Consider the following 72,089-nt stretch of genomic DNA (forward strand, 5'->3'; position numbering starts at 1 on the left):
GTATATGAAATAGGGGTAGAATTTTCCGGGGAGTGCCACAATGTGTATAGTTTTTTGTTACGATTTTCTGTAAACCGGTTTTTTCTAATTTTCTAATTTTCGGGAAATAATTGACCGAATCTCAAAGAATTATAGATAAACAGGGGTAGAATTTTCCGTGGAGTGCTAATAAAGTGTATATTTTTCGTTACCGATCTTTTTGGAAGCTGTACCAAATTTTTTCAATTTTCGGGAATTAATTAACGGAATCTTAAAGAATTGTATATGAAGTAGGGGTAGAATTTTCCGGGGAGCGCCATGATGTGTATAGTTTTTTGTTACTGATCTTTTTGGAAACCGGTTTTATAATTTTTTCAATTTTTGGGAAATAATGATTGAATTTCAAAGAATTATACATAAAGTAGGGGTAGAGGGAGAGAGAGAGGGAGAGAGAGAGGAAGAGATGAGAGGGAGAAGAGGGAGAGAGAGAGAGAGAGGAGATAGAGAGAGGAGATAGAGAGAGAGGGAGAGAGAGAGAGAAGAGGGAGAAGAGAGAGAGGGAGAGAGAGAGAGGAAGAGGGAGGAGAGAGAGAGAGAGAGAGAGGAGAGAGAGAGAGGGAGGAAGAGAAGAGAGAGAGAGAGAGAGGAGAGAGAGAGAGAGAGAGAGAGAGAGAGAGAGAGAGAGAGAGAGGAGAGAGAGAGAGAGAGAGAGAGAGAGGAGAGAGAGAGGAGAGAGAGAGAGAGAGAGAGAGGAGAGAAGAGAGAGGAGAGAGAGAGAGAGAGAGAGAGAGAGAGAGGAGAGAGAGAGAGAGAGAGAGAGAGAGAGAGAGAGAAGAGAGAGAGAGAGAGAGAGAGAGAAAGAGAGAGAGATTGATTGATTGATTGCTTTTTATTATGCCATAGTCGAAAGACTTTAGGCAAGTGATGAATAATACAGAAAAAAAATATAAAAATATAAAAGACAGAAGTTGATGTGAGTTTGATAGAAGTACAGTACTGTAAATACAAAGCATGAGCATGCTCTCTCTCATAAGACGAGCAACCAATGATCCTGCATAAAAACAATTGACAGGATGTAGAGTACGGTGCAATAAAATATAACCAATTTCAATAATATACACTATAAAAACTAAGAACTAGCGCAACTTAACTAATAATAAGTACAATGAAAATAGAATATGATAAGAAGCAAGTAATACTAAGCGAACTAAATAGTGTATATAAAACTAAGAACTAAAGCGCATCGCAATCTACAAACTAATAACAAGGTAAGAAAGCACTAAGCCCTATAGCAAAACTGAGAACTGATGTTATCCAATTCCATGCGCAAGCAAGTCGATATATCCACAAAGGAAATTAGCGTTAAATTTGAGCAATACGGATAAGAAAATTTACATGTTGCATTATGCCGAACGATAAACGAGCTTAACAAGATCAGTATCGGAATCAATATGTATAACAGGTTCACCATCGGAATATTTAGCACATATCTGGCCGTTCGTTACCCAGACATACTTATACGACCTCTCCTTAGCAATACTCTTAGCCCGTTGTAATATATCATATGTGCTCTTGGATAACAACTCATTGACATAAATGTTACAATCTGAGTTACCACCGCATACGTTTTTTCGTTTAAGTACACCCTTTGCCCGCTTTTTGGAAATAACAAGTTCGCGAACGGCACTCGAGGCCAAGGTGACAATGATCGAGCTAGAAGATGCAGCAACTGTGGAAGTCACTGACAGCGCTTTTTTAACAGCTCTAACGCCGAGAATATGGCATGATAAGTCCGGGACTTCTAATGCCTCTAGCACATTCTTGGCGAGCTCAGATGGAGCAACGGATAATGCCGATGGTAGACCAGATATGATCAACTCATTTCCACCATGAGTTCCCTGAAAAGACTGGGCAGACTTCGAGTCATGAATCTCACGAATAAGCTTAACATTATCTTGCTCCAATTTAGCATTCTGAGCCTCTAACGCCGCGATTCTCTCGCCGTAATTTGTAATGATTTTCAGGAGCTCAGGTATTTGATCAAGTTTTCGCGCAAAATCCGTGTTTACTGACTCTTGTTGGTCGATAAAGGCAGTAATTCTCTTGTCAGACCTGTCAAACCAGGCAGTAAATTTCTTGTCAGATTCATCGAGTTTGGACAGAATCAACTGAAGCAATGCATCAATAGATTGCGATTGTTCACCAGAAGGGGCAACAGCCCCCGCGCTCGGAGAAGCAGAGCTGTGGTGATCGGCAGATCGAGATATCTGAGGATCCTTAGGCGTAAGCGGCATGACTGACAAACAAGCTCTGCAGCAGTTACTAGCAGATTTAGTGATAAGGTATGCCTTGACGCAACCCGGGTGAAAAACGCGTTTGCACTCCACGCACGACACAGATAAACCAGCTATTGATTTAGTACACCTGGCACACGTACGCAGCATGAGTTATTAGTCGTGTAATAGATCGAAAAGTGAAAGACACTTGGCACGTCACTCAATGCAGAACAAATAGATCACGAGAGATAACGCAGATCAAAAGTAGCCAATCAGAGATCAAAATAAAAGTCAGTTCACATCGAGCACCGTGTTGCGTATAGATCGCAGGGGATGTCGCAGAGATCAACCATAGCCGCCAATCAACAGTCGCCTCGATAGCACGTGCTCAGAAAATAGCGTGAAGATAGAGTAGATCGGCAACGACGGGCGCATGCGCAGCTGAGATCAACGTTTTCCACAGGAACAGCCAAGAGTTAGGTTAGACCAAACGATGACACTCGCCATAGAAATGCTCTTAATTAGGTAGCAAGCACCAGGAAGATAACAATTGTGCGTAACAAGCAGCAAAAGACATGCCAATACCTGCAAAAAAATGGCCCGAAGGCAGCTTACGGCAGAAAAAAGATTCACTTGAAGCAGGAGCAAGGAAAATAGACAAGCAATGATACTCACAGAGAGAGAGAGAGAGAGAGAGAGAGAGAGAGAGAGAGAGAGAGAGAGAGAAAGAAAGAGAGAGAGAGGGAGAGGGAGAGGGAGGGGAGAGGGAGGAGAGGGAGAGGGGAGAGGGAGAGGGAGAGGGAGAGGGAGAGGGAGAGGGAGAGGGAGAGGGAGAGGGAGAGGGAGAGGATGAGGGAGAGGGAGAGGGAGAGGGAGAGGGAGAGGGAGAGGAAGAGGAAGAGGAAGAGGAAGAGGAAGAGGAAGAGGGAGAGGGAGAGGAAGAGGGAGAGGGAGAGGGAGACTATTTGTGTGTCTTATTACATTTGTCCTCCGGGGCGAAGCCCGGGTAACCAGCTAGTGAATTATAAAACGAGTCGCGCGGTGGTAAACACAAGTCCTTCAACTTTTCGACGCAGTCAATGTACTCATACGGAAATACGCCTTTTCGTGTCAGCAAATCGAAATTTTCTGCGGATAATTTACAAAATTCGCGTTGCAATATTCGCAGTTTATCCTTGCTGAGATAAGATGCCAATTTGTCGAGACTAGCGATGAGAAACTTGTACAAATCGATAAATCGCAATTTGACGCAAGTTTTCTTATCTTTATCTTCGGTGCTTTTAACGTTTTTCGTAAACGAAATGTATTTCTCTTTTGTGATTGGGAGTAAATCTACATGTCCTTCGTACGCTGTTGCTATTTCCGTTATAATAAAATGCGCGTCGTAGCCCGATAAATTATGAAAAACTATGGGAATGCAATGCGAATCTTTGTAGTTCAGATTACAGTTTGAGTGCGCGGGACCTCTGTACTGACCGGTCAGATGACAATGATCGCGTACTCGCACGTCGTCTGGCTCGAACGGTTTTTCGCACACGTGACAGTGCGTTGCGCTGTTAAACTTTTCCCACTCGTCTCGCGTAAAATCCGCCATGGGTACATTAGTGGACAAGATTGTCTTTACGTCGTGAGCTAAACGTCTTAGCTCCTCGGCGAACCACGCGATGCAATCCTTATCGCGACGAAACCGATACATTGATAACGAATCGTCGTACGAGCAACGCACGTAGTACCCTATGCTAAACACGCGATGATGTTGATATGTGTACCTGGACGATTCCGAATCCGCTTCCATCTTCTCCAGGGTACATTCCAGGTCGGCGTATACTATAAACGAAACTCGTTCCTTCCTGTTGTGATTCTTAAAGACTAACCACTTGTCGTTATCGCTCGGTAACTTGATCGCGCAGTCGTTCATCTCCTGACAGTCGACGGTGTGGGCTTCTAATTTCTCGCTCGTGTAGAAATAGTGCAAACATCAGTGTAAATAATAAAATTTTTTTTTATATATGTGACATTCCACGTCAAGTGGCCCCTACCTCTATCCAAAAATTGAAGCGACTTAAAATATTGAGTTTGGGCTTAAAATGTTCGTATAAGCGAGGGCTTTCAAAATTTAAGTGGCCTTTTTGACAAACTCCATAACCCCATGACCCCATAAGCAAAATAACCCAAAAACCTGATGAAGTGATCTTACAATATGATTTATACGACTTGTCTTATCTCAATAATCGCTTTAATTAAGCTGTTTGGCCCTAAAACCCTCATAAACTATTAACCCCATGACCCCTTGATTTTATAACCCTCAAAACCCCATAACCCCATAACCATATAGCCCCATAAGCTTCTAAACCCCTATAATCGAAACCATCGCACTTTGATTATTTATCTTTCTATACCTTCGTAATCCTGTAATCCCATAACTCCTTGACCCTAAAACACCAAAACCCCATAACCCCATAACCCCATTTTAGAATATGCCCAATTACAAATTTGAATACGCATCATGTCTTACCTGCACAATGTCACGACTCATTCCAAAAACTGCATTACCATGTCGTCAGTATCCAAAAACTCCATAAAAATCATAACTTAATGAGTCTGACCTTGTAATCCATTCAAAATTAGTGTTTTCTCAAAATTTGTACTGGTTTTAGCGTTACCCATCCTGACCACGTGGAGGTACCAGTCATCCCAGTACAAATTTTGAGAAAACACTAATTTTGAATGGATTACAAGGCCAGACTCATTAAGTTATGATTTTTATGGAGTTTTTGGATACTGACGACATGGTAATGCAGTTTTTGGAATGAGTCGTGAAATTGTGCAGGTAAGACATAATGCGTATTCAAATTTGTAATTGGGCATATTCTAGAATGGGGTTATGGGGTTATGGGATTACAGGATTACGGAGGTATAGAAAGATAATCAAAGTGCGATGGTTTCGATTATAGGGGTTTAGAAGCTTATGGGGCTATATATGGTTATGGGGTTATGGGGTTTTGAGGGTTATAAGATCAAGGGGTCATGGGGTTAATAGTTTATGAGGGTTTTCGGGCCAAACAGCTTAATTAAAGCGATTATTGAGATGAGACAAGTCGTATAAATCATATTGTAAGATCACTTCATCAGGTTTTTGGGTTATTTTGCTTATGGGGTTATGGGGTTATGGAGTTTGTCAAAAAGGCCACTCAAATTTCGAAAGCCCTCGCTTATACGAACATTTTAAGCGCAAACTCAATATTTAAAGTCGCTTCAATTTTTGGACAGAGGGAGGGGCCACTTGACGTGGAATGTCACATATCTTTTACGTAAAATTATTTTTATTATTTATTAGGATGTATACTCACCGATCGCAAAAGTATTTCCAACTATGGTGCGTGCTCAGTTGCGAGCTCGAGGCTCGCGAGCTCGAGCTCGAGGTTCTTGATGCATGCAAAATGTCCCACGTTGTTGTCATGCGTAATTAAGCTTATGTTTGTAAAAAGATCGATATATGATATATTTCAGAGATCCTGAGACAGCTGCACTTATAGCTTTCAAATCAATTAGAAGCCAACTAAATAGAGAAAGAATAAAGAGCAGGCCAAAGTTGCCACAATCTATAGCTACGCTCGCTGATGAATTGAACCATTATACACCAATAAGTCATATTTACAAAGGGAGTGTAACCGCAAGTGATGGGAAAAAAGCATTTCTCTTCTCCGATGATAAACTGCTCACTGCACTTGAATTATCCACTGAAATTTACTGTGATGGTACATTTTCTGTAAGTTTACTATTTTACATTTATTTTATTGTGTTAAAACTATAAATAAATATAGAATTTGATTAAAGGTTGTTCCTCGTGCTCCTTCGCTTAGTCAGCTTTACACAATTCACATACGTTACATGGATAAGGTAGATGTTTTTTTCGAGAACAGCTCTAATTAGAACTATAAACGGTTGTGACAATCCATGTATGTATTTTGTAGGTTATCGCAGTGTTATTTATTTTATGCGAAGCTCGTACTGTAGCTCTGTATGAAAAAATTTGGTCAAAAGTACTAGAATTTGTTCCTGGACTGCAAACAAACATAAAATTTATTATGACAGATTATGAGTGTGCAGCGATGAACGCGATGGAAAAATATTTTCCGAATGCAACTATACATGGATGCTGGTTTCACCTGAACCAAGTATTTAAATTTACAATTATTTCTTTAATTTATGATTACTAAATACATTTTTTGGAATAATTATTTACGCTTGTTATGTTGCAGGCACTACAAAGAAAATGGAATCATTTAGGTTTACGTAATTCTCCCAGTGTTATACTGTCTATGACGATGACAATACCATTACTGCCAGAACAATACTTTACAGAAGCTTATCATATATTGTGCAATACTTGTGAAGAAAATGACCCTGACTATGAGAAGATAAAAGAATTCTTAATTTACGTTGAAAAGACGTGGTTATCAAAGGCTTCAAAAATTAGCGTGTACAAATGCCCTGTCAGAACAAACAATGCCGTTGAAAGTTTTCATAATGTGATAAATAGGAAATTGGGCGGCCATCATCCAAATGTATGGTTGTTTTTAGGTAAATTACAATAAATTATATTAAATTAATACATTCTCTTAATAAACAAATAGAAAAGAAAAATTAATAAATATTAATCGATTAATCAAAATAATATTCAGTTGAAAACATAACCAATTTTAATAATCTTTTTTTAATTAAATAATAAAAAAGGAAAATATTTAGCAAATATTAATGCCAAGATATTAATTATCTAAATTAATTTTAATTATTTCATAATTTTAGAGAAACTAGGAAATGTCATAATGGATCAAACAATTGACTTAAAGCGTTTACACAATAATGAAGACGTACGATCTGTACGATCACGAAAAAGCATAGAAAGAGATATGAAAATTTTTCAAGCACAAATTGATCTGATTTCTGGAAGGTAAAACTGCACTTACTTTCTTATATTTATATTAATTTAGGTTAATATTGTGTGCTTTTCATTTAGACACAAATCGACACAAATAATGTTCTATCTTTCTTGGCATTCAATGAGTAACAAAGACAGAACGATACTTTTGTCGATTTGTGTCACTAAATGGAAAGCAGCTATTGATATTGTACTTTACAATATTTTCTAGATTACCCCTTCAACAATTTCTTCGTATGTTTATTGGCAAATTAGATGACTATCGTTATAAGGAAAATTCTACTGTCCAAAGTAAGTACAAACAAATAATTGTAGCAATTATACGCATATTTTGATAAAAATTTTATGCAGGATCTGAAGATACTTTAGACGAATCTTTGACGAATAATGAAACTGATTCTACACCATGTGCAAATGTAGCAACAGAGATTTGCACCAATTCGGATATACTATTACAACCCAAGGTTAAAATACAGAGACTTTCCGAGAAAGATATTATAAATAAGAAAAATAGACCAGTACTTAAATCGATAGAAAATGTCAAACAAAAATGTAAGATTTATTCCGAATAACATATAAGATATATTTTACATCCATGGCATATAAACATACAGGAACTCAAATACTCTTTCTCCACAGCACGAAGATCAATAAATCAACGATCTAAATCTGACAACTTTCCAATCCGTAAAATGAAAAACAAAAGAAAAGCTACAACAGGCATCAAGAAAACTTGTACTTCGAGGGACTCACACTGAATATATAAATTTTGTTTAAATCTGTAAGTTTTCACAGGTGAGTTCAGTTACGAATCGCGAGATATGTAAAAGTTTGTTCGAAATATATCGATTGCGAGAAATGTTGTTCAACAAATATTTAGCATGAAATTTTTTCTCATGTTCGATTTCTTATAATTTTAAGATAAAATGTTTCAGAAAACTATATTCTACATGTACCTTTTTTTCTATCTTTTTTTGTGTTCAAATTGTATTGTTAATAGAGATGATATAGTTTATTTCTTCTGGACTGGTTTTATGAAATAAATACAATACATTTTGATATATGCAAATAGCCTTATATATATATACATAAGGCTATTAAAATAAAGAAAATTTCTACTAAATAACAATTGCCAACAAAATGTATATGTATTATTAAGTTTAGATTCATATCCTATTGTGATATCGGGTAACCCCGAAAAATGGTGCTCACCTTGCACTTAAAGACTCGCTTCAAATCTTTATAGAGCTTAATACACTATTCATAAATATATATAAGTTAGGTTTAAATCTGTAAGTTTTCACATGTGAGTTCAGTTACGAATCGCGAGATATGTAAAAGTTTGTTCGAAATATATCGATTGCGAGAAATGTTGTTCAACGAATATTTAGCATGTAAGTTTTTCTCATGTTCAATTTTTTATAATTTTAAGATAAAATGTTTCAGAAAACAATATTCTACATGTACCTTATTTTTCTATCTTATTTTGTGTTCAAATTGTATTGATAATAGAGATGATATAGTTTATTTTTTCTGGACTGGTTTTGTGAAATAAATACAATACATTTTGATATATGCAAATAGCCTTATATATATATATATATATATAAGGCTATTAAAATAGAGAAAATTTCTACTATATCGCAATTGCTAACAAAATGTACATGTATTAAGTTTAGATTCAAATCCTATTGTGATAGTAATAGCTACATTGTATTTTTAAGGACTGTGATTTTAATTCATTCAGTTATATAATAATATTTAATTCATTTACTCAATTATGTAGCTCTACTAAATTAGTCTTTTGAATCTGAATCCTTTAAACGAAATTGGACAATTCGTTGAATCTAAGTTTATCAGATTTTATCTTTCTTCCTATTTTTATCCGACAGTGTATACTTGTCAACTTTTCGTTGGATCAAAAAGTTCCCATCTACTCGCTGGAAAAATGTGTTTGTTCCTCTCGTACCATGATCTAATGAGAAATAACATAAAAGAGAATTATACAAAGTATTCTTTTAATGATAAATACCTAAGTAAAATTTTTCCGGCATGTGATTCCTCGGTTTCGACAGAAGCATCGTGTATAACACGAATATCATCGTGAACGTCAAATGTGAACAGAGGTTCGCTTTTTCCTCGTGACTAATCACAATATTACATACATTAAAGTAACATTTCGCTCACACCATTCATGATCTTTCGAGCTTTGCGCATCCCTCGGTTGAACTAATCGCAATCACCGTACCCTTTCAAAGTTAAGAGCTCTTTATTTGCAATATTTATAGACATACGGGACAAGATACTCCCGATTCTTTTTTTGATAACTTATTCAATTATGCCAACCAATACAAGCACGCTTTTCTAGTAGACGATTTCAATGCTCATCATTCCGATTGGAATGACAGACGAATGGATAAAGCAGGCGAAATCATCGCCTCGGCTATCGCGGATAATGATTTGGTAATTTGAAACGATGGTTCCCCCACTTTTTTTAACCTTGCATGTAATATTGATTCCGTAATCGACCTTACCATAGCCTCTCCTGATTTGGCTTCAATTAGCACTTGTACAAATAATGAGGAAGGCGACTTAAGGGGCAGCGACCATGTTCCAATTATTATCTGTTTCAATGGCTATGTGGAACCCAAGCGCAAATTCATCCATAGACTCAAGTACAATAAGGATTCAATTGAAGCTCTAACAGCTCTATTAAACAAGGAAGCTCAGAACATTAATAACATCAATGTTAATGACGCTAACGAGGCCTATAATTAAATCATTTCTATCATTAAATCATGCATAACCGAGGCTTTGGGGAAAAACACCTCCCCATCGGATTCTCATATCAAAAGCAAATTTCACCCGGCCCCGTGGTGGAATGACGAATGCGAGACTGCCATTAAGGGGTTACACCACTGTAGAATTTTCAAAAAAACGAAAAATTTTTTTTTTGCTTAAAAGGTGTTTTAGGGTCTTAAAAATGATATACTAAAAGATAAAGGGCCGCAAAAATGTCTAAATGTCAAAATTTTCAATTCTGCCGCTCCAAAATCAATATCTAGTGGAAAATTAGTATTAGATATTGCCACAAATATTGCTACTTGTGTGTTCAATGACGGATTTTCCTCAATTTTGCACGTAATCGACACTATGGGCATGACAATTGGCCCAAACAGCTACAATCTATGCATGGAGGTGGACGCGGAGCGCATCAAGAAAGCGGAAGAATCGTTGAGTGAAGGTGCAAGAAAGGCTCGAATCGACTTGAAAGCCTTAAGAAAGGAAAAAGAGGAGGAGGATGTCAATCTAGAAGGCCAATTGTATGGTGCAGGCATCGCAGATTAAAGGTATAGAAGAATATAATATGATTTTACAGTACTTAAAACTTTAAACGCGTTTTTCTCGAAACTACTTTTTTTGAACTGGCCGGAAACATAACTCGAACAAATCTTCACCGATCGATCTGAAAATTTAACAGTATATTCAAAATTGCTTTCTCCAGCGACGTACGTAGGATTTTTTTTTATATTGCATTTTTTTTTTTTATAAACAATTTTGTGACGATTTTTTTCATGAACTTTTAAACTTTTTTTTTTGAAATGCACCATTTCGCGAAAAATCAATATATCGAAAAAATCCTACGTACGTCTCTTGCTGTTGTTCTATAGAATCGAAAAAACTTTGGTTTTTTGTTCCAGGTCAAAAATTGCGGGAGTTAGGTTTCCGGCCGTGGACCCCTTCAAAAAAAAAAGGCACCGACGGAGAAATGCTGCGCAGCCGCCATTTTGTCATGAACGAAGTTGAAAAAAATATATTTTGTACTTTATTACTAGCATTATAAATCCCATTTTGCAGAATTTCGATTCATCTCTTTATTGCGCCAAAAAAAATTCCCGAAATATTCCCTATTTTTTCATGCTCTACAGTGGTGTAACCCCTTAAAGCTCGTAGAGCCGCCCAAAAAAACTTCAAAAGACATTATACCATGGAAACATTGATAGAATACAAAAGGTCAATTGCCGTCGCAAGGCGTGTTCTCAGAGAACAAAAGGTTAAGGGATGGAAGGACTTCTGTGCTACTTTCAACGCTAAGACGCCCATTGATCAGGTCTGGAGAATGGTAAAATCGTTTAAGAGAAAGGATGCCTCTCAACCCATCAACGACCCTCTAAAGGAAGAAGAGTTAATCCAAGCCGCGATTAATAAACTATGTCCTCCTTCCTGCTCACCTGACGACCCATCGCTGGCGGAAATGTCAGATATGGACGCCTCTAATGCGGAGCACCTTTCCGCTTGGATGGATGGCCCCATCTCTATGCAGGAGATTAAAACGGCACTTAAAACTGCAAAACTCAAATCTTCGCCGGGTCTAGATCAGCTGGACTACGTCATCTTGTCAGCTCTCCCTGAGGCTTACTGGTGCAAGTTTCGGGAAATCTTCAATTGATTTCTGGATAACGGATCATTTCCTGATGATTGGCGCACATCTTTGGTGATTTTTATTCCCAAGCCCGGTGGGAGGGGAGTCAGGCCCATCTCTCTGATATCTTGCGTTTTAAAAGTCATGGAAAAATGCATGTACAATTGACTTCGGTGGCACTTGGAATACAATGATATTCTTTCTGATGCACAACTAGGGTTCCGAAATTCTCGATCCTGCACAGACAGTATGGTCGCACTGACCAATCATATAAAGGCCGGATTTCTAAAGGGTGCTTACACGGTGGCAGCGTTCCTTGATATTGATGGTGCTTTCGATAATGTCCAGCCCCACATTCTGGATAAGGATCTCAGGGCGGCTAAGGTCCCTACTAAATTTCGTAAGTTCGTCATGAACTTAATCAGTAACAGGCTCGTCTACTATGTCAAGTGCGGTTGAAAGTGTGGCCCTATGTACGCCAGGAAAGGCACCCCACAGGGCTCAATATTAAGCCCGACCTTATTCAATATCTACATCAAGGATATCGTAAAACTGGTCAATTCCGACTGTTAAATATTACTGTATGCGGATGACGTGGTTGTTTACTCAACCAACAAAAATCTAGATGACGCTGTTCATTCAATCAATGAATCCATTCAGAGAATCACTGACTTCCTTCTCAGCAAAGGTCTCACGCTTTCGCCGACTAAGTCACAATCTGTCATCTTTACTCATAAAAAGAAGATCCCAACAATTATTTCAGAGGTTATGGTTATGAACAGCCCGATACATTACAGTGAAACGGTTAGGTTTCTGGGCGTCATTTTGGATTCTAAGCTTAGCGGCAAACCCCACTTTGCGGCTGTAATAGGTAAATGCAGAAAGGCCTTAAACATCATGAAGGCTCTGGCAGGGGTCTGGTGGGGCACTCACCCGCAACACCTGAATATGATCTACAAAGGGATCATCCGCAGCTCCATCGACTACGGCTGTCAAGTTTACCAGCTTAAAGGTAACTTCACCATCTTTGATAGGATTCAACGCATACAGTACAAAGCTATCAGGATAGCATACGGATATCGTCAATCCACGCCTATTAATGTACTGCTGGATGAAGCCAAAGAAGCACCGCTCAAGTACAGGATCGAGTACTTGACATCCAAAACAGTTCTCAAGAATATAGCTCAAGAATTCAGTCCTGTTATTATCAGCTTGGACAATATACACCCACTAACCAGGTCACGCCATAATCACGACATGGCCACAAGTTCAATTCCGTCCTATAATTCCTACCGATCTATTCTCCACAAAGTCAGTAAAATTTATCAATCAGTTTCTCTTCCTGCTTTTAGTCACAGTTTCGATTCTCTTATTATCGACATCCATTATACCGCATTTAAATTTCCGGAAGATATTTCCAATGTCAACTCAATTTTTCTGGATGCTTCCAAAAACATTAGAGAGGGGTCCACATCTTTCTATACGGACGGTTCTAAAGGTGACTCTTGTTCTTTCGTCGGTGCCGGAATATATGCACCGGACTTTAATTTGGAGCTCATGCATAGGCTTCCGCCGGAAACAACAATCTTCTCGGCGGAGGCATGGGCTATTCTCCAAGCACTAATTTTTATTGAGCAATTTGACTTCCGCATAGCCACCATTTTTTCTGACTCTAAGAACGTGCTTGATAACATCTGCTCAATTAAATCCAACCTGCAAAATTATATCATTCCCTGGATCAGAGAAAAAATATCGCAACTCTCTAATAGTGGGGTAGAAATTCGTTTGGCCTGGGGCCCTATTCTGTAATTTCTTGCGTTATGACTCCGCTAACGAAACATGCGTTACTCTGTAACGCACTCTCTCGGAAATCGTATTCTTTATGCTTCGTTAACGCTTTGCGTTATGAGTCCCGTGTTGTTCGGATATCTTCGGAAATATAACGCAAAGGAAGAAGGAACTAGATGACGTTATAGCTGTAAGCCAATCAGAGTAAGAAAATATTCTAACCGCCAATTTTAGAGAACTCGCGTGAACTTTTGCGTGTACTATAAGCGGAAGATATATAAAGTAAGTATTTATATATTACTTATTGTATATATTTTTTAATTATTGTAGTCTTGATATATACAGAGTAATAATTGTAGTAATAGAAATAATTGTTTATAAATTGTACAACCCAGGTAGCAGGATGACGTCTAGAGACGTCTTAATGACGTTTTGTTGACGTTAAAGACATCATTTAGACGTTATTAATACGTCATTTCACGTCACTCTGCTACTTGGGAAATGATTAATTTGTCATATGACGTATATGTATGAGGTTAGTTTGGTTAGGTTATGTGTGTATGTAATGTATATTGTTAATTAAAAGTCAGATTAATAAATTAAAAGATATTTTAATTAGTAGTTAAATATATTTGAAAATTAAAAAAACGAATTAATTACAATTTATTTTGATATTATTGTAATTTTAATATTATTAGATATATATAGCAAAGTATACTTATTGCAAATACATTATAATCCATATTCTTCATTCAATTTATGAAATATATTATTATATTTACAATGTATTAATCTGTCATGTTAATCTGTCTTATAATTGAATTGTATATAAGTATAACTTAATTAATCTAAAAATTCTAGTTTTAATATAATTTTTAATAGAATGCAAATGTTCTTTGAATAGTATGGAAGTTAAACAAAAAAAGACAAGAGCTCCTAAAGCAAGCAGTATCCAAGTAGAATATCTTATTGGATACATGCAAAGTCACAATGCATTTGCTACTGGAAAATTATTAGGAGCAAGGGGAAAGGCAGCCCACGATACACAATGGCAAGAAGTGGCTGAGGAGCTGAATCGCTTAGAAGGGCCATCAAAAAGTGTAGAAGCTTGGAAAAAAGTAAAATATGAATTCATCTTACATATTTCTCATCTTTAAGTTATTTTCTCACATATTTTTCTCAACACAAAAATATTTGTTTTCATAAATTTTGCATGATGTATTGTAGCTTTGGTGTGATCAAAGTAATCAAGCCAGAAGCCGGGCAGCAAAGGCCAAAGCAGATCAAAAACTTACTGGCAACACTGGTAATGCAATCCAACTAAAGGATTTGAATTTACGCATTTTGTCTGTTATTGGTGGTGAATCGTCTGTAGGTCTGCCTATAATGGAGATGGGCTTTGGAGAACGACCTGAGGTTTGTTATTTTTTCACTAAATGTTATATACAAAATATATATAACATGATGTGTCTATAGTGGTTTTAATTAATTATGCTGTGCTTATTTTAAGGATATTACTGATCCGTCTCTGACATTGGGATTGATATCATGTACTGACTTAAATGAAATTATTATTATTCAAGAAGAACAAAATGTAGTGAATATTACATATAAAATAACGCTGTTAAATATGCTTTGTATATTTTTATATTAAATTGAATACTTCATATAGGCAACAGAAACAACTGAGGAGAGTACAAGTGCAGTTATCCAAGATGAAGAAGAGACAATTCCTAAACCGCAAGAAAATCTTCTACATCGTAATGAAAAACCATCTAAACCCCATACTATTGTATCAGTTCCTGTATTGCCTACTAATGAACCTCTTAACCAGCACGATAAACCTAATGCAACTCTGTTCCCGTATTGTCCAATGATGAACTTCTTAACTAGCACGATATACCTAACAAAATAGGACAATTATTGATAACATCTAATATACGTAATTCAACCGGCCACAATAGTAAGCATGAAATATTAATAGTATAAATATTCAATATTACCTAATGTCACTTTATTATGTAATAACATATGTTATGGTTTAATCAAGATTTTTTTCTTTTATAGGGAAACGTTTCAAAAGCTCTTCCCTGGAAGAAAGTGTGAGCTCTTTTAAAGATCAGCAAGACAGACATATTGAAAGTATACAGGTATGTAATTTATCTTCTTGTATGCTTTATTTTTCTTTCAAATACATATATCGTATTTATAAAAAAATTACTAAACACGAAATTAGTATGATTTTAATAATTATTAATTAGAAGTGACACACAATAATTACACAAGACCACAAAAATTTTTTTTGAAAAGCAACTGGGATCAGAGTAGGTGTTTCTTATAGATTTTGGGTCACTGAATCCGAATTCGTAAACCGTTTTGCTCCATCACGTCTAGATTTTTAGATAATCGAGAAAAATAGCGGAAAATCTGTGAAAATTGAAATAAACATTTAAAGAAAGAGCAAAAGTATAACATCAAAGAAAGAGAAAAAGTATAACATCAAAATGCGGTCGCAGAACTGATTTAAATATATTTTGGTAAGTTAAATAAAGTGCAAAAAAGGAGGATGTTAAAAAAGGGACGAATTTCGCCCAAAAAGGTGTAAGTAAAAGAAATAGTGTTTTTTGTAGATCTTGATCTCCTGAATACGATAAAGCTAATAAAAAGTTTGTGGTGCTTGGGGAACACCTTGAAAATTGAGCATAAACGTGGTGTATTTACAGAAATTCGGGTGAGATATATGCTATATCATAAAATGTACTGGTGAAAGATTTGTTGGGGAGAGGGAAAAGGGGGAAGAAAGAGTGTTTTGTGTGCGTGTGTGTGTGCATGTGTGCGGGTGCGTGTGCGGGTACGGGTGTGTGCGGGTGTGCGCGTGTGTGTGTGCGTTTGTGCGGGTGTGTGCACACTCGCACACACGCGCACGCGCGCACACACCCGTACCCGCACACGCACCCTCACCCGCACCCGCACCCGCACCCGCACCCGCACCCGCACCCGCACCCGCACCCGCACCCGCGCAAGCACACACGCACACACACACGCACGCACACACACGCACCCGCGCACACACACGCACACCCGCACCCGCACCCGCGCACACACGCGCACACCCGACTCGCACCCGCGCACATACACACACACACACACGTACACGCACCCGCACCCGCGCACGCACACACGCACACACACACACGCACGCACCCGCGCACATACACACACACACACGCACCCGCGCACACACGCGCACACCCGCACACACACACACACACACACACAACACTCTTTCTTCCCCCTTTTCTCTCCCCAACAAATCTTTCACCAGTACATTTTATGATATAGCATATATCATCCGAATTTCTGTAAATACACCACGTTTATGCTCAATTTTCAAGGTGTTCCCCAAGCACCACGAACTTTTTATTAGCTTTATCGTATTCAGGAGATCAAGATCTACAAAAAACACTATTTCTTTTACTTACACCTTTTGGGCGAAATTCGTCCTTTTTTTAACATCCTCCTTTTTTGCACTTTATTTAACTTACCAAAATATATTTAAATCAGTTCTGCGACCGCATTTTGAAGTTATACTTTTTCTCTTTCTTTGATGTTATACTTTTGCTCTTTCTTTAAATGTTTATTTCAATTTTCACAGATTTTCCGCTATTTTTCTCGATTATCTAAAAATCTAGACGTGATGGAGCAAAACGGTTTACGAATTCGGATTCAGTGACCCAAAATCTATAAGAAACACCTACTTTGATCCCAGTTGCTTTTCAAAAAAAAATTTTTGTGGTCCTGTTATTTAAACTTAGTAATTTTTATAATTTTAAAACATCTATAATATTATTATACTACAATCTTAATAAATTTGTTTTATCTTATTTTCAGCCTTTAATGGTAATGACTGAACATTTAAGCCGCATTGCTTCTGCAACAGAAGAACAAACTGAACTGCTTCGAAAATCTTTAACACTACATAAACAAACGCTAGATATCTTGTCTAAAACTATTGAAAGTCTTAAAGAAAAAAATTAAAATAAATAAATAAAAAGTATTGCAATAATAATAATAATTATAAGTTTAACGTATGAAACAATATTTTGTGATAAAGAACAATATTTTATGTTATGTTATGTTTCTAATACATTTTTTTCCATAAAACATAGTATTTATGTTGTAAAGTATGCACATAACAATAAGTATAATGTATGAAATAAGAACAATATTTTGTTACGTTTGCAATACATTTTTTATTTGTATTTTATAAAACATTGTACTTATTTTCTAAAGTATGCACATAATATATTCTTTGTATAATTGAAAATTTGTTATTCTTCTTCTTGCAAGCCAAATTGAGTGCGAAGAATTCTTCTCTGTACTCTTCTGGCTTCTCTCAATCTATTATCAGGATTTAAGTGCGCTTCATCTGCTCCTATTATTTCTTGTGCTTGCATTCTAATACGATCACGTACTTCAAGATTACGTCGTTGCATATTTCTTTGAATAGCTTCAGCTTCACCCTCTTCATCAATATCAAAGTCTACGTCAATAACATTATAGCGAAGTCGTATATTATGTAATATAGCACATGCTGTTATTATGTTTGATGCCACGATGGGTTCATAATGCAGTACGCGATGATGAAGAAGACATCTCCATACGCTTTTTAAGACGCCAAACATTCTCTCCACAAAATTTCTAGTAGAGACATGACAGTCTGTGTATCGTGCTTCCGCGCTTCCTTCTGGTGCACCCGTTATAGGCGTCATAAGCCAAGGTTCTAGGCCATAACCTGAATCGCCTGTCGTCGCATATAAATAAATATTTTTAAACATTCCTCAATATAAACCAAACACAATGCTAATCACAATACTGACCCAAAAGCCACGTTGTTCGAGCTCCAGATTCATACAAACGTATCATTTCATTTCTCACGGCAGAATGTCTCCATATAAAGCTATCATGTACAGTTCCCGGAAATCTGGCATTTATACTTAAGATTTCTAAATCATGCGAGGATATCTGTAATAATATTAGTAAACATTAATTATGTTTAAGCGTATGTAGTGCATACGCAACATGCATTGAAAAATATTACTATGTTTTGTTGTAGTTTGCTGTACTTAATTAACTTACTGCTTGCACATTAACGGAATGAAAGCCCTTGTGATTTGCATATGCTTCCTCGTGATTTTTCGGTTTTACAATAGCAATGTGGGTACAATCGATACAACCTATAACTCCTTTAAAATTTCTTTCTTCTTGGAATCTGTAAGAATATATAGTAGAGAATAGAATATTTAAAAAAGTGTTCATAGAAAACTAATTACATTGAATAGATAAATTTATTACTTAAAAAAGAGACTTCTTAAGAATTGTTCTAAGCAATCGGAACAATCATGTATAATTTAGTTCGATTGATATTATTATGTAATATGCGTATAATGTTTTAAAAATAAATGTTTCTCTGATTTGTATTTCTAGTGCTTCATAATTACGGAGTTACCTTCTTTTCAAAGCTGCTCGTTTTTCCTCCGTTCTTGGAAACTTAATCCATTCATGAGCAAGTAATTCAGTAATACTAACTGCAACTGCTTTTATTGCCCGACTGACAGCAGGTTGTGACACTGATACTAAGTAATCATTTCCAACAGCTTTTTGATATGAACCGGTAGCAAAAAACCGTAATGCGGTAAAAATCTATAAACATTAAAGTTTTTGTATTAATTATTTTAATATATTTCAATAAAAGTTCTATGATTCTATGTTATTTAATATTTGCAATGCAAATGGATATAATTACTTGAGTTTCCACACTTAATCCTTTTCTTCTACGCTGCAAGGAACATTGAAGAACATCACATAAATAGCGCACTGCATCTTTCGATAAACGAAAGACTTTTACAAATTGCCGATCTGTTAAATTAAAAAGCTCAATAGTATTTCTCAACGTTTTTATTGTCTCAGAATTTTCTCTCATTATTTCTTCTTCTTCTCTAACTTCTAATAAATCCATTAACATCATAGCAGGAGCCATTTTCATACCTATAACACAAATAATCTTATAGCGTTCTCAATTTGTGGACTCGATCACTCGACTCGGGTCAGATTGAAAGTTCGGAAAAATGATAATAAAATATATATAATAATATGCCACGATAATCTATGCTAAGAATCTTTGATAGAGGTTACGAAACGCTTTTTGCCATGATAGTTTAGAGTCATCGAGTTTTAAACCAAATTTTCGATTTGATCCGAGTCGGGTCGAGTCAACAAATCGAAAACGCTATTTATAACACTAATATAAGTATTATTATAACAAATGTGCACAATTCTATGATGCGTTACAAAGTTTAACGCTGTCCGACAGCTCGCGTTACAATATTTTTACGTAACGCAAGAAAATGCGTTATGAATTGCGTTAAAGTGGCTTACAGAATAGGATTTTCTAGTGACATTCAGTTTAACGCCGTAACGCAAGCGTTTACGCTTGCTTAACACCATCGTTAACACATCATACGTTAAGATCCATTTGCGGAATACGAAATCGTAAAGCATGCGTTAAGAAGTTACAGAATAGGGGGGCTGGATTCCCTCACACCGCGGCATTACGGGAAACGAAAACGCAGATAGAGTGGCCAAAGCAGCCACTAGAAACGGGCATCGTCCCAACTTCAAAGTCCCGCATAGCGATTTCTATTCACTTTCCAGAGAATCCTTACGTAGAAATTTCGCGGAGTATTTACGGTATCACGGTTCGTACAAAGGAATTTTGTACTACAATCTTTTTCACAACAGCAAAGATCGTCCCTGGTTTTATAAAAAACCTTTCAAAAGAAAGGAAATAGTTCTGATAAGCAGGCTGCGCAGCGACCACTATAATCTAAATCATAGTCTAGCAAGGAAGAACATAATAGATTCGGGGGCCTGTCCTTGCGGCTACCCTATTCAGGACATAAACCATGTAATTTTTCATTGTTCAATTTATTCGAGTAAAGCAACTCATTTAATTAAGTACTTGGAAAAAACTTTTCCACACGCTTCTAAGGACATCCTATTTTTCTTAAATGACCCCCCCCCCACCAATTCATTCGACTCCTTCTGGGGGCTACCCTATCCATGGGATTCCAGCCCTAATTCCCCGGTCTCTCCAGTGCGGGAGTGGGGGACGTCTCGTGTCGGCTGCGGCGCAGGCATGTGCCACATGCAGCGGCGAGTCACGAAATAACACACCGCTCGGCGTCTTGTATCAACAAAGTTAGTGACCGAATTGGCGCCTTTATCCTGGGGATTTTACTATTATACGACAATTGGTTCGTCCTGGCCTATATTTGAGCAGCGCTCGACGGCCATCATAATAAAAAGAAGAAGATTAAAATAACATGCCAACATTGTGATATTGCTTCATAAGTTTTATCATTTAGTATCTTTACCTTAGTTACAATAAAATCGTAAAACGTATAATGGTGCGGTAATATAAGAAAGATCCTCCTTGACATACATTAACTGATCTGCTATTACTGTTTTAAGCTCGCTGAATTCACGCTTCAGAACTTCTAAACATCTCTGAAGAAGCTGATAGATAGAATTACCTGTGAAAATTTAATTTATGCAGTAGAACATTTATGTCACGCTAATGTTACTCCAAAAGTGACACTGGAGTATTTTAATAACTTAAAAATTCTCTAAATCACTGAGACATTCACCTTTCTTCATTATAACACTCCGATGATAGCCAGAATTTAGGAAAATTATTTCATATTAACTCAATAGGCGTTAAACTTGCATACATAGGGAGCTTTCCAGCAAGTGATACAAGCCGACACAAACGTCGTTCTATCTTTCTTTTTTGGCAATGAGTAACAAAGACAAAACGATACCTGTGTCGACTTGTGTCGCTTGCTGGAAAGCTCCCATAAGTGAATCTCGCGTTTTATGCAAAATTTTGTAAGAAACTGGTAATCTAACCTACTTACGAAAACGATACGATAACTTACGATAATTCCTTCGCGTAAACGGGAAAATATCTCTTCGGCATCAGCTCCCTGCCGTCAATATATTTTGATATATATATAGGGAGATACAGATCGCTTCAGATTGCGGCTGACAGCGTATCTCCAAAAGTCAGAAATGCACATTGAGAAAATAGGGGAGAGGCGGGAGATCGCAATATTATCCATGTTATGCACAATCTAGGTTAACCTGTGTAAACACTCGCGTAAATGTAGTAAGTATAAGTATATATAGTATAGTAAGTAACAGTAATATATAGAATAGAAAATAGATATAGGATAATTACATTATAAAATAAAACAATTACCATGAATTAATCGTCGCGTCGCGTAAAGAGTCACAGTCGGTCTCGCTCCGACACTACCGTATGTCTCTCGATAGGTTAGGTTAATTGAACTGACTGATAGCGCGCTAAACGCACTATCTGCACTGCGCGCAGTACATATACGTATTAACTGATGAACCACAAACGCACTATCTGCACTGCGCGAAAGCGCCGTCAGCGTCGAAAAAGTGAAAGTGACATTTCTCTGATATATATATGTCATAAGACGTCGCGGCGTTAGGAGGATATCTTAAATAAAATTTTTCACATTTGGACTTTGCGTCGCAATATCTCCGCTCGTAGGGCACGTAGCGGAAAATATTATAGGAGATACCCCCTCCCAATTCGACCCCAAGCTATCGATCAAGCCTACTTAGAACTTGATCCGTTCACTCGTTATCGAGATCTCAACATCTCGAGTATTCGCAACCCGTCGCGTCGCGTAAAAGAGTCACGGTCGGTCTCGCTCCGCGTGTACTTGGCGCGAGACACTACCGTGTCTCTTGATCTATATATACCGGGTGTCTCAGACCACCCGTATCGAGATTTATTCGTAAACGCAACATTTTAGAGAAAAATGTTCCAGACCAAAGTTGTATGGTTTCAAGGGGTACATAAGATAGTGTCATTAGTTTCACCTTAAATAGTTGCTTGAAGGTCACGTAAAGGTCACCTTCAATTTTTTAAATAGAATCACCTACTTTTTATTACATATTTTTGTAGCTTATCTCGAGGGCTTTCCAAAACACTATAAGTAAGTATTTTTTCATTAAGAACTTTTGGAATTATAAGGCTTGAAAGTTCCAGTATTTTGACATAAAATACAAAATATCTTGTAAAACATCAAGTTTTCGGTAATGTTACCTTGATAATTTTATGCACAGAATAATGAGACGAATTCTCGAAAAATGTTATCCAAGCAGGTAGTGTGCAAAAACGTTTATTTTCGCTAAAATTTATTGTAAAGGTTATTCGAATGTCTTGGAACTTGGTCTTGGAAGCTTCGTAGCTTGATACAGAGCGCCGCGATGTGGCCGCGAGTCACTCGAGAGTCGGCTGGTGGGGGAAAGGCACACAAGAGAAAGCACGTACCTGTGCCCTCAGATACGTTCTTTCTCTTGTGTGCGTGTGCCCCACCAGTCGACTCTCGACTCTCTCGAGTTGCTCGCGGCGGAAAACAGTGGACAATTGTCTTGCGGAAGATCTTATTGGTAAAATAACTCATTAATCGTACTAAAAATTGTGTGTTATTGAGCTTCAGTTTGTTGGTTATGTCAATGTGCTGTCCATTGCCTCAAATAATAATCCAATAAAGTGCCATAAACCATTTTCCAGAACAGTGCTACGCCGACCGCATCAGCTGTCAATTTTTCATTGCACTGTTACTACACTTTCTATATTAGGACCAGCAAATTAATGAGCAGGTAAACATACAATATGCTTTCATCTTTCATTTGAGCGCTTATATTCAATCGTACGGTGACTTCTTCTTATTTGAGATCTTCCGTAAGAATTGTCCATATTTCATCTCTCAATTCAAGATGGCTGACCTGGGTATCCAGGGCCCTTAATAATAAAGAATTTATTTCTACTAATTACCAATTTGCAAAAAAAATTATTTTATTTTCGCCTAAATATTAATTTTCACGTAACTATAGACATTTTTCTCTGACAAATTACCAATCTTTTAAGTAATGGGTAATTCATTTTAGTCTAATATTAATTTTTATATAAGTAATTTTTGTGATTAATTACTAATTTGTTAATTCAATAAAAATTTAATTTGTTGTTATTGCTAATTAAAAAAAAAATTAAAACCCAAGTAGTACATATCTCACAAAATTGTCTCACAAAATTGTCTGACAAAAATTGTCTCACAAAATTGTCTCACAAAAATTGTCTCACAAAATTGTCTCACAAAAATTGTCTCACAAAATTATTAAATTACAAAATTGTTACTTTATTCAATCCAAGTGATATCTACCTCGAAAAAAACTAAATAACAAGTGGTATCTATTTAAAAAAAAAATATGTGAAATCTTTTAATACTGCACCAATTACAAAGAGAGAATATATACATATATTATATATATACCTTAACAAAATTATTATTATATCACGAAATTGCGTTACCAAACTCAATCCAAGTTATATATATCACAAAATTACGTTACCTTATCAAAAATGAGTCGCGCTTCAAGTGATCTATTACAATTACAAAAAAGAAATGATATCTCTTTTTAAATTACAGCGCCAATTACAGAGAGAACATACACTGAGATAAAAAATTTGTCAATCCCAAGAAATATTTAGTCCGATACGTTCAACTAAACATTTTAGTTAGTTAACTAAACATTAGTTGAATTAATTAATTCTTGATTAAAAATACGAAATAAATTGCTGAAACAACTAATATTTAGTTAACTAACTAAAATGTTTAGTTGAACGTATCGAACTAAATATTTCTTGGGATTAACAATTTTTTTTCTTAGTGTATTTTTCGAGATACAAAGATTACGTCTACCACTTGTTACTTAGGTTTTTTCGAGGTGAAGAATTATTACAGAGGTACAAATATTTTATTAAAATATTTAAACCCAACAAGGGAATACAAGGTATTTAAATACAAAGTTTATATATGTATTTTAAAAGATTTAATCGCATCGCAAAGAATTATACATTACAGAGGTAACAGTACAAAATTAAAATATTTTATTAAAATACATAAATTTTTCTTGTCAAAAAACTTGGCGCTGCTAGAGAGAGAGAGAGAGAGAGAGAGAGAGACCTTTTACAAATGTAAACATTACTTATGTTCTATACTTATTCTATACTTATTCTATACTTAATTCTAATCGCTTTAAAATCTAAACTTATCCTATACTTAATCATAAACCGCATTATTCACCGTCACACACACACACACACACACCCATATCACTCGCTCGCACATACACACCACGCTGACCTAGTTTTGAGGTCTAGCTAGCAGCGCCAAGTTTTTTGACAAGAAAAATTTATGTATTTTAATAAAATATTTTAATTTTGTACTGTTACCTCTGTAATGTATAATTCTTTGCGATGCGATTAAATCTTTTAAAATACATATATAAACTTTGTATTTAAATACCTTGTATTCCCTTGTTGGGTTTAAATATTTTAATAAAATATTTGTACCTCTGTAATAATTCTTCACCTCGAAAAAACCTAAGTAACAAGTGGTAGACGTAATCTTTGTATCTCGAAAAATACACTAAGAAAAAAAATTGTTAATCCCAAGAAATATTTAGTTCGATACGTTCAACTAAACATTTTAGTTAGTTAACTAAATATTAGTTGTTTCAGCAATTTATTTCGTATTTTTAATCAAGAATTAATTAATTCAACTAATGTTTAGTTAACTAACTAAAATGTTTAGTTGAACGTATCGGACTAAATATTTCTTGGGATTGACAAATTTTTTATCTCAGTGTATGTTCTCTCTGTAATTGGCGCTGTAATTTAAAAAGAGATATCATTTCTTTTTTGTAATTGTAATAGATCACTTGAAGCGCGACTCATTTTTGATAAGGTAACGTAATTTTGTGATATATATAACTTGGATTGAGTTTGGTAACGCAATTTCGTGATATAATAATAATTTTGTTAAGGTATATATATAATATATGTATATATTCTCTCTTTGTAATTGGTGCAGTATTAAAAGATTTCACATATTTTTTTTTAAATAGATACCACTTGTTATTTAGTTTTTTTCGAGGTAGATATCACTTGGATTGAATAAAGTAACAATTTTGTAATTTAATAATTTTGTGAGACAATTTTTGTGAGACAATTTTGTGAGACAATTTTTGTGAGACAATTTTGTGAGACAATTTTTGTCAGAAAATTTTGTGAGACAATTTTGTGAGATATGTACTACTTGGGTTTTAATTTTTTTTTAAATAAAGATACTACCCACCCACTTTTGGATTTTTTTGAGGTACAAAGATATTACGTACCATTTGGGTTTTATTAATAATATTTTTGAATTTAAAATTAATGATACTACCATTTGGTTCTTTTTTTCGAGGTAACAACTACGCGTGTACTTGGCGCCTTTTTTTACCTTTTTGAAAAAGGTAATTTTGTACTGATATCATGCTTTTTGTAGTGTTACGCATCTTAGAAACAGTATATCTTTATCTTACAAACAGTATGTACAGATTGTAAAGCTCTATAAGCCGTATATATTTTGCGATACAAGACATAATCGCAATCTAGCTTGAATAATGCTAATAATATAAACACATTAAGTACCACTTGGATTTTATTAATTTAAAATTAATGATACTACCACTTAGTTTTTTCCGAGGTAACCATGCGTGTACTTGGCGCCTTTTTTTACCTTTTTGAAAAAGGTAATTTTGTACTGATATCATGCATTTTGTAGTGTTACGCATCTTATCTTATAAAGAGTATATCTCTTATAAACAGATTGTAAAGCTAAAGGTGTTACAGACTATTATTTCTAATCTCACCACCACTCTCATGGTCTTTTATAAATAAGAGATAAAATGCAAGTAAATTTGGTTTAAAATATATCATTGCTAATCATGAAAATACATCGCTGGACATTATTTTTATGTAAAATGTGTATTTATATTTAATAATAGTTGCTTAATTTTTATTATCAACTTTTTGTAAAAATAATATATAAATATTTCTAGCACCTGTAGGCCATCGTTCTCGTTTCTTAATCATTTTTTTTCCCTCATCAATTTTAGTCCAAGATGTCCCTTCTCTACACATACTTGTATAATCGCCATTCTCAATACATGAACCATCATGAAATATAGCATTCATTACTTTATACTGCTGTTTAGCTATTGATACTTTAGCTGTTGATATGCCATTTAAATTAAATTTCTGTGGTATTTTTATTACTTTATTATCTTGTAATGAAAACAAAACTAAATGAATAATAAATATTTCTTTTGTCAACGTTAATTCATTTTTAAACATTATATCATTTCCTGCACAATGTTCGCATGATTTGTCATGTGATTGACACCAATGTGAAAATGTAGTCTTTAATAAATCATTCAGATCACATTTTTTCTTCAAATTTTTAATAGAAATTGGCACAACTATATTGTTATTAGTAATAATAACTTTTGTATTACCACATGATTTGCACCGACTAGTACAAGTAACTTGATGCTCTACCAGATTTCTTACATAATCATATTTTGTACAAATAGCAGTAAGAAATTCGACGGCATCTCGTTTAATCGAAAAGTATTCTTCTAAACTTTTCCGTATTGCATCAGTGTTCAAATTTTCCATATTACTTTCATATCGCTGTGCTAATTTACTTAAATCATCTTGTTTCTTAATATTAAGCAATTTTTTTCTAATAATACTTAAATGCAATAAGCATTGTAATACTGCATTTGCACAGTGCGAATCTTTATCTGTATTTTGAAAAGCACGTATCTCCCAAGCAGTACTTTGTCGAGCTTCTTGATGTGACTCTTGAACGGAAGCAATGCTTTTCGACAATGCCCACGGAACATCTTTTACTTTTCGAAAACGTTGTTTTGAAATAGTAATCATTTGTGCTTGTGGTATAAATTGTTGTCTTAGCCGATTATATTCGGTAATAGCTCTATCACTAGCTGTTACAGATAACGGATCAAAATTAATTAAATGCAATCCATCCAGAGATGTTACTCGGGATAACGCAACATATGCTTGACCATGACTAAATACAGAATTACCTATATCTATAACAGCGTTTTGCAAGCTTAATCCTTGGCTTTTATGAATGGTGATGCCATAACTCAAACATAATGGAAATTGTTTTCTAACAACATACGCTTTATCCATATCCATTACTTGAAACTTGACACTTACTCTTTCAATAAAATATTCCAAACCAGACGGTAAAAGAAGTTTTATCTTTTCTACATAATCAGTATCCTGCACAACAGAAATAACTGTAGCAATTGTACCATTTACAAGGCCCAAAGTGACATCAATATTGCGTCTTATCATGACTTTAGCTCCAATTTTAATTGTAATTTGTCTCGAAAGTCCAGTTGTTCTAGTATTATCTTCATCATTATCCGTTAATTTTTTTACTACTTTCTTTCGTATATATCTATCACATTCATACGTATCTTCAGCAATTAATAATATTTCTTTTGAATCAATACGACTTAACATTGCAGTGTTAAGAACATCGCACATATGACAAGTAGGCAGTAAACAAACGGTATCAGCTGGCAAATTATCAATAAAATTACATAATTCGTATAATCTTGTTTCGAAAGACTCGCCTTTAAAAGATATTTTTCTTTTTTCGAGAATCTCAAAATCAGATTTTGTCAATAAACCAATACGAACTCTCGAGAGTAATTCACGATAAGATTCATCTCCTTGCTGGCGCATATTGATCGTTAATTCGTCATATTTAAAATGTGTCCACAAATTTGTAGACGCTATAGAGCCAATATATTTATCAATTTCTTTCTTTGATAATCGAACAAAAACAAAATTTTCACGTACAGGAGGTAATTGAAGCAGATCTCCAAATAAAAGAATATGCTTTTGACCAAACCAACCATCTTCAGTGGTATTGAATATTTCAGATAGTCGTAAATGTATATACGCTAAATTTAAATTAGATATCATTGACACTTCATCAATTATAATAAGAATAACATCTTTCAGATCTGTCCGTAAAACTTTCAAAACGTGATCAGATAATTGTGTATACTTGGGAGTATCACCATGTGCAACGGGTAACTGCCACACTCTGTAAGTGGTCAAACCATCGATATTGAACGCTGCTATACCAGTAGGTGCTGCTACAACGGTATCCTTGTTGAGATTTTGTTTTATCCAGCATTTAATTGTTTTAATTAAGAAACTTTTGCCAGTACCTCCTTCTCCACTGACATATTTTAGTAATTGTTTATTATCCGGCGATGTTACGGTGTTGATCACATCGTCAAATGCTCTTCTTTGATCTGCGTTCAGATTTGAAATCATTTCAGATACATCGATTTCCTGAACTAATTTTTCACCAAGATCCTTAAAATCTTGCATCGCTTCACCAGCCTCAATATTTTGAACACCTATTGGATTATCAGGATCATCTTGAGACTCGTGCTGTTTTTCTAAATCATCTAAATGTTGCTGAACCAATTGCTTCGCAGTTTCAAATGCTTTTTGCAATTCCTCTATTTTTTCACGATAATGCAATGCTTTTTCAAGATCCAACTTTCCCTTGTGAAATGATTCTGCATAAGTATCACATCCATTTTTAAGATCATCCAGTTTCCGCCATGGTTTAAACATAAGCAGTAATGAAAAGAAATAATTTTCCGGCCGCGTATTGACATCATATTTATAGTGATTAATAATATAGTTACGCTGTCGTCGTTTCACATAATAACCATTATTCATCTTGTAGAATTCAATATTTTTACTTCGTGGTTTGATTTTCGTAATATCATATTGCTGTGCAAATTCATATAAACACAAGGATTCAAGTTCTTCCGGTCTCCGTGGATAATGATCATCTATTATAGATGGACAAAATATTTCTGTGGAATCTCCATCAAGAGCTTCAATTTCCTTACAGGTTTTAACTTTTCTATGTCGTATCATATTAACATCTAACCATCTAATACTCGTATTTCGATCAGTCCCATATAAAGGATTACCTAGCAGTGTATCAGCAGCTTCAAGAGCTCCACATTCTCTATTACTCATGGCTCGAAAAGCAATCTTCCAAAGACGGCTCGCCAATGATTCGTTTTTCTTATTTTTACTATTAAAGATAACATCAGATATTTCACTTTTTCCTGGTTTATTTATATACTTAGTAATATACCAAGTAAGCAGCGATGCTTTTTCACCGATAAATTGTATATCCATATTTCCTTCCCATGCAGTAAGAATGATAGGATTATAATCATTTATACAGGTTTCAGTATCTGTTCGAGGAAGGTCATAAAGCCTACTTCTATTTTTTAATCGTTTTCTACCTGCTATCGAACTTATGACATCTCTCATAATCAACGTGTCTGTAACGGGACGAGGAAATCCGAAACGACAGACGCGAGTCGTTTTACGTCCTGCTTTTTTAGAACGAAGACAATAATCGTTATGTTTGTGTAGTTGATACATATTGACTCGCCTGTATAACAATGGTAAAATATTTGGATCTGGCATTTTACAACTTATATGTTGCAAAATAAATTTAGAAACCTCTTCAACAGAAGATTTACCGATAATTGGCGCGTCTTTAATCCAAATTAATAAATGAAAATGTTGTATACCTCTACCTTGGTATTCTCGTCGCCAGAAGTAATGCGTTACTTCTCCGATCGGGTGATCTTTGGAACAAATAAAATCAAGCAGCGCTTTGAATTTATTATCAAGAAACCTCGACGTCGACACGGGATCTTTAGCAACGAGTACGCTAATGGGCGTCGAATCGTCAGGCCATCCATTTACTTTACGAAGATATGCACCTAAATCTTTCCACATCCATTCACCAGGACTAACTGTAAAGAACCATGTCGCAGGTCCGTATTCTTGCGTCATAGCAATTAAATCACTTCTTGGTCTACGCCAGTATTGTTCCGTATTTCTTAAAGTGGAAAATATCGAACTCAAGTCAGATTCCATATCACCTTTCTGCAATGCTTCTAAATATTCTTTAGCCGTATAACGTTCTCGTGAATCAGTTGTATACAATTTATGATAAATACCACGACTTAATTGACGAATATTCGCATCATTTAACAAAAAAAATAAGAATTGTAGATTTAATCTAAATTGTGAATGTTTGGATGTCAAACAACATTTAATAAATTCATGGCTGTGAAGTTTAACCTGTCTAGTTTCGCGTTGTCCATTAACACCAAAAGGAAATAAATCTGGAAAACACATTAGATCTAAAGCTTTCTCACGATTGTCCAAGGGCAAATCTTGAACTTTTAACATTTGATATAAGGCAGTAGCACTTTGACATGATTTTTTTTCATATAAAGGATAAATAGTGTATTGCTCGTAATAACTATCTTGACTTTCGTCAAGAATCTGGGTTAACATCGCTTCACGCTGATTATTTGAAGTAGCGTCTACGTTATTTTTTGTTTCTTCCATTGGAACTTTTAAACTCAATTCTTGTTCGTCATTTGATAAAATAGCGTCTACGTTATTTTTTGTTTCTTCCATTGGAACTTTTGGACTCAATTCTTGTTCGTTATCCGAAACAGATTCACTATCATTTTCCGTCTCTTGTGCTTCAAATTCATTATTATCCAGTTTCTCTAAACATAATCCATCGTGAGTTTCTGAGAGTGTTATATTATTGTAAAAAGGATTGTTACGTTTGAGCCATGTTAAAGCCTTGTGTACCTTTTTACGATCTACGTATTCCTCCCAAACAATTTTTGATTTTGTCGGAACACCTCTAACACGTACGAAGTACATTTCATGATTTTTATTAATTGGATCGGTATCGGAACATAATTTGTTCCATGTCTCTTGTAAAGGTAATGGTAAATGAAACGTTCTACCTTTTACTTTTTGTACCATATTTCTATGAGGCAGTTTTTTGTTAATAACAGTTCCCATTTTAACAACAGTTTGAAAAGCTTTAGCTCTTTGTATAAAAATTTTTTCAAACGTGTTAAGAGATGATATTTCTTCGGGTGTATCACGTACAAATCGATTATTTAAAACGCAATACGCAGGCATTAATCCTTTACGGAATTTTCCTGCACAATAACGACATATGTATTGTGGGGTAATGTTATGTTTTTTTAAATGCGCCATTAAATCTCTCCAAATTGGAATATCTAATTGCGTTTTAAGCTTATTAATTTCAGAGACACTTTTCTTATAACAAAGTCTCTCACATGATGCACAAACATATCGAGGTGTGTCCATGCAGCGTTTGGTAAAAGCCTTAAATGCGTTGCTATAGCGAGAAATGATATCGTCATCACTCAAAATAGTACAACTCTGCTGATGTTTGTACATATTTGCTTTTTCTTGTTCCAAAGTTATAATTTCATTTAATGTGTCTAAATCAGCAGAAGTTAAAGCCTTCTGCAGATTTAACATTTTCCGATAGAAACTTGTTATTTGATAAATTAAACGTTTAATATGTCTCACTTTTGGAAAATGAGGTGATAATATTTGAACACAAAGAAACATCGCTTTGCAAAGTTTCGTATCAATGTAACAAGCATGTGTGTGACCCTTTTTATTTGAATTTTTTATCGTACATGTATGAATCTTTTCTAACAATTGTGGTATTTTGTTTAAAGTACATGTACTTATCGTTTGAAGAAATTTTTCATAACAATCGATTAAAAACGGATCATTAATTTTACACAAGGTATTACATTCCCATGATTTTTTTGCTTGTGCCTGCTGCAAAGGTAGTATATTCATAGTTTGACCTTTTACGTTCATTACCAAAGGTTGTGACGAAGTAATGTTACGATATGTGTCGATAAAATAATTTTCAGACGAAGCTGTATGTCGCGATATGCCACATAATGCACGTATTTTATCGTCAATTGTAGAGCATTCTTCGGCAAGAGTCAAACACGCTTCTGATTTATTTTTAAGTGAAGCTAATATTTTATAGATCTTGCGGACAAAACTGTCTCGAATATTCATACACCAACGTAAGATTCTTTCGGCTTCTAATCGCCTTTCAGTAGGATTTTTAATATTAAGTTTGTTTTCGATGTCTTCAATTGCCACAGGAATAAGAAATTGTATGTAATTTCGTGACCAAAACTTTGCATATTTTCTAGTAATATTTTTGGCAATATCGTGATTTTTGTTTGCAGGTACGTATTTAGAATTCTTTCTCTCGTAATATCGCTTATTATAAAGCCATTTACAATCAGAATATTTTCTTTGTCTATCTCTTTCTTGCTGAGAATGTATAAGATAATGTATACGATAATCTTTTCTTTTTCTATCTCGTTCTTGCTGAGAATGTATAAGATAATCTTTTCTTTTTCTATCGCGTTCTTGCTGAGAATGTATAAGATAATCTTTTCTTTTTCTATCGCGTTCTTGCTGAGAATGTATAAGATAATCTTTTCTTTTTCTATCGCGTTCTTGCTGAGAATGTATAAGATAATCTTTTCTTTTTCTATCTCGTTCTTGCTGAGAATGTATAAGATAATATTTTCTTTGTCTATCTCGTCCTTGCTGAGAATGTATAAGATATTTTCGCTTATTAAGGCGATTATTTGCTAAATTGTCTTTATACTGACGTTGTCTTTCAGCACAATTGTTTTCTGAATTCTGATATCGACTCCGTTTTTTTAGCACAATCATTTTCCGACGAATCTTGTTCCTCTCGACAACGTTTCTCAGCACGATTAATTTTAGTATTATTAACACAATTGTTTTCTGAATTCTGATATTGACGCCGTTTTTTAGCACGATCATTTTCTGACGAGTCCTGTTCCTCTCGACAACGTTTCTCAGCGCAATTATTTCCAATATTACTAATGTTTTCACAGGAATCTTTCTGAGATAAATCTCTATTTATACGTAAAGCAGTCGCTTTAGCTTCTCTATCTCTTATTACTGCTAATGGAAGCACTGTCTGAGCATCACTTTGTGGATCTTGAGGAAAATGTTCAATTGTATTCGATTCGAAAATCTTCAACAAATGTGAACGCATCACTCTATGATCATATCTAACTTCGTCAGGTTTAATATTAAACAATAATGAAATCGCAAAAGCTATAGCAAAAACTCCGCAATCGTTACAGTTTGGTTGATATTGTACAGTAGGAAATTCGACAGGATTATTCTCAAAGTCGTAATTTGGAAATAATTTTCTCAAGAATATCTCGTGATGTTCGTGCAATTCTTGTTTATTTTGTGAATTATAGATATATATTTTTGTTGTATCGTAATAACTACATACCCAATGTGCATTTCTATCTGTAAGCTTTGGATCTGCACAATTGAATGGAGCTGACGCACTGTGCAATATTTGTATATGTTTTCTATCTTTTGGTATACATTGAATATATTGAGGCTTTTGGATTCGCCATGTTCCGACAGGTTCATAATCTGAACAACTTTGCAAAAGTGTATGGAAATGATCCATATGAGCGTCCGTAATCCATTTGCCTCGAGTAATTATATTTTTTTCTTTACGTTTTAAAATTACTTTCTTTTTTAAATTCTGTTTGGATCGCTTTATAATAGCGCGATTGTTTAAATCCTGCTGCTCTGCACGAGATTCTGTAGCATAATTACTTTCAAAATTACTAATGTTTTCACAGGAATCTTTCTGAGATAAATGTCTATTTATACGTAGAGCAGTCGCTTTAGCTTCTCTATCTCTTATTACTGCTAATGGAAGCACTGTCTGAGCATCACTTTGTGGATCTTGAGGAAAATGTTCAATTGTATTCGAATCGAAAATCTTCAACAAATGTGAACGCATCACTCTATGATCATATCTAACTTCGTCAGGTTTAATATTAAACAATAATGAAATCGCAAAAGCTATAGCAAAAACTCCGCAATCGTTACAGTTTGGTTGATATTGTACAGTAGGAAATTCGACAGGATTATTCTCAAAGTCGTATGTTGGAAATAATTCTCTCAAGAATATCTCGTGATGTTCGTGCAATTCTTGTTTATTTTGTGAATCATAGATATATATTTTTGTTGTATCGTAATAACTACATACCCAATGTGCATTTCTATCTGTAAGCTTTGGATCTGCACAATTGAATGGAGCTGACGAACTGCGCAATATTTGTATGTGTTTTCTATCTTTTAGTATACATTGAATATCTTGAGGCATTTGGATTCGCCATGTTTCGACAGGTTTATAATCTGAACAACTTTGCAAAAGAGTATGGAAATGATCCATATGATCGTCCATAATCCATTCGCCTCGAATAATTATATCTCTTTCTTTAGAGTTTAAAATTACTTTCTTTTTTAAATTCTGTGTGGATCGCTTTATAATAGCGCGATTGTTTAAATCCTGCTGCTCTGCACGAGAATTTGTAGCATAATTACTTTCAGAATGTGTCTTTGCACTTTTAGCAATCGCTTCAGTTTCCGTCGCTTTTATTATCGCTAATGGAAGTACTCTTTGAGAAATAGCACATTGTGAATCTTGAGCACGATTATTTGGTAAAATCTGTTTGCATCGTTGCCGCTCTGTAGCACGATTTTCTAAATCCTGTTTCTCTGCACGACGTTTTATAGCATAATTACTTTTAAAATGTCTTTTCATACGTTCAGCAGTCGCTTTAGCCTCTCTAGCTCTTATCACTGCTAATGGAAGTACCTTTTGAGGATTAGCACATTGCAAATCCTGAGGAAAATGTTCAATAACATTATTTTCCAAAATTTGTATCAAATGTGAACGCATAAACTTATGTTCATACTTTACTTTGTCAGGTTTAATATTGAATAACAACGAAGTAGCAAAAGCTATAGCAAAAACACCACAATCTCTACTGTTCAATTCATGTTGCACAGTAGGAAATTTGACGGGATGTTTTTTAAAGTCATGTGTTGGAAATAATTTTTCCAAGAATTGCTCATGATCTTTACACAATGTTTTATTATGTGAGGAATCATATACAAATGTATTTTTTGTATCATAATAACAACACACCCAATGTGACGAACTATACAATAATTGAATGTGTTTTTTATCTTGTGATACAGGTTGAATCATATCAGGCAATTGTATTCCGACAGGTCTATAATCTGAACAACTTTGTAAAAGTCTATGGAAATGATCCAAATGTACGTCCGTAAGCCATTCGCCTTGGGTAATTATATCTTTGTCCGCAGGCATTAAAATAATATTTTGAGTCTTTAGAGACATTGTATAAAATAGGCGCACAACAGATTTTTTAAACCGCTAAGCAATTAATTTTTATAGGCGCAGAGCAGCCGATTTTTACAGAACAGCCGATGTTTGTAGGCGCAGAGCAGCCGATTACTATAGGCGCAAAGCAGCCGATCTTTATAGGCGCAAAGCAGCCGATTTTTATCAGCGCAAAGCAGCCGACTTTTAAAGGCGCAAAGCAGCCGATGTTTGTAGGCGCAGAGCAGCCGATTATTATAGGCGCAAAGCAGCCGATCTTTATAGGCGCAAAGCAGCCGATTTTTATCAGCGTAAAGCAGCCGACTTTTAAAGGCGCAAAGCAGCCGATGTTTGTAGGCGCAGAGCAGCCGATTATTATAGGCGCAAAGCAGCCGATCTTTATAGGCGCAAAGCAGCCGATTTTTATCAGCGCAAAGCAGCCGACTTTTAAAGGCGCAAAGCAGCCGATGTTTGTAGGCGCAGAGCAGCCGATTATTATAGGCGCAAAGCAGCCGATCTTTATAGGCGCAAAGCAGCCGATTTTTATCAGCGCAAAGCAGCCGACTTTTAAAGGCGCAAAGCAGCCGATGTTTGTAGGCGCAGAGCAGCCGATGTTTGTAGGCGCAGAGCAGCCAACTTTTAAAAAAAGAGGAAAAAATGAAAAGGGGAAAAAAGAAGGGGCGAGAGAGAGAGAGAGAGAGAGAGAGAGAGAGAGAGAGAGAGAGAGAGAGAGAGAGAGAGACTTACCTGTAGAAAATAAAAGGCAATCTAAAACAAATAGAAATAATATAACATTAAACTCCTTACATCATTTTTAAATAAAAATTTGATTGATAATGGAGACAAAAAGGTAGTTACATTAAAATTTTTTAATATTATTTTAATTTTAATACAAGAATAATAATTACAGAATAAAGTTACTTTAAAAACGTTTGATAACTATTTAAATCAATAAATATGTTATATCTTCAGTTAACCTTTCATTAATATTAATAACATATATTTCTTTGGTAATTATACACATTTTAGGGGGAGCACCTCCGTTGACCTTGACCTTGACATATGTTGTCAAGATCACCCTCCTGAGTGACCTTCAGAAGTTTTTAGCCGTCGCTCGTTTTTTATTAAAAAGTTATCAACAAAAAAAGTTTGGCGACCTCACCGATTTCAATGACCTTGATATATGTTGTCAAGGTCATGACCCCGAGTGACCTTCAGAAGGTTTTAGCCGTCGCTCGCTATTCGTTAAAAAGTTATTAACAAAAAAAGTTTGGAAAATATAGCATATATAGGTGCATATATAGGTTAGTTGACGCGCTTTAAACACTTAAATACTTTTAAAGCGCGTCACTAACCTACATAGGTACGATTTACTGCTTTAAATGTTGTGTTTTGGTAAAGCAGCGACTTTCTCGCGAAATAAAGTATTCTCTGCTTTAAAGAAAAACGTAATATTAGTCGTTTATGCCTCTCAGTACTTAAAATAACTGCTATATTTTCGAAACTTTTTTTGTTTATAACTTTTCAATAAAAAACGAGCGACGGCTAAAACCTTCTGAAGGTCACTCAGGAGGGTGACCTTGACAACATATGTCAAGGTCAAAGTCATCGGAGGTGCTCCCCCTAAAATGTATAATTACCATTTTTAATATGTATGTAATAAAAAATTTGCTTTTTTAATTATACCGGATGTAAAATAATAAGCACACCATTTATCGTAAACAGGTAGAGCTGGTTAAATACACGAATCAATGTGTCTATCTGCGCGATTTGATGAGAAGGAATAGTCCACCTTTTATATTGCTGCGCGCGCGACAAAATATTCGGAGGAACGCTTTATAATAAACAACTGCTATGCAGGAATGTAACTCATAATATATCTCTCAATGCCTCACCATGCATCTAAGCAACGTAAACGTTAGGTTACTCCTTGTCGAATCATATGGACACAGTGTGATTCGCCTATCCTTATTAATAAATTTCTCATTAATATATATACAGATTTTTATGTTAATAATAATGTATGTATTCATATAATACAGTGTGAGTCATTTAAATCAATGCAGACAAATATCTTGAAAAACATGGAAGATTATAGATGTCGTTTTTAAGAAATTTTAAAAGCGACTAATTTCTTAAATAAAACTTGATTTTTTTCTAGAGATAAAAGTTGTACATCTCGTAAAGACGTTTTCAAAACACTATAATAAAGCTCTCTTTCGTTAAGAATTTCCTGATTTTGTCATAATATTTTTAATTTTTGATATTTTAAATTTTGTTATAATATTTTTATATAAAATATAAATCTCATAAAGTATTCACTTTTCAATAACTTTACTTAGATATTTTTATACGTAGAATCTACAAAATGCAATCAAGCTCTAAAAATAATTTTTTTTATTCATTCTTTTTATTATTCTACGTGTAAAAGTATTAAAATAAAGTCATCGAAAAGTGAATATTTTACGAGATATCTTATAATTATATTAAATGACAAAATTTAAAATAGGAAATTCCTAACGAAAGAGAGGTTTATTATAGTATTTTGGAAACGTCTCCACGAGATGTACAACTTTAATCTCAAGGAAAAAATCAAGTTCCATTTAAGAAATTAGTCGTTTTTGAAATTTCTTGAAAACCACAATATCTATGACATGGCTCACATCGGAATCATGTGTCCTCCTTTAGACCATACAACGTTTGTCTTAAACATTTTTCCGTATTTACCATATTTTTCGAAATATTGTTAAGATATACCGACTCAAACGTGAGCATCCCATATGTACAAGAGTAAAGTACTAGTTAAAATACAGATAGCAAATTGGTTTTAGTCTTAACCCTTAAATGCCACCCGGGGTCCAGCGGACCCCAGACCCTTTAGAATGATATATTTTCAAATGTTCCCTCCAAAAATGGAGCTCATATTTATTTATTTATTATTTTTTATTTTTTATTTTTTTGATTTTGGAGCCAATATTTTAACTGTTGGCGATCTTAATTTTTTATACTATGTTGAAATTGAAATTTTAACAATATAAGCATTTTATTCTCTTTTCTAAGCCTTGAACAACATTGAAAATAATTTTCATAACTAAATATCAAAAAATCAATAAGTAAGGAGACATTTTTCATGCTGGGGTCTTTTAGACCCCATGTGTCATTTACGAGATTCTTGAGAGGTGTGGCATTTAAGGGTTAAATTCTCTTCGGTTGACAAACCTTCCTGAAAGTGAACACCATCCAACTTACAAAGTACTAGTTAAAATACAAATAGCCAATTAGTTTTAGTCTTAAAACCTCAATTTATGTACTTTCAAAATATAACAGAACAGAATAAGATTTTTGTGCTTATCCTCTTCGGCCGACAAATCTTTCTGAAAGTGAGCACCACTATACTTACAAGTGTAAAGAGCTTATAACAATTCGTTTCCAGCCTATTCATGGTAAGCTAAAAATGTTTTTTTACTTATTTTTGTATATTTATGTGCTTTTAAAATATTTTTGATTGTATTTTGACGAGATTATTGAATAATATATACATATATATATAATAACTATTTGAAATAAATCATAAAACAATTGTATTATTAAAGTGTTACATGTATTTCTAGTGTGATATATATATTGTGTCTTTATATTTTTATTGCATCTTTAAGTTTTAAGTTAGTTATAGGTGAAGTTTTTGGAATTTTATAAAATTAGAGATTATTATAAATGTAAATAGATAACACGGAAATCTCATTGTGCATATTTTGAAAGCACATAAATTGAGGAACATTTTAAGACTAAAATCAATTCGCTATCTTTATTTTAACTGGTACTTTACACTTGTACGTACAGGGTACTCACGTTTGGGTCGGCCGAAGGGGATAAATACAAAATATTTATTGTGCATATTTTGGAAGCACATAAATTGAGGAACATTTTAAAACTAAAATCAATTTGCTATCTTTATTTTAACTGATACTTTACTCTTGTACGTATGGAGTGTTCACGTTCTGGTCGGCCAAAGGAGATGAACACGAAAATCTCATGATGCATATTTCGGAAACACATAAATTGAGGAATATTTTAAGACTAAAACCAATTCGCTAGCTCTATTTTAACTGGTACTTTACTCTTGTACGTACAAGGTGCTCACGTTTGGGTCGGCCGAAGGGGATAAATACGAAATATTTATTGTGCATATTTTGGAAGCACATAAATTGAGGAACATTTTAAGACTAAAATCAATTTGCTATCTGCATTTTAACTGGTACTTTACTCTTGAACGTATGGGGTATTCACGTTTGGGTCGGCCGAAGGGGATGAACACGAAAATCTCATTGTACACATTTTGAAAGCACATAAATTGAGGAACATTTTAAGACTAAAACCAATTTGCTATCTGTATTTTAACTGGTGCTTTATTCTTGTACGTAATGAAGTATTCACGTTTGGGTTGGCCGAAGGAGATAAACACGGAAATCTCATTGTGCATATTTTGGGAGCACATAAATTGAGAAACATTTTAAAACCAAAACGAATTCGCTATCTATATTTTAACTGGTACTTGACTCTTGTACGTATGGGGTATTCACGTTTGGGTCGGCCGAAGGGGATGAACACAGAAATGTCATTGTGCATATTTTAGGAGCACATAAATTGAAGAACATTTTAAGACAAACCAATTTGCTATCTCTATTTTAACTGATACTTTACTTTTATATCAGTAGTATACAAGGTGAGGCAATAACTATTACCACCTAAAATATATTCTAATCTATAAAACCCAGAGAAAAGTTATGTAACTAAAATTATATGGTACAAAGGAGGCTATCTATAGCGACAATAATTTTTGTCCAGATGGAGGCGCTTCGGAGATGTCAAGGTCATCTACATTTTTTAAAATGGATTCGGTACATATTTTTCCATAATATGATAGAAGAGCTGAAAACAAGTTCAGAACTCATGACACAAGATCATTGAACAAGATTTAAACGATTAAAAAATATATTTTTGTATTGAATGAAATTTACATTTAAAGAAGATGTTTGAAGTGATAGCTATCATTATCGATGCAACACTAAATTCTTTCGATCACTGATTGGCTTGCTCTTTCTTTTAATAACATCGGGAGTTATTGATGCACAAGCTGTAATAATCCCCATAAAAAGAAATCCAGTGGTGTCAAGTCTGGCAAATAAGCTGGCCACACTATACAACTCCTACGTCCAATTCAGTGATTGGTAAATTTTTCATTGAGTTTATTTCTCGCAATCAAGACATGCAACAACAGATTATTACAGCTTGTGCATCAATAACTCCCGACGTTATTAAAAGAGCAAGCCAATCAGTGATCGAAAAAATCCAGTTTTGCATCGATAATGATGGCCATCACTTGAAACATCTTCTTTAAACGTAAATTTCATTCAATACAAAAATATATTTTTTAAACCTTTTTTTCTTCACTTCTCCTTCATACCGTACATTTTGGTTACATGGCTAATTTTTCTCTGGTCCTTATAGATTCAAATATATTTAAGGTGGTAATAGTTATTGCCTCACTCTGTATAGATCTTTATTTGCGTATATCTTTTAATTAAACTATTACAGACAGACTAATTTTGAGGCATTTGAAATTATATGTAATTTTAATGAGTGAGGGTGCTAGCTTATGTTAAGCCAGCACCCCCACTTTCAATTGCGATTTCCTGCGAAACCGCTTGAGCACAAAAATCATGAAGCCCATATTTAGCACATAAAGAGCATTCAATTTCTGCATGTGTTATTCCAGTTTTTTGTGAAGGGGGAATGTGCTAACTGAACAGACATAATAGCTTTCCATATAACCCATGAGGTACTATTGTTGACACGTTTTTTTTTTTAAGTAGGCCTAATCCACTGATGACTGAAACGACCCTTTAACTAATTGAACAGAAACAGAATTCAATAAATGATTGACATCGGTGATGATGATTCTTTACCGAGTCTTATGCGGCTTGCTACGTGCAATATGCAGATCGATGTTCCCGCTTTTGCTTGTAAAAGATCAACCTGAATTTTCTTCATTTCAATAATTACTTAATTCTGCTTTTGTTCAATTAGTTAAAGGAACATTTCAGTTATCAATGGATCAATGGATTAGACCTATGTACTAGGGACATGTCAACAATAATACCTTATGGATGACAGAGAAAGCTACTGTTTATATAAATTATACGCGCCTGAGCCTCAAGCAACTTGTAGACTGCACGCAGGACAGCGAGGTAAAAGGGAGATAGCACTACCGAGCTCTGATTAATAAAACTGTTATTATAATAACATGCATTTTTCAAAATACATACCTCAAGACACGCAAACACACAGTTGCATTGAATGTCAGACACAACCTATAAAATACATAAATATTAAATATATATATATATATATATATATATATATACATATATATAACTATACACTGAAAAGGATAATAAATACCCTCTACTTACTTCTTTACTTTATTATTATGTGTTTAATTTAATACACGATTAATCCTCGATCGATTCACTGCAGTCAATCAAATCGTGTCACTGACACATAAAGTCTAAGCTACAACCATAAAACTTAAGAAATCATGATAATTATCGCACAAACTATCACAGTCGGTAATCCCAGGTCGATAATTGCGTATCGATCAACAATACGTGTTTGCAATTTAATGATGTGTTCCATGGTACGAAATGCATGCGCAATGCGGAATTTGCAGAATGTTCGAAAATTGGTTCAATTTTTTTTTACGTTTATTCCACCGATTTCTTTATGCAGCGGAAAACGTGGAAGCGTAATCTGTGCGTTCCAGTAAAATACACATTATTTTAATTGATACAATAAACGAATCTACAAAAAGGGTCTTGTGATTGGCTAGCGTCAATTGCGCTTCCGCGAATTTTACTCCATTGGACATTAGAATTAGAAAATACATTTTAGCAGAGCGCAATTGGCAGAATGTCTGCGATTGAACGGACTTCATTCCAACAATTGCGCATTGCTCATACGTTCCGTATCATAAGATCGTACCATAAAGCCGATTTATAAAGGCCGTTGATTTAACTATTGATTTAAGCCGTAATTAAACCCTAAGAAATTAATTAATCACAGTTGATTATTCTTCTCACATTCGACTGTCATTGATCAATTTTTTAGGGTTTACGGCTTAAACCAACGGTTACGACCTTTATAAATCCACCTTTAAAAACAAAAAACGATTAGCGCTACATGAGCGCGGATCCGCTCGGCCTCGAGTCGGCCATTACTGGTAGCACGGTAGCCATTGAAATCAACGTCGACAACGATCCGATATATTGCGACTGTCTGCATTGTGATCATCAGTGACATCCACGATCGCGAGGGTTTTGATGGAAGAGCAATTCAAGAAACTCAATATGAACAACAACGAATCTATGATTGTTGTAAGTATACATTGATTAATATTCTCAAAATCTCAGGTTACTTGCAACTCATCGCGTCGCGTCGCGTCGCGTCGCGTAATAAAAGTCTCGTTCCGCGTGTACTTGGCGCGAAACACTACCGTGTCTCTTGAGATATTTTTATGCATCATTGGCTACGTTCCGATATTCGCTGTCAACTTTGTGAGTTTAATATACATCTCGCTTCGCGTGTACTTTGCGCGAGACACTACCGTGTCTCTTGATGATAGATTTAGTACTGGCAATGAATATTGGAACTCAATCATTAACGCATGCATTTGCCAGTAATATAATGCTTTATTTTATTTTTCAGGATAACGAAATGACCGCACATGACGCGGAACAAGCGGAGGCCAATGCTTTAATGGCTCAACTAAAAGCTGAAAATGAAAAATTGCGGAAACAACTTGCCGCCGTAACTGAGCTACGACTACAAACACAAGCACTAGCAGTGTTGTAGTCGTGGCAGTGGCAGCGGCAGCGGGACCGGCAGTGGCACCGGCAGCGCCAGGGGAACCGGCAGCGGGACCGGCATTGCCACCGGCAGCGGCAGGGGGACCGGCACCGGTAGCGACAGAGAAACCGGCACTGGTAGCGACAGGGGAACCGGCAGCAGCAGAAGCATCGGTATCAACACTGGCACCGGCACAGACATCAGCATCGGCATCGGCACCGGCTTCAGCACCAACATCTTCAGCGAAACGTAAGTACAAAGAATCAACAATTTATTACAGTAAATGGTAAATAAATAAAAATAAATATATAATAAAATAAATAAATAAATAAAGTTCTGTTTTTGTTTGTTCGCTCTCTGAGCGAACAAACCCGGCCCAGTCAAAAACGCTTTTTTGTAAAATAAATTTCTGTTTGTTACAGCAAAGAGATGGCAACGAGCCGGACGCAACCGTTACCGTTACAACCCAAGAGAAAGAGGAAGAGGAAGAGGAGGAAGAGGAGGAAGGGGAGGAAGAGGAGGAAGGGGTGGAGGGATGATGAAGATGTACACACAAACCGTTTATATGCAATAAGTTTTGCGTGTACATCTTTATTCCTCCACACACACACACACACACACACACACACACACACACACACACACACACACACAAACAATTTATTCCATGCAACATGTTGAAGAAAGTCTGTAAGGATAGTAATGTATGTCTACAGGATAGTATATATGTAAACCAAGTTTGTAACGTTCTTTTTATTTTATGATGATATATGTGAAGTTTAAAACAATACATATAAAACAATTTATTCCATGCAACATGTTGAAGAAAGTTTGTAAAGATAGTAATGTATGTCTACAGGATAGTATATATGTAAACCAAGTTTGTAACGTTCTTTTTATTTTATGATGATATATGTGAAGTTTAAAACAATACATATAAAACAATTTATTCCATGCAACATGTTGAAGAAAGTCTGTAAAGATAGTAATGTATGTCTACAGGATAGTATATATGTAAACCAAGTTTGTAACGTTCTTTTTATATATTTTATGATGATATATGTAAAGTTTTGTAATTTTATTTATATAATTCCCTCCCCCCCCATAATAATTATTATTTCTCTCTTTATAATAGAATTTGTCTGAGTGCAATGCGGTAATTTGTTACTTTACAAAATAATAGAAAAAAGGAATTAATTTCAAGAGTCTGATACGAATTTAGTCAAGTTTGAACGTTACTTAATTTGATGAAATTAACAATTACCTTCACAAACACACTACCAACGACGGTAATCTTATGTCTCGTCTCTTTTTTTGAGTCTCGTATCCTAATTACGTTTAAACGGTATAACAAACACGGTGCAAGTACCAAGTGTATATATATATATATATATATCGTACACAACAATCCTCGCGCGAAATCGTCATTTTTCACGACGGAGGACTAGGGCTTAGAAAAAAGAAAGGAAAGACTACTGTTCGTCGTCGGCGAACGAAAGACTGAGCTCTTCGCCGCCACGCCCGACTCTAAGCCAATTTTGCTAGCTTCCAAGTCTTTTGTTGTCTTCTGCTCGACCTTCTCGACTTTTTTCTCAGTTGCTTTCTTGATTTCTTTATCGTTCTTCTTGGAATCCTTTTCAGTGATTGCCAGGACGGCTTCGCCGTCATCCGGCGAATGTTCCTTTTGCCGCTTTTCGATCTCCGCCTTGAAGTTATCGATATATAATATCCTGCTGGCTAATTTGCACGAAGAGTATGCCATTGATAACGTTGAGCATGTCCAGCACAGAGCCCATGCTAGGCGGCTGCACCTGAATGTCCGTTGGCAAAAGAATATAATGCGAGATGTATCTGCAAGCAAAAAACAATACATTATTCATTATCACACTGTAAAGAATATATATCCGTTCACTCGTTTTATCGAGATCTCAACATCTCGAGTACTTGCAAATCGTCGCGTCGCATAAAAGAGTCACGATCGGTCTCGCTCCGCGTATACTTGGCGTGAGACACTACCGTGTCTCTTGATAGTAATTTAATTACACGAAGTATCTTAGCAACTATTTGTTGTTCTTCACTGTTTTTATTATTGACTTACAATTAACAAAATCTCAATCCTCTTAATCGTTACTTAACTTGACCGTTAATTAATTAATTAATAATTATGCATGAATTATAAATGTGCTACAATTAATCGTACCTCTTCTAGATTTTGTTGCGGGTGTATAATCTGTGCCGACGACAGCAAGCAATTCAGAAAGTGGCTGACGGCCGCGGGTAGACTCATCAATTCCGTACCCTATAAAATGATACATTTACACAATTGTCTCTTGCATATGTATTAAACATGCCGTAATTTTATCTTGCACAACTAAATATCGTACCTGCATGTAAGAGGTAAAAATGTGTTTGGCCGAACGGAGGATCAGCTCAAATACAGCAATGCGGTTGAGATACTGCAACTGTGGTACCGTGGCTAACATAGCCGCCAATTTACCGAGATAGCGAATGTTAATACCTCTATCATGGAGAGCCTCCACTAACGTGCTACCGTCCATCGCGGCACTCTCGAATCTGGAACAAAAATTTTCTTGAGAAAAAAAAATACAATTTTACATTATAAGTACATTCAGAAACAATCCACATTTCGCATCTAATTGCAGAAAAAAACTTGCTAAATTTTACGACGAACTTACGAATGTCGGCAGTTGCACAGTGAGCAAGAAGTCCGCGGCATCCTTCACCAACTGCTTCTGCTTCTTCAGATCGGGACCATTAGGATCTGGATGCTTGACGCCGGGCGAGAACACGTCCGGATTGAATCTCACGTCGAACTCGGCTTCTCGTAGACTACCCACCGCCGTCGCCGCTTTTCGTACTACCTCTCTCGTGCTTTCCTCCACTATCGCCCAGAAATAAACCTTGTTACAAAACTAGTTCTCTCTCGGCCTTATAACAATATATTTCTTTATAATTTATTCTTTTCAATTATTTCTTCTTTTTTCCTAACATTCTCTCAATGTTAATAAAAAATCCTAATAATTCTAATAAATTCTGATAATTAGTAAAATTCTGAAGGCTGTTTCTTCACAAATATATGATCCTATATGGTCAATGCATGCATAAAAAGATATAATACGCACGTTCTTGTTTCTCACCGCCTGTGATTGAATCAGTGATGCTCTCGACAATCTCCCTCGTCAGCCTCTATTAGAGATTGAGCGCAGTCTTCCTTGTTACTGTCCACTGTTACAATAGCAGTCGAATCTTCCTTTTTGTCCTCCTTCTTATCTGTCACTATCTGTCACGTATCAATATTATAATTATTACTACGTTTACGCGAATTCCTTCGCGTAAACGGGACTTGGCGCGAGACACTGCCGTGTCTCTTGATTCGCGTAAACGGGACTCCTCGGCATCAACTCCCTGCCGTCAATATATTATATTATATATATCAGCTGTGCAACATATTATGTACGCGCGGCAGAAACACCTCCTGTGGACAGGCTCCTTGATCTCCTCGGTATCAGCTCTCTGCTGTCAATATATATATACCTCTACAAAGTAAAAATGTATTGTATAATCAGAATACTAGCAACGTGCACAACTTCATTTGAGGTTATAATTGGGTACAACATTCATCGCACGATACTTTTATAATTGCAAATCGGAAACGTACCTCGAGTCCAGCTCTTCTACGATCAACGAAGTCGGGATCGAACGTGTCAGTCGTCATACTTTCTGCCAAGCGTAGAGAACCTTCTTTTCCGGCAGCGGTGGTAACACGATGTAGGGATACGAAATCTCCAGATAAGCACGAAGCAATTCAATTCAGTATATCGCCGGCACGATTACGGTGTTACTGCCGTTTCGCGTACGCGCGTTGTCGCACCTTACCTCGCGACAGCGTGCGGCTCGTGCAAACGTTAACGCGCGGCCGCAATCGCGCGGCAGAAACGCCTCGTGTGAACAGGCTCCTTGATCTCAGTATCAGCTCCCTGCCGTCAATATAAAAAATAATATAATAGGTTATAACCTGTATGTATAAACACTCACGTAAACGTAGTAAACAGTGAATAAAATAAATATAACAGTAATAAGATAATAATAGGATAATTACATAAATAAATAAAACAATTACCTTGAATTAATCGTCGCGTCGCGTAAAGAGTCACACGGTCGGTCTCGCTCCGCGTGTACTACCGTGTCTCTCGAGATTATAGGTTAACTGATGATGAACTGACTGACAGCGCGCTAAACGAACGCACTGTCTGCACTGCACTGCACTGCGATACTAACGCCGCTAGCCGCCAGTGTCGAAAAAGTGAAAGTAACGTTTCTGATTATATGACGTCATCATAAGACATCGGCGTTAGGAGGAGGAGGAGGAAGTATCTTAATAAAAAAATTTTCACATTTGGACTTTGCGTCGCAATATCTCCGCTCGTAGGGCACGTAGCGGAATATTATAAGAGAAACCCCCCCCTAATTGGACCCCAAGCTATCGATCAAGCCTACTTAGAACTTGATCCGTTCACTCGTTATCGAGATCTCAACATCTCGGGTACTCGCAACCCGTCGCGTCGCGTAAAAGAGTCACGGTCGGTCTCGCTCCGCGTGTACTTGGCGCGAGACACTACCGTGTCTCTTGATTTGTAAATAATTAAAAAATAAAAAATGGAAATTTTTTGCCGTACCTACTTATTACTACAAAATGTATGATATCAGCACAAAATTACCTTTTTAATAAAAAGGTAAAAAAAAAGGCGCCAAGTACACGCGCAATGTATGTTGTAAATCCAAAAATCTTAAATAGTAGTAGCTTTATTTCTCCCTAACAAAATAATTCACAAAATTGCGTTACCTAACTCAACCCAAGTGATATGTACTAAATGGTAGTAACTTTATTTCTCCCTAACAAAATAATTCACAAAATTGCGTTACCTAATTCAACCCTAGTGATATGTAAAAAAGATGTGAAATCTTTAAATTGCGCCAATTGCAAAGAGAAATATATATATATTGCTTTGAAAAAATAATTGTTGCGCAACTACTTTTAAAAAATAAAACTCAAGTGGTACATATTTTTGTATTCCCGTTCAAGGGTCTTCTCATTCCTCAAGCTTTAATTCTTTTTAACAAAATTATAATATTACAAAGAATCATTTTAATCACAAAGAATTAAAGAGGTAACACAGTACAAAATAAAAATATTTAATTGAAATAAAATAAATAAATTTTTCTTGTAAAAAAACTTGGCGCTGCTTTTTTACTCCCGCTGCATACTTCCCTAAATTATGTTTATTGCTTTTCTATTTAATCAAAAACTTTGTGCTTTATATTAAATTTCAAGGTCTAGCAGCGCCAAGTTTTTTTACAAGAAAAATTTATTTATTTTATTTCAATTAAATATTTTTATTTTGTACTGTGTTACCTCTTTAATTCTTTGTGATTAAAATGATTCTTTGTAATATTATATATATTTATACACATACATACATACATATATTGATCATAAAATTTTTCTAACACTTCCTAAAATATTCTATATAAATTTAAAAAAAAAGTTATCAAGATATTCAAATTTCTTTGTGTTTTTTTATTCTATTTGTTTAAATATATTATTATAAAAATTTTGAGTAATTAAAGTAAAAACAAACATATAAATAGAGCCATTTATATAAAACAGAGAACAACAACAAGTAATTATTTGTCTTACTTAAATTATATGATGTTAAGAAATCTTATAAATTAATTATTGATCTAAGAAAGAGAGAGAAAGAGAAAAGGAAGTAACCATATCATTGGAAGATTAAGAAAACTTACCTGTACTGAATGTGCGAACATAAACACTTTAATAGGAAACTTTGCTTTTGTGCAAACTTTCAACACAATTATTTATTTGAACACGATGCACAGAATAAAAGACGTTCTGAAAATACATAATTTTTTCAAATACTACGTAAAGTTATATTTTAAACAACAAAATATATTTATTTGTTAATTTTGTTTTAAAATTTATACATGTATACGAGATATGATACCCAAATTCGACGGAACCTCGAGTAAACTACAAGAATTTTTGAGCGCCGCGTCATACGCAATAAAAAACATAAATCCAATAGAAGAAGGAACATTACTAGAAGCAGTGTTATGTACAAAATTAAAAGGAAGAGCAATCATAGATTTCCAAACGCGAAAGATACGAGATTTTGCACAATTAAAGAAAGAGTTAGAAGTTTGTTATTTGAGCCGAAAAAGTGCCACACACTTGCAATTAGAATTTAATACACTCAAGCAAATCCGGAGAAAGCGCAAGAGCATTCGGATTAAGAGCAGATAAATTAGCTATGGAATTGTATGATTCCATGATAGAAGGAATAAATCACATAATAGAAAGCAAGCAAACTATATTAGAAACGATTCAACAACAGGCATTACAGAATTTCCAATTAGGATTGAGAGACGAGATCAAGTTACTCGTCCGAGCTCAGCATTTTGCAACCTTGCAAGAAGCGATGGCCGGAGCGAGCGCAGAAGAAAAGGTAAACGGACCGAGTGAAAATCCGCCGCGTTCCAAAAATAATTATGCGTACTCGCCGCAACCGCGTGATAATCAACCGATAATCCAATGTCAAAAATGCGGAAAATACGGACATCACGGAAGAGAATGTCGTACAAGCAGATACGCGAACCGTTTTTCTTTGCCGAAACCGGATAAGACTCCCCGCGTAAATGCGATAGATAAATTTTGCAAATACTGCAAGAAAACAGGACACATACGCGATAAATGTTGGCTATTAAACGGACGACCAAATAAAGAGAGATCAAATCACGATAAGCCTAATAATTCTCGAGGACAAAATAAAAATTATCCGAAAACGAATGGTCCAAGAAAAAAGAATAGTAATTCCGCACCGAATAGCGACGAGGAAGACAAGGAAGAAACAAAGCAGCGCCGACCTGCTATAGAGTATCAAGTGTCACACATGACAAATAAGCCGCGAAAGCATGCAGGGCTGGACCTAATCACTCTGCCCATGCGAGAAGCGAAGCGCGAAAAAATGAATTTGCTGTTCGATACAGGAGCGGCCATATCTATAGTTAAGTTAAAGCATTTGAAAGGCGAAACATTAATAGAAGAAGATAAAATGGCACTTACAGGAGTAACAGGACATAAGGCTCACACCATTGGAAAATTTAGAGCTACTATTGATTTAAAAGATAGAAAAATCAAGCACACGATGTATGTAGTTAAGGATGATTTCCCGACTGAATATGACGGGATAGATTTCATAAAAAAGCATCAAGCGTTATATAGCTATGAATCGAACTCAATACGAGTAGGTCATAGTACATTAAAATTATATCCATACAAGAAAATGATTTTGAAACCACGAAGCGAAACGGTAATACAAGTCGCGACCGATAAAAATTCATTAGGTATAATACAAGCTGAAGAAACAATGCCAGGAGTATTTATAGGAAATTGCCTAGTGATGCCAGAAAATTTTCTATGTCCAGCAAGCATATTAAATACGACTGAGAAGACGGTCGAAATGCTAATGCCTCAAGTGACATTAGAGGAACTCAGTTACGAAGAAACAGAAGAGATAAAAGTAAATCAAGTGAATGATGCAAAAGAAACAATGCCGCGTAGCGAAAGAATCGCAAGATTGATACGCACACAACATTTAAATGAAGAGGAGAAGAAGACCATTATGGAAATTTGCCGAGATTTCAGCGACGTATTGCACCTGGAAGGAAAACCACTGACATGCACTGATATCGTCGCGCATAAGATTCCAACAAAGGCGGGCAGCGTACCGGTCAACGTCCGACCGTACCGATTGCCAGACCGTACCAGAAAAACATAAAGAAGAAGTAAACAGGCAAGTAAAGGAGATGTTAGAAAAAATTAGATTATTAGGCCTAGCACGAGCCCGTGGAATGCGCTGTTGCTAGTAGTGCCGAAGAAAAAAGATGCATCCGGAAAACAAAAATTAAGAGTGGTGATAGATTTTCGGTATGTAAATGATCTAACGATGGGAGATTATTTCCCACTGCCCAACATATCCGATATTTTAGACCAATTAGGAAGTGCAAAATGTTTCCCCACGCTAGATCTCGCCTCAGGATACCATCAAATTCCGATGGAAGAAGAAGACAAAGAGAAAACTGCTTTTTCTACACAGTACAGGCATTACGAACACAACCGAATGCCCTTCGGATTAAAAAATGCACCATCAACATTTCAAAGAGCAATATAATAGCCGTATTAGCAGGGTTAGTAGGACTACAATGTCTAGTATATTTAGACGACATAATTGTATATGGAGCAAGTCTACAGGAACATAATAAAAGATTAATCAAAGTATTAAGAAGACTGAGAAAATATAATTTAAAATTACAGCCCGATAAATGCGAATTCCTTCGGAAAAAAGTGACGTATCTCGGACATGTAATAACGGAAAACAAAATTTCACCCGATCCTTCAAAATTAGAAGCAGTAAAAAGCTTCCTGACACCAACAAAGATAAAAGATATTCAGGCTTTCATTGGACTAGCCGGATACTACAGAAGATTTATCAAAGACTTCTCAGCGATTGCCAAGCCACTTACGAAACTAACCAAAAAAGATATCAAATTCGAGTGGAAGGCAGAACAACAAAACGCATTTGAAATACTTAAAGAAAAATTAACTACAGCACCGGTATTAAAATACCCGGATTTTTCTCAAGAATTTATAGTGACTACCGACGCTTCAGATTACGCAATCGGAGCCATACTGTCACAAGAAAAAATAGGTCAAGATCAACCCGTAGCTTATGCGAGCAGAGTACTATCTAAAACAGAGCAAAATTACAATACTACTGAGAAAGAATTACTAGCGATAGTATGGGCGGTGAAACACTTTCGACCATACGTTTATGGAACGAAATTTAAATAGTGACAGACCATAAATCATTGGTTTGGCTATTCAACGTAAAAGATCCCGGATCGCGATTAATGCGATGGAGATTAAAATTAGAAGAATACGATTATACCATTATCAAGCGAATAGAAATGCTGACGCGCTGAGTCGACACGTGCCGACAGATATCAATAAGATAGAGAAGGACGAGAACAACGATTAGGACATCGAAAGAAGATACACCGAGGAAGAGAAGCAACGTATACTTTACGAATACCATGATGCACCTGTAGGAGGACATCAGGGAGTGGAACGCACCATAAATCGAATAAGATTGACGCATAATTGGCGAGGATTAACACGAGACGTCGAAGATTATATTGCCAAATGCGAACTATGTCAGAAGAATAAGTTATCGCGAAAAAATAAAGCACCATTAATAATTACAGACACCGCGGATAAACCGTTTGAAAAATGTGCTCTAGATATCGTAGGACCTTTGACAATGACAGAAAACGGAAATAAATATATCCTCACGTTTCAGGATAATTTATCAAAATTCAGTAAAGCGATACCCGTACCTAATCAAGAAGTGAATACGATCGCGAAAGAATTTGTTACGAAAATAATCTTTGAATACGGTATTCCAGAAAAAGTTCTGACGGACCGAGGAACGAATTTTCTTAGCGAAATATTTAAAAGTACATGTAAATTATTAAAGATAGAAAAAATTCAAACAACGGCATATCATCCCGAGAGCAATGGAGCGCTAGAACGCTCTCATCGAACATTGGGGAATACTTGTAACATTATATTAACGCGGACCAGACGGATTGGGACGAATGGACGCCATACGCAATGTTCGCGTATAATACGACGCCGCACACGGCGACCGGTTTTACGCTCATTAAACTTGTATACGGGCACCGAGCGACACTATCTACGGCACTGTCGCAACCACCGAAACTGACGTATACTTACGATGATTACGCGCAGGAATTAAAAGAAAAATTAAGAGCGACACAACGAGTCGCGAAAGAACATTTGCGAAACGAAAAAACGAAGGCCAAGGAGACGTACGATAAGAAAACGAAAGAAATCAATTTCCGAGAGGGAGACAAAGTTCTGCTGCACGACGAGACGGTGCGCAGAGAAAGATCGAAGAAATTAGAATTCCCGTGGATAGGACCGTACGAAATAATCGAAAAACATTCAGACGTCAATTATACGATAAAAAAGGGACGGAAAACTACGCGAGTACACGTAAACCGACTGAAGCCCTTTATAGAACAATAAAAGCGAAATAACGAAAATAGGTGAATGAAGGTAGGCGATAGCAATAGATAATAAGAACATTAGAATAGAGAAATTAGTACTTACCAAAATAAATCACACGCGACGAATCAACGTCACCGCACTCCGACCGGTGGTGACGTCCAACGAAATCTGCAAGGGCAGGATAGGCACCCACGTGCCAGGGCGGCCTATTTCCTCATAGGCAGGCGGGGGTGAGCGAGGCGATGAGGGCCCCGCACACGCACTCGAACGCGCACCAGAACTAGGCGCACCACGCACACTTAAGGCACCCGCACGCGCCGCCCTTAGCCAATAAGTGCGCATACAGGCGTCGCAAGACGCCGGCGCGAAAAACAGATTGCAATTTATGCACCTCATGGTTATCAACAGTATATTGCGCTCCGAACTAAGATTCAAGAGCGACTAAACGCGCGAAGGGAAAAAAGTCAAGGAGAAGGTATAATAAAGCCAAGATAAAAATTTGGAGAAAAGTAACTTGAGTCCTTATCTTACAGGACGCTGATCGTCGTTCAACACTTCGCGAAAAAAGCGAAACCCAACACAGCACCATCGTACGAGATACGACAATTCAGCAACGAGCCGGAAATATACTTCGAAAAAACCGGACAATTACCACAGGTAGAAGCTACATGGAAATTAGCGATTAAAATCGACGTAGCAGCCCTAGGAAACCGATATCACCAACTTCAATAACTTTTGCAGCAAACCGAGGAATTATGCGAAACGATACTCGCAATGGACACGCAGCAGATGTGTAAAAATATTCTCCATACGATAGAGAAAGATAATGCAAAATTAACGCAATTATTAACGCGATTACAAACTATATATAAAACTGATGAGATATGAGGTGCGGTCCCAATAATAAAGGTCAGAATGACAATGAAAATTACAAGCTTTTCTTTAATGTGTTACCTCTTACAATACAGCGGATAAAGAGAGAGTCTCAATGAGAGTATCGATTTGAATATCGAACAGAATATCGAATTGAGTATCGAAAGTAAAGAAACAAATATGGCGAACATCTCAAAAAGTAATAAAACAAAATAAACTTAAACCATGTAGTATGTAGACTTTAGTAATGTCTGATTAATTTTCAATGTATAACTAACAAAAATAAACGATAACAAACGTGGTTTAATAGATGCGATCGGCACGATCAGCAAAACGCTGTTCGGTACTATGGATGCCGACGACGCACAACACATACATGAACAACTTGAACTGATGCAAAATCAGCAACAGACTCTAAGGCACACCGCGAAAAATTAATTAAAGGTGATAAATGCCACAATAGGTCACATTGTGGCCTTAGAAAAATCGTTATATTAGAACGAACAACTGCTGACGAACGTCACGAAACGAATACAACAGGAAATAGCCAAGTTCGCAAGAAGAGAAGAAATAGACGAACAGTTATTGGCTACGTTTACACCCTGAATTTAGGCCGCGGCCTATACCTCAAATTCGACCTAAATTATTTAGGCCGCCTGCTGTAAACACTTGATAAGCGACCGGACCTGGCTTCAGGACAGGCCGCGTATTTTAGTGACCCGACCTGAAATAGGCCGTTATCATTTGCGATGTAAACGCGCGATCACGCGCGACGCGTCCTAAAAGCTTTATTTGCTTGTTCGGATTCGCTGCAATTCAGGGCGATCCCAAATACGATCCCGTCAATTTTTAGGTCTCTTTCGGTGTAAACGAATGATGACTAGACCTACTTCGGGTCACAATATAGATCAGGCCGCGATCAGGTCGCTGGGTGTAAACGTAGCCATTAATAATAACCACGATTACAGAAGATATAATAGAAGACGTGAAAGATACGATAGATTACCTCACATATTTGCGAGAAGGAATCATACTCACTCGTTTATTACCGATAGAAAATATAATAACGGAATTAAAAGAGGCAACGTCACAATTGACGCAAGGATCTCATTTTCCATTCAAAATTAGATTAGAAAATTGGAACGATATACAGAGTTACGTTGAAATTAACGCGTATTATGATAATCCGAATATTTACACGATAATTAAATTCCCCGTGGTAACATACCCCGTATATAAAATAATAAGAACGAATTACTCACAACATCTTAGCGATAGATAAAGAAATTATAATTATATAACGTGAAGAGCGTGATTTAAATGAATGTAAACGAAACGGAATAAAATTTATATGTAACCGAAACTACCCGGTATATTTTATAAAAGCCGACGCACCATGCGAGGTGCAAGTTTATGTAAAAGCGCCAGGATATGTAAATACCTGCGAAAAACGTCAAATATTGTCAAACGTAACTTTATGGATAACATTAATCGAACCACAAACGTGGCTATTCTCAACGCCGAAAAAACAAAGACTAACTATACAATGTAATGATCAGGAGGAACAAAAAATCGAAATAGAGCAAACAGGAAAAATAAGTATAAATGAAAATTGTAAGCTAACTACACCCGACATTATTATAAAAACAAAAAGACAAACCTATGAAACAAATACAGATGCACTTAGCCGATTTTAATTTAACACTAACAAACAAAAATAAAAATAGTAACGACCAAGCGAAAAAAGAAATTAGACTAGAACCTGTAATTAGGAATCCTAACGAATTAATGGAATTAAGTCTAGACATAAACGAAATAAATAAAGAATTAGAGAAATCCCAAGATAACATAATAAAAAATCCTTATGTCATATATCCCGTAGGATCGACCCTTACGATTGTAATTATATTAAGCGTAATAGGAATAAGTATCTATGTAAGAAAAAGAAACAAGAAACAAGCAAGCGCCCGACCGCACATACAGAGCGATCCCGCGATGCTGTATTAGAAGATAAGAAAATTGTAACGAAAACTACAGACCGTAGTTTCCTTCTCTCAAAGGGGGAGGAATGTTGCGGCCCCGAATCAGTATTACGAAATAGAATTAAGAAATGTAATAAAATAATAATATTACCACGAGACGTGAAAGAGCCCGCAAGACAAAGAGAAAGCAAAACAATGAGTTGCGCGATCGGCCTACATCCGATCGGGCAATTCAGCAATATGTATGTATTTATGTATGTAGTGATTTATTTCTTATCCCCGCAGGGTTTGAAAGGCGTTTTTCAAGGAACGATCCCAAATCTTTACAAGCAACACCTCGCTTATCCGCATACATAAAATTTTACGCATCCTCTTAACATATTACAAAAATATAACCCTACTCCCGGCCTGGCCATAAGCGACCCTCTACAAACTAATTCACCTCCCTCCCTTCCACGCACAATACCCCCAGTTCCCTTATTCCCTCCCTTTTCTCCCTACTTTAAACGGTTCTTTTTTCGTGCTGCAGGCTCTCTGAACTCCCGCTGGACTCTGCTTCTCCTCCGTCACCTCCCAAAATTGTCTCCTCCACTTCCTGTCCAGCTCCAGTCCGCCACCTGTCATCTCTCTGCCCTGCTCCACTTCTGCACATAAAGATTCATCAATCCTCTCCTTTCGGCCCTCTGCCCTAACCCCCCCCCCCCATACTCCCTTCCCTGACCACCTTCTCCTTAATCCCTCTACAATTACCATTTTCGCCTCCATCTCCGCCCATAAATCCGCCTTTAAAACCGCCTTTAAAACCCCTCTTTCTAATTTCTCGCACCACCTTTATCTCCTCCCTCCCCTGTACCCTCTTATTCGACCCAAACAGGCAGCTTTCTCCGCTATTACCCCTTTCCTCTTTATCCGTTGTCTAGACGTCCCGCCGCAGTGCCACCCCCTATGGCATCTACCACCCGGCGCCGTCTCGGTCCTTCGCCGCTCCCCCCAATACTGTCCTGTCGTTTTTCGCTGCACACCGCTACCTCGGGCCCCGGCTCATGCCGCATGTAACTCCTGCAGCTACCCTCCTATTCTCCGTCTTATCCTCCCCCGCCCTGTCCACCCTTATCAATTCTTCAAGCTCTGACTCTTATCCCCGGTCCTTTTCCCCTCGATCACCTCCCCGTTCGTCGTTCTTCCACCGCCGAATCCTGCCCTTTCTTCCTCTTTCATCTTTCCCCCGTCCCCTCTCTCGTGCTCCCTTCCGCGTCTATCCCGCAGCCTGCCTTTCTCACCTCCGGCCAGCCGTTCCGCTACTTCCTTCCTTCCTTCCGGTTCGGGTTGCTCTTTTCTCCCCTTTTCTCCACCGTATCTCCCTCACTCCACCTTCCTTGCACCCTCCTTATTCTCCAACCGGCAACCGCCTTTCAATCCTTCCCTCCGTCGACTTTCCTCCGCGCCACGCGTAGTCACGCGCGTTCCGCAACACCAAGCCTCGACGTCCCGCATTGGTGCCAATCCACTCGGCGTTCGGCACCCAGCGCCGTCTCGGTCTCACCATCCACAGCTCGTCACTTCAGCCGCGCCGCCTTCCGTCCGCCAAACCCACCGCGCTCGTCGTGAGTCACCATCTCGATTCGAGTGACCCACGACCATGCGCGCCTTCCGCCGTTCTCTCACCTCTCACGTCCCTAACCCTTCTACCTTCTCCACATCCTAACCTCCAAATACGCCTCTGGGAGTTTCCGTCTCCATTCTCCATCCGCACCCTCCTCGGAGCCTCCTCCACTTCCTCGGCCTCCTCCGTACCTCCTCCACCACCTCCACCACATTACTCCATCCCCCCGACCTTTTCTCTACCAAAAATCACCTCTTAACTCGCCCCTCTTAACTCCGGGCCAACTGCCCGCTCCGCTCGCCGAACCGGAAGTCTCAATTCAGCAATACCGAAGGACGAACGAGCCAACAAAACGGAGCGAGAGAAGAAGACGAAGAGGGAATTGGAGTCGGGCAGCAACGAACGGGTCTTGTACATAATTTTTGTCAAACAGATTTAATTAAAATATCATTTTAATCGAAGTGCCGTGTATAATAATTCCGCCTCCTCCGTGGACCAAAAGAACCCGGTGCCTCTTACCAAAAAGGGGCACAACAATATTAATATTTGAGTAAATCTGAAGAATAGTGGCCTCCTCATCAATTTTGTTGAACTTAAGCTTAATCGATGCGTTTTTGCGTGAAACGAAAGAATCTGGCAAAAAAAGTGTCGCTCTGCCCCGCGAAACGAAATATTAAACGTTAAAGTTGACAGGAATCAGGTTATGATTCCTGTCATACCGACGAGACGTAGCAACACTGAACATGCCCCGCGGCCACATGCGTATGCTACGTGGCCACACGCGCATGCAAAAGTGCTCGAATTTGAAACGTATGTATACTTATAATGCATATCACTTACAATTAGCTTTCAATGATGAATATATCCTATATAATATATCAAAGTACATACGTGGGCGGGGGGGCTTTGCCCCCCTCGCACCCCCCATGCATGTGCTTTATAAGTTATATATAAAGCGAGGTCCACGTGCATGGGGAAGTGCAGGGGGGCGAAGCCCCTCCGCTCACGTTTAAAGCGAGGTCCACTTTACACCTGGGCACGCCGAAGGCCCTAGAGGGGGTGCGGGGGGGGGGGCAAAGCCCCTCCCGCCCACGCCTCAACGTTCACCCACACCGACCCGTGCATGGGGGGTGCGGGGGGCAAAGCCCCCCCACCTACGCTTTGAGGTTTACCCATACCGACAATGGGGGGTGCAGGGGGGGGGGGCGAAGCCCCCCGTCCACGCATGTACTTTGATATATTATATAGGATATATTGACGAGTAGGGATGCAATAATATTAACATAATTTATGATAAACAAATTAACAAATTATTTAATAAAACATAATGTGATAAGTAACAAAATACATTGTCCAAAGTGCAATAATAAATTAAAATTAAACAGAAATAATTTCTCATTTCGTTGTCGAAAAGTATTATATGAGAAAAATAAACATAAAAAATATGTGAAAAAACAATGCACATTTAAAAGAAGTGTTAGATTTGATACATGGTTCAGCAAATCTAACTTAAGCTTGAAATTATGTAGCTTCCGAGACATCTGCTTCATCGTCCACAGTCTTCGGTGGATACAATTCCGCAATTGCACGGAAAAAACTGCTTAAGCGGTTTTCATAATCATGAACGCGTTTGAAGAGATATTCAGCTAAATATCCCACTAAATATGAAAAACGCGTTCCATACCGTGAGATATTAACCCTTACTTCTCTCTAAACACGTTCAATATGTTGAGTGTGGGCTCCTGAATAGACAAACAAATAGAAATTAGTAATGCTAAGTTTAGTGTTGTGTATTTCGAATGCATATGTTGCTCTTTATATATTTGCAATGTAGTTACCGGTATCTGGGTCGACGAAATTCATCGAGTGATTCACTGTTAGATGTTGGAAGCCTTCACTGTTTAAACAATTGTAAGACTTCCAACAATCTGACATTATCGTCGTCCCAGGCTCTAGAACACCGTGACCGCCGGGGCACGAAGCCCTCGGGGCACGCGCTCCGCCTAACCGAGTAAGTAAGGAAACTATGAAAGTAGTGGTATTTCACCGGCGATGTTGCCATCTCCCACTTATGCTACACCTCTCATGTCTCCTTACAGTGCCAGGTAGAATCCACTCCTTAATGAGCTCAAGCAGAGTTTTTTCCATGCGATCTTGTACTGGCATAATAAAATTTTTTTTGTGCCACGTTCGTATCCACCGAAGATCCACTTTCCCTCGATTATTCGGCCACGATTGTATTTTTTTTTGTCGATTTTTGCTTCGTCTATTTCGACGATTATATTGGGTCCTCCAAGTTTCGCTGAATTCTTCTCAGCCCAATATATGCAAACCTATCATATTTAACATAACAAATTCTATAAATATATATCCATTTAACATATATTTATGGGGCGCAGTGTGGTCTAGTAAGAAAGCGCCAGACTCATAACCCCGAGGTACCGGGTTCGAGTCCACCTGATCACAGGAATTTTTTCCACCAGTATATTCCAGACTGCGTTCCGCCGCACGAGTGGGGCTCGTGCGGAGAAACGGTGGCATCGTAGGCAATTAATTAAGACCCCCAAAAGCTTGGGACTAAAGTACCTAAAGACACCAGGATTTTGGAAAAGTGCTAGGGTGACAGACCTGATAAACCTGGTACTATAGGCTAAGGCCTGGCCCCAAAACACCTAGCAAAGAAAGAGCGGGAGGTACAAAGGATCTTAGGATCTAGGTACCATCGGGGGCTCAAGTAGAACCCCCCGCTTACTACTACTACTACTACTACTAACATATATTTATTGTATTAAGGGGATCCTAAAGCGAAGGCCGAACTTCCTCGATGTCGATAATGTCAACATTTCTAATCCTGTTTTCTCTATATTTTTCCTTGTTTAACTATAGTAATCTGTCCTTGTTCGATCGCTGCGCCATCTCTCGCTACACGCAATACTGCTTATCCTATCAACCTGCATGTACTTTTGCACAAAATAGTAGCGAAGGCTCAAACTTTTTTGTTACGTTATTAATTTTAGTTTTTCATGTATGGTATTCTTTGTTCACATTATACGAATGGCGCGTGTATCTTATTTTGTACATACAAACTGTACAACTCCTGTATTAAGCAAACGTTTACGGTAGGTGACAGCTCAAAAATGTATTTTAAAAATTTTTTTCGATTTTTGTCTTGAAATCAACACTCGCGCGATGTGTTTTCGTGCATATTTTAATTGTGTATAAATTTTTTTAACTTTTGTGCAGTCTACTCAAAGTTGGAGCCCTCCCTGCAATTGTCGGTAATTTGGGTCAGTTTAGGATCCCCTTAAGTATATTAAATTATACTTACTTCTCGGCAAAAGAAAATCCAGTCAACAACCGAGTGCTGCGAAAGTTGCAAATCTGTGCACAAAAACGTATGTCTCGGAGGTCTTAACATAATAAAATATGCAGTCATCCTTTTTTTATGCAAGAAAAACTCTCATGAGTATCCTCACCCCTGGGGAGAGGTGGGCGGTTATGCCGGACTCTTACCGGCTAAAACCCCTGAGGGTGGCCTCCTCTGGCGTTTGGGGGGAGCCCTGGGAACTAACTATTTCCTTCCAGTGCATCCCCCGCCATGACACCACGCCTGATGTCCCTACTCCCTGACGGCCCGCAGGAGCGTGCAAATACAACGCCCTCTCGCGGAGCCCCCAGGCCTCCGCCGTGTGCGTCGATGATGGCGCACAGGGCGGGGGATGCCAGCCTATTTGCAGCGACAGGGGACCACCACCCCATCGCCGCGCCCCCTAAAATCTTTCGCGGGGACGGGGTCGGAGCTCAAGAACCCTCGCTTGAGCCCCGGCCCCCGCAGCCCGCGGGAGGGGAATCAGGGGTGGAACCCCTGTGGTGGGGGCCCAACCCAATCCCCCCCTCCCGCGAACCGTTACGCATTAGCGTCATCTCGGAGAGCGGGGGGAGGAGAGACCCGAGGGTCCTCGCCCCACCCCGCCCTCCTTCACCTCCATCGGGGCCAAATCCCCGACCCGAGAGACAGGCGCCACCCGACTCCCCGCCGGGATTAACGCCCGCCCCCCGCCTTACCCTTAGGGTAGGAGCACTCAGCCCCCCCCCCCCCCAGCCGATGCCCAGCCGGCAACCCCGAGTCCGCACAAAGCGGACATCTCGGGGCCGCCGCAGTGCAACGACTAGCTCGGTGGCCGCTGACTCCGCAGCGGTAGCATCTACCACTGCGGTCCACCAAGGAGGTGCACCGTGCCCGGACGTGTCCCACGTCCAGGCAACGAAAACACCTCAGGGGCCGAGCCTGGAGCAGCTCCAATCGGGCCCTGCTCCAGCCCACCCTAATACCTCTCTTGACCGCCTCGACCGCAGCACCCACAGGGCACTGCACCCAGGCCGTCCCCATCCCATTGGGGTATCTCGCGATCTCCCCGACCGCGACATCTCCCATACTACAGCCGCCAACCGCGACGATGGCGGCCGCTACTTTCCCCGGGATAACGGCGTCGTCCAGGCCCCCCACGCGCAACTCCCGCGCCCCCGTCCCGGCCAACACGACCTTTAAACGATCGGCCAGCCGATCTGCCTTTTCTCTCGCGTCATCACCGGGGACCTCAATTACGACGCCCCCAGTGACCGCCCTTCTACAGCCTAGGCTGTCCACGCCCAACTCCGCGAGGGAGATATTCTCCCTCGCGGCCTTCAGCGCCTCCGCGTATGTAATTGCCCCCCCCCCCTCAGGGACCGTGACCGTCACGGCCGCCTTTTTGGGAGGGGCCGGCATCTTCCTCTTCTTAGCAGGCGCCACCGCCTGCTTGTCCGCCCCTCGTTCCTTCTCTCCAGGCAGAGGCCTCGCAACGGGAGCAGCAGGAACAGACACCCTCCCCTTTCTAACATTGCTCCCGGCGGTTCCCAGCCCCCCGGCTCCTTTGCCGGAGGGGGTGGGCCGCCGGAAGCCTCCCTACCCTGGGAGACCATCCCCCCGCAGGTCTCCCCCACAGGAAAAATGCCCCCTTTTTCTTCATGAGGGAGCGTACCTCCCTCATGAATGCCTTTAATTTCTTGTCGAGGGCATCGACCCGGGAAACTACCCTCAGGTCAACCCCCCGACGTTTTGACGCTCCGGATACTGGAGCGCCATCATCCGCAGCCGTCTGCGTGGAGACCACTCTAGTCTCCACGCAAGGCGGCGCCTCCAACATCTCAACCTCTCTAACGGGAGGAGTCACCCTTCCCGCCTCTAGCCTCGCCTCTAACTCCACCACCCTCTTTTTGAGGGCTGATTTCTCCTCCGCCAGTTTAATCAAAGTATTGAGGAACTTATCCCTCCTTTCCTCGTACTCCTCTATTCTAGCCTCAAGTTCCTCCACAATTCCAAGGACCTTTTTGAGCTTTATTTCATCCCCTATGTTCATCTCTCGTGGGTTCAAATTTTGAAACAGTAGCTTCTCCGCCTCCTTTACCATTTCAGGGACTCTCCATTTTTCTATCTTCTTACTAAATGCAGTCACCCGCATCGACACCTCCTTATGCCTCTTCTCCTCTCTGTCGCTCTCAGAGGATGCATCCATCACCCTGTGGAGTTTCTCTTTTAGAGATGCCAAGCGCTCTTGGTTGACAGCGAACACTGATTCTTCCGCCGAGCTCGCTCCCAACTCGACGGGTGGCCCATCATCCGATGACGACGGGAGGGGGGCTGGGACAATATCCCCCTCTCGCCGACCTCTGGGTATCCGAACCCCCTGGGGTGGTACGTTCTTCTCTTTACCTTTGCCCATAATAGTTGCTAAAGGTTGGTTTGATTTCGGGGTGTCCTTCCCCTAGGCTGATTGTTTTACAAGACTTATGAGCCCAGCCTGCCCGAGCTCGGGTACCCCGGGTTTGCCAAACCCGTATCAGTGACGCCTCCGAGAGCTCCTAAGAGCTCCCAAGAGCCGCCACTGACCCCTGGGGGGATATGCAGTCATCCTTTTTTTTTTTGTTATCGCGGGGGAAATCTTCGACTACTGGGATCCCAGGCCCGCAAGGAGCCTGGTTTGCCTAGTAGCCCCCGAAGGGGAAGACCCCCTCGCCTCCGGGGAGAGGACAAGGGAAGTGTGGGATTCTACGCGTGCCGCCAAATTTAGGCGACACGCGCAGCCTACCCACTAAAACCCCCGCGAGTGGCCCGCTCTGGCGTTGTGGCGAGTGCCCCGGGGACGAACTTAATCATAACTTCCGGGACACCCGCCGCCCTGCGCTGACTGCGCACCTTCTTCCCCCCAAAGGTCGAAACCCCCGGGGGTTCCCTATAATGGGAATAATCTACTGCGGCGGGGAGTGGCCACTATCTCTCCCCGCCGCGCCTCCTCTGGTGTTGGTGGAGGCTGGACCGGGTACCGAGACCCTCGGGCCGAGAGTACCCGCTCGGATCCCGACCCCCACCGCCCGCGAGAGAGCAGGGCACGAGACGGAACCCCCCCCCCACTGGGGGGGACTCGCTTACCATTTCTCTCTCGCGGGCCGCGAAGTGGCGCTTAACGCGCCAGCAAACCCGCTGGCTAGCCTAGCCAGGGGGGTCGCTTACAACGATGGCTCGTCCATCGTCGGATGATATGCAGTCATCCTGCATATTGTTTCCAGGTTTAAGTTAGATTTGCTGAACCATGTATCAAATTTAACACTTCCTTTAAGGAGGTTGGATCGTGCACGCGGCGGGGAGGGGAAAAGCGGCAGGGAAAAAGCATATAGGTTAGATTTTCGTCGCGTGAAATAAACGAATTTTAGCAAATAAATATGTGGAATGCATTCAATTGCTGTTTCTTAAGGTTTAGAAAGAGTTGTTTGTACAATTGAAACCCAAATACGTTATTATCCACGTTGAAATGTGAAAATAATAAATGTGGTCTTGTTTTATTTTTACAATTTTTTAATAACTATAAAGACGAATCAGTTCAGTCTTCGAGAAAGTTCTTCCTAAATATGTAAAGAATTATTTGCACCTATTTTCATTACATTCTTATCATTTTTAATATGCTTTCAAGGATTATATTACAGATATCGTGACATTTTGGTTATGTCGCCCATGTATAAGAGTACAACTTCAATAATTAATTACTCGACAACCATGCAGACGATCGTCTTCAACTTTGGCATAGACGACAGATTTCTATAGACGAATGTCCTCCATAAATTTGAACTAATTCTTATCAAATTGATTTTACTAGCCACCCTCCTTAAATGTGCATTGTTTTTTCACATATTTTTTATGTTTATTTTTCTCATATAATACTTTTCGACAACAAAATGAGAAATTATGTCTGTTTAATTTTAATTTAGGGGAGACCGGGGCTATGTGTCCACACTTTACGCTTTTTTCAAGTTTGTAACAATGCGCCCCGAAACCGCATCGTTCCGGCCGAACAACAGGCCGAGACCGCCCGGCCGACCACCCGCAGGGCGAGGAACGGGCACGGTGTGCCCACCTCATGTTTTAATACTTCCATGTAAAGATAGGAAGTCCGCGAACGGACTTACCGCTGCAACCGTCTCGAAGCGCCGAGCGGTGCCGGAAGCGACCGAAGACCGCCGAACGCAGTCGCGGTGTCGGGACGCCGTAATCTCCGACCGTTCCGCCGCACCGTCCCGGCGCTCGCGATTGCCGTCGCTGCCCCCGCCACTCCGTAACGCCGCCGCGGCGGGTATATAAACCAAGCGTTTGTTAACGCAAAGCGATTCCACGATCCGCTTGTTCACCGACCGCACCGATCCTGAACTCCCGCATCTGCTTAAACCAAAGCTAGCCAAAACGAGGGTAGAGAGCTTTTGGCATACTCTGTCTTCGCTGAGTGTGTCTCGACAAACGACCAGCTTCCTCATCCACAGGGCTATCCGAACGGGAGCAGGGCGCTTCTCTGCCTCCACCGAGTGTGTCTCGCCGGATAACGCCTCGTCTCCAGACGCTTGCAGCCTTCCATCGGGGGTAGAGCCGCCGTACTCTGCCTCCACCGAGCGCTTCTCGGTGGTTGGACTCGCGCCTTTTTCCTCGACCTAGCCGCTTGCAGCCTTCCTCGGGGGTAGAGCCCCGTACTCTACCTCCACCGAGCGCTTCTCGGTGGTCGGACTCGCGCTAGATCGATCCCGCCGCCATCCGAGCGGAATCCCCGCGATTGCATCGCCGCGTCCGCGCTTCGCGCCATTTCCACGCGCCCCGCTCCGCGACGCCGGGAGCACCGGCTCCGCCCGTACCGAGAAACTTTGTAACGCGGTTCGGCACACGAGTTGCCGAAAGCACCGGCTCCGCTCCGTACGTACCGCGCTTTACCTCGCGCCGCCCGCAACAAGCCGATCATCCGTCACGATCGCACCACGCGTGTACCCGGCCGCTAGTGCCACCCCGCGAGAATCATACTCACGCGCGTCTTTCATTGTGCCACGCCGGTTCTTCTCGCGCGCCTCCGCGTGCAGCACGACATTGTATTCTGCGCACATTAAACCCTTGTAAATATCGCGAGCCTTTGTTACTATAGAATAAACTGTTGTTATTTTGTTAGTAAAGCCGATACGCTTTATTCTGCCAGCCCCCGCCTCGCTTCTGTTCCTCCGCGTCTCCTTCGAACCCAGCCCAGCCGCGAGCTAGATCCGCGTATCGAAGTCAGGTTGTTTTAAGTTTACTAAAAAATTAATAAAGATATTTGGCTAAAATTTTGTAACGATGCGCCCCGGAATACGCATCGTTCCGGCAAAATAACCAGCCGATGCCGCCCGGCCGACCAGCTGCCGGGCGAGGAACGGGCACGGTGTGCCCACCGTATTTTTTAATACTTTCATTGTTAGGAAGTCCTAACGGACTTGCGATCCGCGGCACCGGCTCGAAAGCCGAGCAACGCCGAGCGCGATCGCAGCGTCGGGCATCTCCGGACCGCGTCGTTTAAACCCGGCGCTCGCGTGCGCCGGCACCGTTCCCCACTACCAGCGTCGCCGATCCGCGGGGTATATAAACCCCGCGATTGTTAATAATTATAAGATTCCACGGTAATCCAGCTACCAGATCGCACCGATCCTCTCCGCTATTACCCGAATCCGCTCCACCACCTATCAGCCGGGGTAGAGAAATCCTGCTTCTCTGTCTCCGCCGAGTGCGTCTCGGCGACCGACTGATTTCCAGACCATCTTTCATAGTCCGCAGCCGGGGTAGAGAAATCCTGCTTCTCTGTCTCCGCCGAGTGATTCTCGACGGCCGACTGACTTCCACAGCATCTCCATAGCTATCCAGCCGGGGTAGAGAGACCGTACTTCTCTGTCTCCGTCGAGTGCGTCTCGACGGGTCCCTCAGTATCGATCGATCCATTTAACAAGCCTACTGCCGGGGTAGAGGATCCGTACTCTGCCTCCATCGAGAGCTTCTCGGTGGCCGGCTCGATCTAAGTCAACCCTTCCGTTCCGCCCTCCGTACATCCGAACGGAATCTCGCGCGATTTCATCTCCGCGCCCGCGCTATTGTTACGCGCCTTAATCTGTGCCCGCGGGAAAATCGGCTCCGCCCGAGCCAAACTACTGTCACGCGATTCGATCTGCGAGTCCCGAAAAACCCGGCTCCGCCCCGTCCGCCTCATGCTAATCCATCAATCGCGATACTTACCGCGCGCCGCACAGTGGTTCCAAATCCCAAAAACCTGGTCAAAATATGAAAGCGGTTTTCAATTTGTACGAAACTTGGTAACGGGGGGTTTTTGAGGTCGCTGATTACGAATCCAAGATCAAAATAACAAATAAAAATGGCGGATCCAATATGGCGAACATGAATGTTAAAAAAAACGTTTAAAAAACGAAAATAGATACATTTTTTGTCATGACGGTTAATTATAAATTAGAAATAAAATAAAGTTAATAAATATCAAGAATAGAATAAAAAATTTATGTTTAAATAATTATCGATAGTTCTTTTTTATTTACTGTAAATTTAAAATTTAGAAAATTATTAGTAAGAGCTCAAATAAAAAGTAAAAGATGTATAATAAATATGCATTTATCAAAATAAGTTTAATAATAATAAACTAAGTATAGGCTCTCCTGAATAAATTAAATAAAGGAAAGTGAGAGAGACAATCGGAACCACGCGCGGTAATTAATGCGCAATCAAAATATAGTCAATAGGATAAAATATATTAGTTAATACATATTTGGACGTTTCGACACTTTCTTTGTGTCATCTTCAGCGTGTAAACAAAATTAAAATACATGAAAATTTCAGACGATATAAATTACAGTCAAACGCGATAAAATAATATAGTCGATCAGTAGAAAAGCGCAGTCAAATCAATGAAATAAAAATCATACGAATGTTCGGTAATCTGTCAGGCTGTGGATATGCCAGTATGCAATTGCTCCGAATCGATCGCATCTTCGAGGCTTAACTCCCGGGTTGGAAGACCAGGAAGAAAGAAGAAATTCAAATTCGATTGTCCTTTGGAGCATTACAGACCAGTAAGTCGCAGTGTTAAAATGTACCTGTCACTCTGACGTATCGTGAGTCAGTGAGTCAAGTTTAATAATTATTAATTAAAAAATGTATAATGTAAATTATTAATCAAAGTCTTCGTCTGTTGAATCATCATTGGTGTCATAGTCAGTTGACTGTGCTGTGGAAACATTAGAGGCTTCATCACTCGTTTCAACGTATGGTGGAATTAATAACTGCACTGCTTCTGACGACAATGATTTTTTTTTTTTGTGGTAATTTTCTTATACTTGATATAAATGGATCTGATGCTACCAAGAGTCGTAAAAAAACATCTTCCATTGTGTTTATTCTACTATTTTTTCTTGAAAAATTTTCTCGAAACCGTTTAATATATTTGTTTGTAGATTCTTGAGCATCTTCTGCCATTTGTCCGATCGGCAATAAAGAAGATATTATTTCTGTGCCATGAATTAAAAGTTTGTGTACTGAAGTTGGCATATAGTACCATGGATACAGTTGTACAAATTTACGAGCTGTTTCTATTGAGTATTCTCGAAATTTAGTTAAATTGATTTCATGGCCACTTGAAATTGCTTGTAATATTATATAAAATCGTTTAATGAAATCTTCATCAACTCCTGTTATACAGGCGGAAATGGTGGAATTTTCAAAGAATCGTCGAGCAGTATTTCCGTCGTTTGTAGTACCAAAACCAGGCTTTGGTTGATCGATGATAAGTCCCAGTTGCAAACGAAAATCTTTTTTTATATTGTTTATTCGAGTCCGCGTTTTTTCCTTCTCCTCAGCAGTGCGCGCTTGCCATTTTTTTATGTCGAGTTTGTATGACAAGTGTAAGCAGCACTCGAAAAACCGTATCCATGCATGAAGCGTAGATAATCCAAACTGCAAATTATCTTCTTTCACTTTTTTTTGTAAAATTGCATCAATATCATTGAAGTTTTTGGATGTTGTATTACATAAGTAGCAACGTTGAGTAGATGCAGTATTGGTAAGTGCGTTGCAAACTTTACCGTCTATCATTGTTAGAGCAAGCTTATACGATACTGTAATTTCTTTTCTTTCCATAATTTTTTTAAAACTGACAAGTTTACTTTCTTGTTCTTTAATGTAATTTGCTTCATTAATGGTGGCTTCAGGATTTTCATGTAAAAATTGTAACCTTATAGGTCTGCAAAATCGAGGAGAAGAAGGTCTCGGATTTTTCCATATTACAATTTCTGCCTTTGTAGTTTCATCAGTAGATATGAGTTGTAATGGTACTAGAGAAGTGAAAAAAACGTTTGCATCCGATTTGCTTCCGTCATCATCGCTAAATTTTTGTTTGTACATACTTTGACCAGAGGTGCCATCGCAACCCCATTTACAAATTAAATTTAAATTACGAACATTTTCAGAAGCCAAGCTTTTTATAACATCCATTTGTGTTAATAAAATTCGTTCAGCTGTATGATCTAAAAGAGCCTGTAGTTTTACTTCAGCACTACATTCTGTTACGGAAATGCTTGACTTAAGTGAGTAGCATTTATGCTTAGCTTCCAATACTGCCTTATATGATGGATATAACTTGCATTTATTTTCTCTGCTTACAGCTCGTAAACCTTGATATTGGCTTCTTGATAATTTCAGCTCGATCAAAAGCGAAAGAGCAGAATCGGCAGAAAAAATATTTTCTTCAACTAATTCAATAGACCTTCTATATTTTTTTGCTTTTGATGGGCTACCCATTGTCACATCCTTTATAACATTTGCATCATCCGTTTCTCCTGCAGCTCGAAGACTCATTTGCGTCGCGTAAGACAGTTCTTGGACACTTGCCTCTGAACAAAGACTTTCAGTTCTTTTTTGCTTTGTTCTTTCACTCGAACTTGCAAAATCTGAGACAGGGCGACCTGAATCCGATTTTTTGGGCGTTTCTACAACTTTTTTAGTTTCTTCGAAACATACAAAAACATTTAGATAATTATCAAAAGTATTAAAAAATCTTTGTTCCATCCTTTTAGCTTGCTGCCACTTTGTTTTAAAATTAAAAATTAATTTGCGTATAATTGGTTTCACAGATTCTGGTAATGTAAAAGAGGATTGTAATTTCTTTGACATGATATCTTCAATTTTTTTATATGCTATGGTTGCATTTTCGTTTAAATGGTCCTTTAATAAAAGAAAAATCTTTTTTCTTGATAAACCAATTTTTTCGGTATTATCTGTAGATTCTAAAATATTAAAATATATACTGTTATTAATATAAAAATATTTTATTCTGTAATTAAAAATAAAATATCCATGAGAAACTTGTTAGAACATAAAAATGTATGTAAGGTATTTGTATCAAGAGACACGGCAGTGTCTTGCGCCAAGTATGCGCGGAGCGAGACGCACCGTGACTCATTTATGCGATTTTCATCACAAAAACTTGCAAAAAAAACCGGAGGAGCAGCTATGGGCAGCTAGTTTTTGTTTATTTTATTAGATAACAGTATAAGCTACAATCCACAATAACGTTTTTTGGAGAACTCTGCAGAACTTATAACTTTTTCTCTAATTTTCTATAAGTTTCTCATGTAATTTTACATAAATGTGGGCAAATTATATTTATAATATGCTAATTTGTATATTATTAATATAATATTTGAAATACATGTTCATATTCTACTTGCTTTCAACTAAAAGATCCATTTTATAAAATTCAAATCGGTGAAACGTGTGAATTTTGGTATACTTCTAAATCCAACGTTACTTTCTCCTTACGTGCGTGCCAGATGCTAATCGTTTGGAGGTGACTTTTGTACTGGCTGTATAAAAGCAAGTATAAACAATTGTCAATATCAAACCTCGGTTAATTACATTTCAACCTTCCCTCTACCCAACCTAACAGTCAAAATCCCCTAGATTAAAACTTTATTTTTCGACTTTTGGCCAGCTTTTCGGGATTTCTAACCACTGTGCGCCGCTCGCAACGTATCGACCACTTGTCTCGATCCCGTACCCGATCGCTAGCGCGACCTCGCAAGGATAGGAACCCGCGCATTTTTGTACATATACCGCGCCGGCTCGATTACTTGTACCTACGCGTACACCATATCTTGTGAACATCGCATACATTATAACGGCTCGACTCCTTGTAAATACGCGTGCATTATATATTGTGAACATTTCATATATTATAATAAACTTCCTTTTGTTCATATACTTTGTTTTTCCATTCCGAACCCCGCATCTGTTCCTCCGCGCCTCCTTCGAACCCGGCCACGCCGTGAGCTGAATCCGCGCTTCGAAGACAGGATGTTTTAATTTTAATGGTATAACCTTTCAACCACGCTATTAAAAAAAAAACAAAATTAGAATAGTTGATCTTTTAACATTTTAAAGAGGCGAATTTTTTAAGTGGACAAGTTAAGCGTAGACAGATAGCCCCATATGCGGGGCTATCTGTCCACATAATAAAAAACA

General features: G+C 38.2%; 1 protein-coding gene, 1 long non-coding RNA gene and 2 pseudogenes across 2 annotated transcripts; 2 read left to right on the top strand and 2 right to left on the bottom strand.

Annotated features, from left to right (window-relative positions):
- The first annotated feature begins 2,271 nt into the window (after nt 1–2,271).
- LOC139778999 (uncharacterized) lies at nt 2,272–7,769 on the top strand. Its single transcript, XM_071717195.1, has 8 exons — nt 2,272–2,321; nt 5,766–6,024; nt 6,093–6,155; nt 6,230–6,433; nt 6,518–6,839; nt 7,065–7,209; nt 7,409–7,488; nt 7,549–7,769. Exons 1-8 carry the CDS (start codon nt 2,272–2,274, stop codon nt 7,767–7,769), a joined length of 1,344 nt encoding a protein of 447 aa, XP_071573296.1.
- Nucleotides 7,770–10,143: 2,374 nt separating this feature from the next.
- LOC139779014 (uncharacterized) lies at nt 10,144–11,057 on the top strand. Its single transcript, XR_011719765.1, has 2 exons — nt 10,144–10,547; nt 10,899–11,057. It is a non-coding gene; the product is annotated as an uncharacterized lncRNA (long non-coding RNA).
- A 48,659-nt stretch (nt 11,058–59,716) lies between these two features.
- Nucleotides 59,717–61,613, bottom strand: LOC139779000 (uncharacterized; annotated as a pseudogene).
- Nucleotides 61,614–68,743: 7,130 nt separating this feature from the next.
- Nucleotides 68,744–69,662, bottom strand: LOC139779001 (uncharacterized; annotated as a pseudogene).
- Between the last annotated feature and the right edge of the window lie 2,427 nt (nt 69,663–72,089).

Source organism: Temnothorax nylanderi, unplaced genomic scaffold (genome assembly GCF_030848795.1).
Source record: "Temnothorax nylanderi isolate EJ_2023f unplaced genomic scaffold, tnyl_v1.0 TNYL_tig0205_pilon, whole genome shotgun sequence".
NCBI classification, from domain to species: Eukaryota; Metazoa; Arthropoda; class Insecta; order Hymenoptera; family Formicidae; genus Temnothorax; species Temnothorax nylanderi.

Coding starts and splice junctions, on each gene's coding strand:
- LOC139778999 (XM_071717195.1), top strand. CDS start 2,272: ATGACTGACAAACAAGCTCTGCAGCAGTTACTAGCAGATTTAGTGATA. Junction 6,025..6,092: donor ACTGTGATGGTACATTTTCT/GTAAGTTTACTA, acceptor ATTTGATTAAAG/GTTGTTCCTCGTGCTCCTTC. Junction 7,489..7,548: donor GGAAAATTCTACTGTCCAAA/GTAAGTACAAAC, acceptor AATTTTATGCAG/GATCTGAAGATACTTTAGAC.